Source organism: Nomascus leucogenys, chromosome 14 (genome assembly GCF_006542625.1).
Source record: "Nomascus leucogenys isolate Asia chromosome 14, Asia_NLE_v1, whole genome shotgun sequence".
NCBI lineage: Eukaryota > Metazoa > Chordata > Mammalia > Primates > Hylobatidae > Nomascus > Nomascus leucogenys.
Genome location: NC_044394.1, coordinates 77,513,400 through 77,585,488, shown reverse-complemented (window position 1 = coordinate 77,585,488; position 72,089 = coordinate 77,513,400). Strand labels below are relative to the sequence as shown.

The 72,089-nt window shown below is 43.3% G+C and overlaps 1 pseudogene; it reads left to right on the top strand.

Moving 5' to 3' along the window:
• The first annotated feature begins 16,390 nt into the window (after positions 1 to 16,390).
• On the top strand, positions 16,391 to 37,894 carry LOC100585208 (annotated as a pseudogene).
• The last annotated feature ends 34,195 nt before the right edge of the window (positions 37,895 to 72,089 follow it).

Sequence of the window (72,089 nt, the reverse complement as noted above, 5' to 3'; positions counted from 1 at the left end):
GGGATTTCAAGTAAATGAGCAAATGATGAAATACTGTAAAAATCAAATTGGGCAATTGGCTATCACAATACATGCAAAATATAATTTAGTTTCAGGAACAGGAAAGAACACAAGATATAATAATAATATAGTTTGAGCATCCGTAATCCAACAATCCAAAGTGCTCCAAATCCAAAACTCTTTGAGCTCTGACATGCTTAAAGGAAATGCTCATTGGAGAGTTTTGCATTTCAAATTTTTGGATTAGGAATGCTCAACTGGTTTGTATTCTACAAATATTCCCAAGTCTGAAAAAACCTGAAATCTGAAACACATCTGCTCCCAGGAATTTTGGGTAAGGGCTGCTCAACTTATAATAATAATAGTAATACCAATAATACCATATATAATATGAGAAAATGTAGAAAATAATTTTTTAATAAACTTTGATTGAGGAAAACTCTAAGCAACTGCAAAACCCAGTAGTCATAAACTTAAATAAGCTGACAGATTCCACTACAGGAAGATTTTAAAATTTCTGAATATCAAAGGACAGCAGAAACAGAAAGGGAATTAATGGAAGAAAATAGTTAATGTGTAGAAGAGATACATTAATATGTCTGCATGTGCAAAGAGCTACTAAAAAATCTACTAAAAACAAAAGGTAAATAACCCAATAGAACAGGAGTTGTAAAACCAAGTGCCTGCAGAGGTGAGGCAGGTCACAGAGGAAGGTCAGTGGCCTGTTCCAAGAGGAAAGGAAAGTGGGGCCCATGGGTGCCCCTGCCCACTAGAAGAGCCTTTCCTCTGCTTCAGCCATTTGTTGCCAGTGGGGGCCCAATGTTGTCAGAGCCTCCAAATTTTTGAAAGAAGCTGAAAATACACATTTAAAAAATATTAACTATCTCAATATCTAAATGTTGGCAACTGGCTTAATTTGAAAAGAACTATGAAACACTGTGAAATGAGCAAAAATATATGCCTTCAAACCTTGTTATAGAAAAATGAACAATGGTCATAAACAGGCCATTCACAAGACAAAAGTCATGGCTGACATTTATTCGTTGGAAAAAGGCCACAAGATACACTTTTTACCCATCATATTGCCTGGAATGAAGAAAAACAAATACTATACAAGACTTTAAGTAAAAGGGTAACTGTATGGTCAGTTGTTAGCAGCTTAAATGTTGATGTCCGCTTACTGAAGGGCATTTTGACACTATCAAAAATTTTAAAGGTATGTCCTTTGGTTCAGTAATTCTACTTTTAAATATTTATTCTACAAAAATATTTTTACTTGTGCAAAAATATGCACTTAGTATTCTTTGTCACATTGCTTATAAATACGAAACACCAGAAAACCCATTCCCTATGAAAGGATAGTTAAGTAAATTATGGTTGAATCTGCACCGTGTAATGCTCTGTGGCCACTGAAAAGGATGAATTAGCTCTTTATGGCCTTCAAAGAGCTCCAAGGTATGGCGCATGAAAAAAAGCAAGTTATAGAACAGTACGTATTATATGATCTCATTTATGTGGAAAATTATTTGTATGCATACATCTGTGTTTATAAATGTATACAGAACAGCTTGAAACTCTGTATTCCAACTGTGAGCAGTGTCAGCTCTGGGTAAAAAGTGTGATTCATGGTGGTGGTAGTGGTGTTGTATGGGGAGACTTTACCTTTTTATTTGGATCAGGGTCAGCAAACTATATCTGTAAAGAACCAGATTGCAAATATTTGATGTTTTGTGGTGTATTAGTTGGGGTTCTCGAGAGAACCAGAGGAGATTTATTATGGGAATTGGCTCATGCGATTTTGGGGGATAAGAAGTCCCACAATCTGCTGTCTGCAAAATGGAGACCCAGGAAAGCCAGTGGTGTAATTTAGTCTGAATCTGAAGGTCTGAGAACTAGGAGCTCTATGTCCCAGGGAAGCAGAAGGTGGATGTCCCAGCTCAAAAAGAGACAGAGAGAATTTGCCCTTCATTCACCCTTTTGTGGTATCTGGGCCTTCAGCAGATTGGATGAGGCCCACCCACTTTGGTGTGAGCAGATCTTCTTTACTCAGTCTACTAATTTAAATACCAATCTCTTCTGGAAACACCCTCCCAGACACACCCAGAAGCAATATTTTACCAGCTATCTGGGTAAATCTACTGGGATAACCTACCCCCAGTATTTCAATGTAGGTTCTTTCTATTTTCCGTAAGTGTCAGCTGGCTGAGAAATAAAGAGAGACAGTACAAAGAGAGGAATTTTAAAGCTGGGCCACCGGGGGTGACATCACATATTGGTAGGACCGTGATGCCCGCCTGACTCTCAGACCAGCAAGTTTTTATTAAGGGTTTCAAAAGGGGAGGGGATGTAAGAACAGGGAGTAGGTTCAAAGATTACATGCTTCAAAGGGCAAAAAGCAGAACTGCTAATAAGGGTCTAACAAGGATCACATGCTTCTGAGGGAACAGGACAAACGGAAAAAGCAGAACCGCTGATAAGAGTCTATGTTCAGTGGTGCACATATTGTCTTGATAAACATCTTAAACAACATAAAACGGGTTCAAGAGCAGAGAACCAGTCTGACCGCAAATTTACCAGGGTGGAGTTTTTCCCCACCGTAGTAAGCCTGAGGATACTGCAGGAGACCAGGGTGTATCTCAGTCCTTATCTCAACTGCATAAGACAGATATTCCCAGAGCGGCTGTTTATAGATCTCCCCACAGGAATGCATTCCTTTCCCAGAGTATTAATATTCCTTGCTAGGAAAAGAATTTAGCAATATCTCTCCTACTTGCACGTTCATTTATAGGTTCTCTGCAAGAAGAAAAACGTGGCTTTTTTTGCCTGACCCCGCAGGCAGTCAGACCTTATGGTTGTCTTCCCTTCTTCCCTAAAAATTGCTGTTATTCTGTTCTTTTTCAAGGTGCACTGATTTCATATTGTTCAAACACACATGTTTTACAATCAATTTGTACAGTTAACACAACGATCACAGTGGTCCTGAGGTGACATATATCCTCAGCTTACAAAGTTAACAGGATTAAGAGATTAAAGTAAAGACAGGCATAAGAAATTATAAAAGTATTATTTGGGAACTGATAAATATTCATGAAGTCTTCACAATTTACGTTCCTCTGCCGTGGCTCCAACCGGTCCCTCTGTTCAGGTTCCCTGACTTCCCGCAACATATAGCTTACCTCAGTCAAGTAGCCATGTAAAGTTAACCATCACTGTGAGTTAATTAATACAAGTAAAGGGCTCACAGCAGTGCCTGGCACAGAGTAGACACAGATGAGAGTTTGCTGCTGCTATTATTTAATGCTATTCCATGGTAATGACACTTATCACTGTTTTCAATGAGAATGTAGCTCTCCTTTGCTGGAGTCTGTTTTAGGCAAACTTAAGAGAGCTTACTTTATTATATGGAGTTTCCTAAGTAACTTCTTTTTTCCTACAAAATGAACGAAGGAAGGAGTATGGATCCCCTTAGGAGGGGCACAAGGATTCTGCCTCAGGAGAAGACACACATCTTCACCTAAAAAATTCCCAGCCCCTAAAAGTTATTTCTGGGACTCAAGGCTTCTTTTTTAGTTCTCTGTATCACCAGCACTGAGTGAGGAAACTGACACATCTGAGTGTGAATCAATATTTTTGAAATGATTTAAATGTGAAAAACACTTCTGCTATAAAAATGTGTGGAAAGGCATGATGTACAATGATGTATACACAGTTGATGGTAAAAAGTTTTAGGGTAAAAAAGATAAATATACAGAGTGGTGACTAAAAATAACACCCCACTTGTTAACCACAGTCGTGTGAGTCGTGGGACTCAGAGAGGCTTTTTCATGTCTTTTGTGTACGGTTAATTTTTCTGTAGCAAAGATGAATAACCTTGAAGATGAAAGTATAGCAAGAAGCACAGTTTTTCTCAGATTTGACCCCGGAGGATCTCCTAGGGCAGTGGTTGCCAACCCCCGGTAGCAGTCCGGGTCTGTTAGGAACCGGGCTGCACAGCAGGAGATGAGCAGCAGGAGAGCAAACAAAGCTCCATCTGTATTGATAGACAATCCTCATTGCTTGCCACCTGAGCTTCACTTCCTGTCAGATCAATGGCAGCATTAGATTCTCATAGGCATGTGAACCCTGTTGTGAACTGCACATGTGAGGGGCCTGGGTTGCATGCTACTTCTGAGAAACTAATGCCTGATGATCTGTCACAGTCTCCTGTCACCTCCAGATGGGACTGTCTAGTTGTGGGAAAACAAGCTCAGGGCTCCCACTGATTCTGAAACCAACCCAACAGTTCCATAGACAGTTCTTTTGGAAAAACAGAGAAATTAACCTTCCTGATCTTAAGCTTGACGCTTACATTTGTTTTGTCTGGGTTTCTTCTTCAGGAACGGACCTTCAGGCCTCTCAAAAAGAGTATGAAAGAACTGAAACTCACCAGATCACCACATCCAGACAATGAGACATGGATCCCTCATTCATTATGATCGCTGTCTTACCCCTCCCTTGTTCCTGTTTTCTTACATATTGTTACCTTTCTTCCCTGTTATAAAAGCCCCTAGTTTTGGTCAGTCAGAAAGATTGATTTCAGACTGAGCTCCCGTCTCCTTGGCTGCAGCACCCAATAAAACCTTCTTCCTTGGCAATACTCATCCTCTCAGTGATTGGCTTTCTGTGCCGTAAGCAGCGGGACCTAGACTGAATGCTTGGTGTTTTGGTAACAATTCCACATTATGGTGAGGCATATAATTATTTTGTTGTATATTACAATGAAATAATAGAAATAAGGTACACAGTAAGTGTAATGCACTCGAACCATCCAGAAACCTCATGGGAAATATTCCCTCTTTCAAAGACCTTTGGTTCTACACATTGTTTTATTTGGCAACATTTATTTATGATGATATGCCTTTCACTGAATGATTTCTGTTGCTTTTCTCATTTCTTAAGCTCCTTGCCAAAACACAGTGCTCAAGTGCTACTGTGTCCGGCATTGGTTCCTTCCAGTGGGTTCTTTGTCTCCCTGACTTCAAGAATGAAGCCACGGACCCTTGCAATGAGTGTTACAGTTCTTAAAGATGGTGTGTCCAGAGTTTGTTCCTTCAGATGTTCAGATGTGCCTGCAGTTTCTCCCTTCTGGTGGGTTCGTGGTCTCACTTGACTTCAGGAGTGAAGCTGCAGACCTTTACAGTGAGTGTTACAGCTCTTAAAGGTGGCGTGTCCGGAGTCGGTTGTTCCTCCCGGTGGCTTCGTGGTCTCGGTGACTTGAGGAGTGAAGCCGCAAACCTTTGCAGTGAGTGCTACAGCTCATAAAGGTAGAGTGGACCCAAAGAGTGAGCAGCAGCAAGCTTTATTGTGAAGAGTGAAAGAACAAAGAGTCCACAGCATGGAAGGGGACCTGAGCAGGGTGCCACAGCTGGCTCCAGTTGCCAGCTTTTATTCCCTTATTTGGCCCCACCCACATCCTGCTGATGGGTCCATTTTAAAGAGAGCTGATTGGTCCATTTTACAGAGTGCTGATTGGTCCATTTTACAGAGTGCTGATTGGTGCATTTACAAACCTTTAGCTAGACACAGAGCACTGATTGGTGCATTTTTACAGAGTGCTGATTGGTGCAGTTACAAACCTTTAGCTAAACACAGAGTGCTGATCAGTGCATTTACAATCCTTTAGCTAGACAGAAAAGTTCCCCAAGTCCCCACCCGACCCAGAAGCCCAGCTGGCTTCACCTCTCACTACTGTCCTGTGGGTCAAGTTAACTCTAAGTTTGTTGTATGGAAGGGATTCCTGCATTGGCTGGGCTGTTGGATGAGATGGGTTCTGAGGTCGCTTCCAACACTAAAGCTCCTTAATTCTTTTTTTGCTTTTGTTTTTGTTTTTTGAGACACAGTCTTGCTGTGTCACCCAGGCTGGAGTGCAGTGGCATGATCTTGCCTCACTGCAACCTCTGCCTCCTAGGTTCAAGCCATTCTCTGGCCTTAGCTTCCCGAGTAGCTGAGATTAGAGGTGTGCACCTCCATGTTTGGCTAATTAAGCTTTCACCCTGTCAGCCAGGCTGGTCTTGAACACCTGGCCTCAAGTGATCCACCTGCCTCAGCCTCCCTAAGTGCTGGGATTGCAGGCATGAGTCACCATGCCTGGCCTCTAACTTGTACAACATGCTCATCTCCTTCCTGGAACTCTATTGAATTAAAATGCAAGCCAATTAAATACTGTTTAAGACTATGGAGGGGACAAAGCTTTGAGGGCACAGGTTGTCCACAAATCACCACTCTGACCCAGAAAGGAGGGACAACGTTCAGTTTTGATATGGGTTCACATTGCTATGTGATACACATTTCTCCCTCTACTTTGAAGGGTCACATGAAAATGGTTTCTTGTTCTCTCCTGATCCCTATAGTGCCCTGGAAAAAATATCTAAGTAAACATGTTGGTTTTTAAAAAATGTCCATGTCTGGTTTTTTTCATCACGTAATTGGATAAGATTTCCATGCCTTCAAGTTAGAGCATTCCTTCTTAGACCTGATCCTCAGAAAACTGAAGACAGATTTATATTGCCTGAGGGGGTCTGGAACTGGGGTAGGTCCTTGTTCCATGAAGTCCATCACTTCCATAATCAAGTTTGTATTGCCTTTGAATTATTAGTACCAGTTATTAACACTTGGCCTGCAGGTTTAAGGCCAAGCCTTTATCCAGGAGTTTGAGAGTTTCCTGAATTTGTCCCTATCTACTTTTTAACCTTTACCCTCAATGCCTGACAAAGAATTCCCAGCTAAAGTGCATGTCATATGGGATATGCACTGTTCTCTAAATAGACCTTGGCATTCAGTCATTCATTTATTCAACAAATATTTATCCAGGGCTTATTGTTGCTATGACCAAGACCGTGTGACAACAGCTTTCAAGGTACTTAACATTTCTCTTTGTTCTTTTTAAACTCAGTGTCCCAAGTCTCTCTGAGCTTCAGCGTCATTCTTTCTTTTGAGGCCAACACAAATTCCATCTCTTTGTGAGGTACTCCTAGCTCATTTCACTTTAAATTTATGCCTACAAATTTCTATCAATTCTCAACCTCAATCCTGCATTTCTCTGGTAATTTACACCCACATCTTCTCTCTTCTTAAAACTCTGCCTATCAGTTCATAACTCCATCTGTTACAGAGAAAACAGAAGCAAGCAGAGAATAGCCTACTTTTCCATTTACAAGTCTGCCAAAATATCTATGACCCTATTCCCTCTCGCCTGCTTAAGGGATCTACTCCTGCAATTACTCCCCTTCTCTCATGAAAAATGCAGTTTACCTTTCTGCTGAATTATTACCCTAAGCATTGACATATGCTGCAATAGGCTGGGCTCAGTGGCTCACACCTGTAATCCCAGCACTTTGGGAGGCCAAGGCGGGCAGATCACGAGGTCAAGAGATCGAGACCATCCTGGCCAACATGGTGAAACCCCAACATGGTGAAACCCTGCCTCTACTAAAAATACAAAAATTAGCTGTGCTTGGTGGCACATGCCTGTAGTCCCAGCTACTCGGGAGGCTGAGACAGGAGAATCTCTTGAACCCGGGAGGCGGAGGTTGTAATGAGCCGAGATGGAGCCACTGCACTCCAGCCTGGCGACAGAGTGAGATTCCATCTCAAAAAATAAAAATAAAAAATGCTGCAATAATAGGTAGGAAAAAAAACCTCCTTCCTAGACCCCATGTCTCCCTCAACTATGGACCATTTCTCTGCTCACCTTCAGAGCAATCATGCCAGGCAATATTAGTCTATATTCATGGTCTCATTTCTTTCTGATTCTCCTGTTGCACACTACAGTCAGGCTGTGAAGGCCCTCTTGTCAAATCCACAGTGGCTGTCAGTTCTCATTTCATTTGATCTCTCAGCAAGTGCTTGACATAGTTTATCAGCGGCTTTGTTCTTATCATTCTTTTTCCTTGGCTTCTTGGATGCCATGCTCTGCCGGTCTTCCTTTCCTCTCTTTGGCCGCCTTTTCTAAGGGTCTTGCTGGCTCCTCCTCTTCCCCTTGACTTCTCCATGGTGCAGTGCCCTGGTTCCCTTCTCTGCACTTTCCTGGTCTCATCCAGTCATGTGAACACGTAGAACACTATTTATGTTCTGATGGTGCTCAAGTATGTATTGCTAGCCCTGACTCTGTCTCCCTGGGAGTTTTCTGAACAATCTTGACCAGATGATGTGATGGAAGCCTTCTAAACCTACAAAGGTTTTGCAGCACAGCCAGAGTTCAATCAGACTCCTGCCTTTCCTACTCTCTGCTCTAGCTGCACAAGTTTCTTTGTAGTCCCTCCAACAAACCAGGACCCTTCTAGTTCTCCCTACTGAGCATTTTCTTTCCATAGATACTCACTCTCTCACTTTATTTAGATCTTGTCTCCTGTGTCACCTTATTAGAAGGCTTCCCTAACTACCCTGTCTAAAATACTAATCAAATAGATTACTCTCTAAACTCCCTTCACAATCTGTCCCCTAACCGTGCCTCAGTTTTCTTCACTGCACATGCACCTGTCATTATATGATTCATCTTATTTGTTTGTTAATTGTCTGTCTCCTGCCCTAGAAAGTACATTCCATGAGGTCAGTGATTTTGTCTTGTTCATCTTCAGATCCCGTGTACCTAGAATAGTGTCGAGCACATGAGTGAAGGCATGGATGTTTCAGGCATTAGTGATCTTGCCTTTCCCTAAAGAGCTGTTGCAATTTTAAATCTGCACATTTGGCAGGAAGCCTTGCCTTGCTTTATTGTGTATGTGTTTGTCTCTATGTTTTCTTTGCCAGGTCAGTGTCAGATAGCGCAAGACAGGGACTGTGCTTCATGCCCTGTCATGCTTTTGCACAGCAGTGCTCTGACCAGTAAGTGTTTAGTATGTGGATGTTAATGTGGTTGTGGCTTAGGTTTTCCTTCTGATGTAAGCATTTCTTTCTTTTTTCCTTTTCTTTCTTTTTTTTTTTTTCTGAGATGGAGTCTCACTCTGCCACCCAGGCTGGAGTGCAGTGGTGCAATCTCGGCTCGCTGCAACCTCTGCCTCCTCGGTTCAAGCGATTCTCCTGCCTCAGCCTCCCGAGTAGCTGAGATTACAGGCATGGGCCACCACACCTGGCTAATTTTTTGTATTTTTAGTAGAGATGGGGTTTCACTGTGTTAGCCAGGATGTGTGCTGTTGACTGTACTGGGCCAATTCTTTCTTTTTTTGAGATGGAGTCTCGTTCTGCTGCCCAGGCTGGAGTGCAGTGGTGCGATGTTGGCCCACTGCAATCTCCGCCTCCTGGGTTCATGGGATTCCCCCACCTCAGCCTCCTGAGTAGCTGGGATTACACCCGCCACCAGGCCCGGCTAATTTTTTGTATTTTTAGTAGAGACGGAGCTTTGCCATGTTGGCCAAGATGGTCTTGAACTCCTGACCCCAAGTGATCCACCTGCTTTGGCCTCCCAAAGTGCTGGGATTGCAGGTGTGAGCCACTGTGCCCAGCTGAGTCCTCAATAATTCTTAAGAGTGGAAAGAGTTCCTGAGACTGAGGCATTTGAGAACTGCTGTGGTAGAGGCAGTGAGGGTGGGAACAGGACATGGCTGTGTCTCTTTCTCCTGGGGGATGACAATTTAGATGAGACCTGCTAATTTGGATGGTAGTCACTATGGGCAGGAATGAACAGCCTTTGAGAGTTCTACACTTTCTGACTGGTCCAAGAAAGACTAGATGTTATGAGTCAAATGGGCCAGAGTGCTATTTCTCTCTTCACATACTTTAGGTTACCAAAACAACATAAATGCACATTTTTGAGTATTTCACTATAGAATGGAGAGAAGCTTCCTTCTGGCATCTCACGTCCTCTTCTCCTGCCTCCCCTGATTATCAAATGTACTTACTTCTTTGTGCTTCACATACAGTGTATTTGACTCAAAACTTCACACGCTGGAGCACCTGGATCGTTTTGGTGCCTTTAGCCCTCTCTCCCTGTTGGAACGTGGGCTTCTGCAGAGCAGAAACTATGCCCAGCCCCCTGGATCCAGGCAGAGCCACCCTGGCATCCGGTCTGGTGCAGAGGGGGCCATCAGAGCATGTTTGCTGACTGAATGAGTAAATATAGAAAGGTAATGCTATTTGGGGTAAAGATGAAACTGTTCTGTGAGTCTGTTACTTAATCCCTTATGCTGCATGCTCTTTCCTCCCACTCAGAGGCAGCTGTTTGAGGAGCACAGATCTCCGTCTTCTACAAGCTGAGAAGCAAATGGGAATTGTTGACGAAGCCCTGGTCTGGGGTTAGGAGGCCAGGCGTCTAGTCCAACCTTGCCTCTAACTAGCTGTGTGCCATCAGGTCTGTAAGTGCCTTCCGATCATTACTTACAGGTAGACACTCAGATAGACGTGTGTCCTCTGAATGCAGAAACAGTCACATGGACAAACACCTTGACCCCTGGCTTATCGGAAATGCTTAAGCACCAGGGTGATGAATTTGATGTGAGAAAGGCTTTTTTATTTTACACTCCAGAGGCAGGACAATTTTAAAATACCATCCACTGTGGGCCTGTATTTTTTAAGTGATATTGAGTAATCATTGAGAAGCAAAACAAGATACAGAGAGGGACTGAGAAACTAGAATGTGTCTCACCTTGCCCTCAATCAATGAGATTCATGCATTCATTCCTCAAATATGCATTGCTTACTGTGTGCCCATGTACCAGGATTGGTGTGGGACTTGGGTGATCACAGGGTGATCAGGTTATGCGGGGTCCTCGCCCTTTCTGGGGCTCAGTTTTCTTGTTTCTAAAATTAAAACTTAGAAAAGATGTTCTTTAAGAGCCTTTCCAGATTGGATCTTCTGTGATTTTCATCAGCCATGGAAGCAGTCCCTTGCTTCTTGTTTATGTATCTATTAAAATCTTGGGTAACAGAATTTAACCATTTTTTGAGATTTAACCACATTTAAGCCCTTTGAAACTTCATGCTTTCCCAGAAGATGAATCATGAGATACTCCAGTGTATCTGGATGGGGGAAAAAGAACAAATGTCTTGTGAAATTTGAACATCTCTGTGTCTGTGCACAAGTCTCTTTCACTCAGCATTAAGCCATCTCTAAGTAGGAAACATCAAATTTCTCCCACTTTGGAAACTCATCTGTGTCTCCACATGTGGCTTCGTTTTTGAGAGACTGATTAATTTTTCATGCCTGTAATTCCCTGGCTTAGCCCCATGCAAGGACATGACTACTGAAGGCCTGTCATAAATGTAATTATTTTTTTACAAATTCTACTATTATATGAGCAGCTGTGATGCTATGGATGGGGCTGCTCACTAGTTCTGATGGCAAAGCGCAGGACACTCTCTGTCCTCTTCAGGGCCTTTCCTCCCCTTTTTTCTTCCATGGCTTTGCCATGTTCTACCCTTCTTAGCACGGTCGATATAATCCAAGGTCACCTATTCCTGAAACAGCATAGAGATTTATGAAGCAGGAAAAGATAGCAAAGGGCTCCTGATTTGATACACCTCAGGAAAGAATCCAGTTTCAAAAAATGAGTTTAGTTTTACCTTAAAAGAAAAAGAAATGTTTAATATAAGAAAAGTTGATTCCCAGGGTTTGACTCAAGTCTGTCAGCTACAGTAGCTGAGCCTTCAAGGTCTCAGGAGGAAGGAGAGCTCTAGAGATCTGAGCTGCATCACTATGTTTTCAAAGGAAGATGCAAACCCCTAAGGCCAGTACATGTCAAGATAAATATTCTGCTTTGAAAAGATAAACAGTTTCTTTTTTCAGTGAATGTTTGATACTCTTGAGGCCCCGATTCCCTTAGTTCAATGCCATTTTTCTTGTATTAATCTTATTTTCTCTCTCACGTTTAGATTGTAAGTCCCTTGTTCTTAGCCCAGTACATAGTACAGAGAAAGCCCTTAAATGAAGAATGAATGTCTGACTCTGTTCTCTAATATGGGGTCCTATGTCATGCTAGCAGGAAATGCTTGTTTTTACAGTGCGCAATTTAGGCATATTTATTCTCCTACTGGTAGTTTCTAGGGATTAACCAAAGACCAAAACCTGCCTACTCAAGCCAAAGGGCCTGACAGTCACGTCTTGAGACTCTGACACTGCCCAAAGGGGGGACCAATCACCTTTCATGGAAATATTTCCTCTTCACCCACTTATCAGAGATTTATTAATGACCTATTGTGGGCAAGGAACTCTACAGGGCACCAGGTATATAATGTTAGGTAAGCCATAGTCCTTCTCCCATGAAGTGGGGGTGATAAAGTAGAGTTACCTGCTTTAAAAAAAAAAAAAGTGTGATGAATTGTGTTTTTATTTCAGATTAGCTAGGAATAATTTCTTTAGTATATTTATAGTATAAGCATGCTCCTTGCAATATGTGGGCCATACTTATACTACAGAATTATTCTTAGTCTATCTGAAATTCAAATTTACTTGGGTATCCTGTATTTTATTCCTGTGTTACAGTGGCACCCACTGTCATAGTCAGACTGTTGTCTGAGTTCAGGAGAGATAACCTAATTCTGCCTGAGCAAGGCAGGGCAAATTTCTCAGTGGTACTGGAACAGTAGGGATTAGTTCATTTAATCTCTTGCAATTGTTGTCACTATTAAACCCTTTTTTTTTTTTTTTTTTTTTTTTTTTGAGATGGAGTCTCACTCTGTTACCAGGCTGGAGTGCAGTGGTGTGATCTTGGCTCCCTGCAACCTCCACCTCCCGGGTTCAAGCAATTCCCCTGCCTCAGCCTCCTGAATAGCTGGGACTACAGGCATGCGCCACCACGCCCAGCTAATTTTTGTATTTTTAGTAGAGAAGGGGTTTCACCATGTTGCCAGGATGGTCTTGACATTTTGACCTCGTGATCCACCCACTCAGCCTCCCAAAGTGCTAGGATTACAGGCATAAACCACCGCACCTGGCCTATGCCATTTTTAAGCTGGGAAAACTGACAGCCAGAGGTTAAGTAGCTTGCCTAAGATCAGTTAGCTAGTAAGTGTCTTTGCTGGCATTTGAACCCAGGCAGAGTAAACTATTAGCACACATGTAACCAGTGTGCTATCCTTATATTGCTACTTCTAATAATTTATTTATGTGATTTGCTGTACAAACCATTTTCATATTTCTTGGCTTAAGTCTTTCATGTGATCCACACAGGGACTGAGAAAATCAGTCATGAATGCCACTTTGCCTTCAGTCAATGCGATTTATGTATTCATTCAGCACATGTTTATTAAGCACTCTGTGCTTTATGACCGTATTGTCAGGTTTGGTATCATGCTTTCTTTGGTATAAATTGGGACACATAGATTAGGTAAATTGCCTTTAATATCAAATATGTCATCTGGGCCAGCCCTGGAACTCCTAGACCACCTCCGGTGTCTATGACAGAACCCAGTTCTGCTTGGTGGGTATCTATTTTTCATTCAATAAAATGAGGAAAAATGAAAATAAATTCATACTATGACATGATGATCTTATCATCCATGTCAAGTATAGAAATACCATCCTTTTAGGTCTTTAAAGACAAAAATGACCTTCCTATTGGGAGAATGTGTTATAGTATGTGGGTCTCACCCTTGAGTGGCCATGAGAGTCCCCTAGGGGCTTGTGGAACACAGATGGCCTGGCCCCACCCCTGAGTTTCTGATGCAGCAGGTCTGCGGTGACCCTGAACATTTGCATTTCTAGCTAGTTCCCAGGAGATGCTAATGCTGCTGGTTCAGGGACCACCTGCGGAGAACCTCTGGCACAGCAAAGGGAAGGGTGAAATCAGAAAGCCTGGGGTCAGTGTCCAGCTTCCAGCCTTGAACAAGGCCAAGTTATAGAGCCCGATGGAGTCTGTTTCTTCATCCAGTTAGGCTCTTGGAGCCCTTCTGAGAATGAAATGGCATAAGGTAAAAAAAATAGTTATTTTTCTTGCTCTTATCCTTTGGAGATACTACAATTATGCTTCAGCGACACACACAGCATGGTGGATTGCCTGTCTTTATTGCTTCTGTGTCTCAGCTGAGAAAAGGCTCCTGACTGATGGGTGATGTGGAGAGTGCAGGAATCCTATTTGGCTGGATGCTCAGCCCAGAGATGCCCTTGGTGAGGTGAGATGTGCACTGGGGTCCTGCAGGCTGTCCCTGGGCGGTAGGACTACACCCTTGTCTTTACTTGGTTTTCCCAGAAGCAGACCCTGAGACAAGGTGCAGTTTGTTTAGGAGGCGATCCCAGAAAACGCTGGCTGGAGAGCAGGAAGGGAAGCCAGGAGGGAAGAGAGGCGTTAAGAACTCCTCCATCAGGCCAGTTATCACAGTGGGCATGGTGGCCTGGTCCGGCTGGGGGAGCTCTGGCTTTCTTTGGAGGCTTCTCTGGGGGTGCTGCCTCAGAAAGCCTCAGGTGGGAGGTAGTTTAGCTAATGCAGACAGCCCCAGGGCCTGAGGTCCAGAGATGCCCATGGCAATCTCCTCCATCCGCAGACCTCTCGCCAAAGCTCTAAGGCCCCCACTGTTACTGGCCATATGCCGCGCGCTTCACGTGCGCCAGGTAGAGACAAGCTCAAGAGCCGCTGGGCTCCACTGCGGGTGGCTGGAACAGCGCACTTCAGTCGTTCCGTGTCAGTCTCCACCCCTGGTAGCACCAGAGCCTCCCAGGAGTCCCCGCAGTCCGAGCCAGCCTCAGCACCCAGCGCTTTCTTGCTGTTGCCTGGTTGTTCCCGCGGCGGCCGAGCTCAGCACTTCTCACACTCCCTGCCTCTCGAGGACTCTGCTTGTTCCTCATCACAGCACGGTTGCTCTCGCACCCAAGGCGGTGTCCCTCCTGCGCCTCACCACGATCGCGGCAGAGATCTCCTGCGGGGCGTCCCGGCCTTGGGAGGGCATCGCGCATCTCCCGCAGCGCCCTCCCGGACTAGCACAGCGGGCTGGCATCGCTTCCTGAGGTTTGGCCCCAAGTTTTACGGCTTAATGAGGCACATAAATAGATAAATTGTCTTCATCACGACAGCGATTGCTTTCACTTGGCAGGAGACCCACATATTACTGCACCTTTGGGATTCCCCTTCCTAAGTCGGAGGCAATCACCATTATTCACATTTTACGAAATAAGAAGCACAAGCTCAGAGGGGATTCAGAGAAGTTTAAACATGTATCTAGTGGTTAAATGGTCAAGTTAAGATGACCATTGAACATTTAAGTTTAAGGATTTATAAAACCATACAGACAGCGTGGGCATGTAATCTGTGCGCCGTGGTCCCCACGGAAGCGGTGAGAACGCACCCGACCGGCTCAGCCACACGGCGCGGTGGCCTAGGCCCTGCTGCGGGCTCTGGATCCAGCGGTCACGGTTTCGCTGAGAGCGCGCCTCCCAGGGGCTGCTCCGGCCCAGGGCAGGGCGTTGCAGGGGTGATGGGACAGCCTTGCTTTTGGGAGGCGCGGCACTCTGCCGAGGGCCACCCCTGGTAGCCCTGCCCAGCCTCCTTGGGAGCACACAGCTGTCTAGGATGCTTTTGGGCATCCTTTCCCTCCGTTCCACTCAGGGTCTGTGGTGCTGCAAAATGGCCCTAATGACCTAAAGACCTCCACCTCCGGCTCTCCACATCCTTGAGTGGGCCCCTCCTATTTTTTACCTGAGCAAATCTGTGTGAGTGTGAATAAATTATCTGCGTGAATAGAATACAGAAGAAGTAATGATTCGTGACTTTTGAGATTAGGTTATAAGGGACTACAGCTTTCATCTTGGGCTGTCTCTCTGTGTATCTCTGTCTATCTCTCTCTTTTTCACCTCTTTCTCTTCTCTCTCTCTTTCTTCCTGTCTGTGTCTCAGATCACTTGCTCAGGGGCAAGCAAGTGGCCATGTTTGAAGTGCACTCAAGCAGCTCTGTAAGAACTAAATAAGGCTCTCAGTGCCACTGAGACCAGCCAGCAATCACATGAATGAGTTTGGAAGGGATCCAGGAGCCTTCAAATGGCTGCAGCCCCAGCCTATATAGCTTGACTGCCAACTATAATTACTGTTTTTATTATTTTTTTTTTTAGCAAGTGTATGTTTCTATATAGGTAGAATTGGGTTTTGCGTTGTTATATAATCTAAACATCTTTTTTGTTTAATAAGTGAATTAACTTGACAAGTGTTTAATAGGTGAATTAACTTGATAATTAACTTGATAAGGTGAATTAACTTGATAAGGTATTTGCTTTTGGAGAGGTGAGAGGCAGTGGAGCTAGGGGGTTGGGGGTGGGGAGAGTGAGTGGCAGAGTGAGTTTACCCCTATGAGACTGAGAGAGGCCCGGGGCCTACCTCAAAGGAGCAGGGTCATGATGCTAGCTAGCAGCCAGCCACCTCCTGGTCCCCATGCCTGGCAGCATGGTGGCAGCTTGGTTGTGAGGAGGCGAGGAAGCGGGTGTCCAGCTCCCTGCCATGGAGGGCATGGACATGGACCGGGACCTGGAGCTGATGCAGAAGGACGTGCTCATCTCCGAGTTCCAGAGGCTGCTCAGCTTCCAGCTCAACCCTGCCAGTTGTGCCTTCTTCCTGGACAGGACCAACTGGAACCTACAAGCAGCAATTGGTGCCTCTTATGCCTTTGAGAGCTCAAACATCAGTGTGCCCTCTATGTCCTTTGTTGAAGATGTCACCATAGAGGAAGGGTAGTCACTACCTCCTTATACTCAGTTTGTAAAAACATGGTGGATCCAGAATTCTGGGGCAGAGGCCTGGCCTCCAGGAGTTTGTCTTAAATATGTCGGGGGAGACCAAGTTGGACATGTGAACATGCCGATGGTGAGATTGCTAGAGCCGCAAGAGATTACAGATGTTATTGTCCAGGTGTGCAGCCCCAGCAGAGCAGGAATGTATCAGGGACGGTGACGGATGTGCACTGCTACAGGACTCTACTACGGAGATGTCATCTGGGTGATTCTTAGTGTGGAGGTGGGTGGACTTGTAGAAGTAACGCAGCAGCTGTCATCTTTTGAAACAGAGTTCAACACACAGCCGCATCTCAAGGTAGAAGGAAACTTCAACCCTTTTGCCTCTCCCCAAAAGAACCAACAATCAGATGAAAACATCTTATAAGACCCTGGGGGTTCCGAGTTCTACTCAATCAGCAAAAACACATGGGCTCCTGCTCCTGACCAAACTGAGCAAGACCAGAATAGACTGTCACAGAACTCTGTAAATCTGTCTCCCAGCAGTCATGCAAACAACCTATCAGCAGTGACTTGCAGTAAGGGGCTCCATGGGCCTTACCCCTTCGGCCAGTCCTTTTTTTTTTTTTTTTTTTTTTGAGATGGAGTCTCACTCTGTTGCCCAGGCTGAAGTGCAGTAGCATGATCTCGGCTCACTGCAACCTCCGCCTCCCGGGTTCAAGCAATTCTCCTGCCTCAGCTTCCCGAGTAGTTGAGACTTACAGGCACGCACCACCACGCCCAGCTAATTTTTGTATTTTTAGTCGAGATGGAGCTTCACCATGTTGACCAGGATGGTCTCGATCTCTTGACCTTGTGATCCTCCTGCCTCGGCCTCCCAAAGTGCTGGGATTACAGGCATGAGCCACTGCACCCAGCCCCCTTCGGCCAGTCTTAAATGGGCGTCAGCAAGAAGAAAAATTAACAAAAGACAGAAGGCCTGACTTTGGCGGTGGGGCAAGGGGTTTGTCTGGATTGCCGATCACATTGCACAGACCCCTGGCTCTGACCCCCTCTCAGCCCAGAAGAAGAGGAAGAAGCAGAACAGACTAGTTTTGAGTAAACTTAGTATGTATGTGTTAAAAAAAAAAAAATGCTGGCTCTTAGTTCTGTCCTTTCATTTGATACTAGCTACTTTGATAGTTATTCTTTAGGTTGTTCACTATATTGTTGGTTTTCTCTCTTCTTTTGTGTGTGTGTGTGTGGGGGGGGGTTGATGTTCAAGAACGCTTGTGTTTGTGTTGTGGTGTCTAGCCTTATATTTATACCATTATGTAATAACTTTAATCCTCTTTTCCTTTAACGATACCTTATTCCCACCTAAAATGTGCAATATAATTACTGTTTTCTCTTCCCTTCTATCTCTCCTCTACTACCAAGTATTACCCAATACTATCTTTCTTAGTATTTATTTTTGTACTGTTAAATATGCTTAGACTTTTATTACATGGTTTGTTGGCTTTAAATAAAATCCTCCGACTCTCAGCTATTACTTATAAATCCCGCAATACATTTCTTTCTCTTCTGTATCGGTGCACATCCACACCCACTTTGTTCCCCCTTTTCCCCCAAGTTTTTGTCAGCATGTATAATATTTACATATTATTTTCTCGCTTCAACTTCCGAAACCCAGAGTAAAGTTTCAGCCTCAGTAGTAAAGTTAAATATATTTGATATTGATCGCCAGTCCTTCTGCCCAAATCTCCCCCAACAGCTCTTGCCTGACTACTGTTCAGTCTTCTGGAAGAGTCTTTAAAAAGGCTTGTGGGAATATTGTTTGAGCTTTTTCATGTTTAAAACAATTTATCTGTAGCTTTTATTTTTGAGAGCAGCTTAGATGGCTCTTGGGTCACATTTTCCTCCTTTGAGTATCTTATAGATGTTGTTTTACTGTCATTTAGCATTAAATCTTTTTCTGACCAGACAAATGTGTTCCTTTATAAGTGATTTGTGTGTGTGTGTGTGTGTGTGTGTGTGTGCCTTTTACTATGACATGCTTCAGTGTTGACTATTCTGGATTAATATTTTCCTAGCAAACAATAAGCCTTACGTAGATATTAGTTTTCTTTAATTTCAGGAACCTTTCTTGAATTATATATTTAAATTGCGTGTTTCTTTGTGTGTTTTTTAAAGTAATTTCAACTTTTATTTTAGGTTCAGGGTGTGCTTTGTTACATGGGTATATTGTGTGATGCTGAGGCTTGGGGTACGATTAATCGCATCATCATCTAGATAGTACCCAATAGTTTTTGTTTGTTTGTTTGTTTCTGAGACAAAGTCTCACTCTTCTGCCCCAGGCTGGAGTGCAATGGCATGATCTTGGTTCACTGCAATTTCCGCCTCCTGGGCTCAAGCGATTCTCCTGCCCTAGCCTCCCAAGTAGCTGGGATTACAGGTGTCTGCCATCATGCCCAGCTAATTTTTGTATTTTTAGTAGAGATGGGGTTTTGCCATGTTGGCCAGGCTGATCTCGAACTCCTGACCTCAAGTGATCCACCCACCTTGGCCTCCCAAAGTGCTGGGATTACAGGTGTGAGCCACTGCGCCTGGCCAGTACCCAATAGTTTTTCAGTCACTGCTGACTTTCCTTCCTCCCACCCCCATCTAGTAGTCCCCAGTGTCTGTTGTTCCCATTAATATATCTATGTGTTTCCAATGCTTAGCTCCCAGTTATAAGTGAGAACATGTGGTCTTCAGTTCACTTAGGATAATGGCCTCCAGCTGCATCCGTGTTACTTCAAAGTATATGATTTTATTCATTTTTATGGTTGTGTAGCAGTCCATGGTGCATATGTACCACATTTTCTTTATTTAATCTACTGTTGATGGGAACCTAGGTTGATTCCATGGCATTGATTTTGTGAATAGTGCTGTGATGAACATACAAATGCATGTGTCTTTTTGGTAGAACAGTTTATTTTCCTTTGGATATATACCCTGTAATAGGATTGCTGGGTCGAATGGCAGTTCTAAGTTCTTTGAGAAATCTCCAGACACTGCTTTCTACAGTGGCTGCACTAATTTACATTCCCATCAACAGGGTATATGTGTTCCATTTTCTCCACAGCCTGGCTTGCCAGCATCTACTGTTTTTTGATATTTTTAATAATAGCATTCTGACTGGTGTGAGATGTTATCTCAATGTGGTTTTGATTTTCATTTCTCTGATGATTTAGTGATATTGATCATTTTCTCATATGTTTGTTGACTACTTGTATGTCTTCTTTTAAGAAGTGTCTGTTTATATCTTTAGTTCACTTTATAACAGGATTATTTGTTTTTTTGCTTGTTGCATTGTTTACATTCCTTATAGATTTGGATATTAGACCTTTGTCAGATGCATAGTTTGTGAATATTTTTCTCTCATTCTGTAGGTTGTCTGTTTACTCTGTTGATAGTTTCTTTTGCTGTGCAGAAGCTCTTTAGTTTAATTAGTTCCCACTTGTCAATTTTTGTTTTTGTTACAATTGTTTTCGAGGACTTAGTGATAAATTCTTTCCCAAGGCTGATGTCCCGAATGGTGCTTCCTAGATTTTCTTCTAGGATTCTTATAGTTTAAGTCATATATTTATGTCTTTAATCCATCTTTAATTTTTGTATATGGTGAAAGGCACAGATACAGCTTCATTCTTCTGAATGTGGCTAGCCAGCTATCCCAGCACCATTTATTGAATAGGGAATCCTTTCCCACTGCTTGTTTTTGTCAATTTTGTCAAAGATCAGGTGTGCAGCTTTACTTCCGGGTTGTCTTTTCTGTTCCATTGGTTTACGTGTCTGTTTTTGTATCAGTACCACGGTGTTCTGGTTATATAGTTTGAAGTCAGGTAATGTGATGTTTCCAGCTTTGTTCTTTTTGCTTAGGATTGCTTTGGCTATTTGGGCTCTTTTTTGGTTTCATATGAATTTTAGCATAGTTTTCTCTAGTTGTGTGGAAATGATGCTGGTACTTTGATAGGAATAGCATTGAATCTGTAGATTGCTTTAGGTAGTATGGCCATTTTAACAATATCAGTTCTTCCAATCTGTGAGCATGAATGTTTTTCCATTTCTAGGATCTCTTTCAGCAGTGTTTTGTAGTTCTTCTTGTAGAGATATGCTTCAATGTTGACCACTCTGGACTCATTTTTTCCTAGTGAACAGTAAGCTTTATACAGATGCCAGTCCCCTTGAATTTCACTTGACTTCAATATTTAAATTTTTTTGTGGTTTATTGTTTTGGTTTTCTTCTTTGGGAAAAACAATAAATTTCTTTAGTCATCTTCATGTGTCTTCCAGTTATTCTATTTTTCTCTGTAATTCGTTTTATTTTCTGACATATCCATTTCATTGTGTTCACTTTTCTCATTTGTAACCATATATGTACATTTCTAATGTTTTTTCTTAGAATGTCTGATCTCCTTATGTGTCATTTAATTTTGTGTTTAAATTTGTAACGAGTCTTTTCTTTTACTACTTTGTGGATATCTTCCCCGAAATCTTGCATTTCTGGGTTTTCTTACTAAAGTTAATTGCTTTGATACATTTTTAAAATATTCTTTTTTTTTTTTTTTTGAGATGGAGTCTTGCTCTGTCACCCAGGCCAGAGTGCAGTGGCACGATCTCGGCTCACTGCAACCTCTGTCTCCTGAGTTCAAGTGTGTCTCTAGCCTCAGCCTCCCGAGTAGCTGGGACTACAGGCACACGCCACCACGCCTGGCTAGTTTTTGTCTTTTTAGTAGGGACCAGGTTTCACCATAATGGCTAGGCTGGTCACTAACTCCTAACCTCAGGTGATCTGCCCACCTTGGCCTCCCAAAGTGCTGGGATTACAGGCATGAGCCACCGTGCTCAGCCTAAAATATTTATTTTTATAATATCTTTATAACAGTGTTATGTAGTTCTTTTGAGAAATTTTATTTTTCTACATATCCATAAAACTATTGAACTAATTGGCTTTTTATGAGCCAGCTATTTGCAGGAGATGTGTGCATTGTGCGTGTGTGTGTGTGTGTGTATATAGAGGAGTGTTGAGAACTAGAGGGAGGGAAGGGGAAGACCAGGTTGGTTTCCTAAGCTTCACAATTCAAAGGCTTTCCCACTTCCACCAAAAATAAATACCACTTCTGCATCTATTGATCGGGCATATGATTCTTTCCTCTGCTTCTATGAATCAAATACAGTCTAGCAATGTTTCTTCTACTGGCTGTACTTACTCCAATATCTTCAACCATTGCTACAAAGGATGGATATAGTCTTTCCCTTCTAGAGTGAGCCACTTACATCTATAACATAGCATATATTTTTAATGGTACATTCTGAGTTGTGCCTTTGCAGGGTCCCTTATCACCTGCTCATTATTTTTCCGTCTCCTTCCATGACATCTATTTTTGACATTTCTTTCCGATATTTTAGCATCTGGAAATTATTTCTATTTTTCATTCTTCTTTTGTTTTTGTTTAATTTCCAAGAAGAGAGGAAAAGTATGCAGACTTATGTAGCTATGTAGTGGAAGTGCTCACTGACATCTCCTGACTAGTCTTCTTTGTAATTAGCAACATAGGTTAGCAAGATGACTGAATGAGATGAGACTAAGGTACGATTTCTGTTCCGCATTGAATTTCTTTTTTTTCTTTTTCTTTCTTGTTTTTTTTTTTTTTTTTTTTGAGACAGAGTCTAGCTCTGTCGCCCAGGCTGGAGTGCAGTGGTATGATCTCAGCTTACTGCAACCTCTGCCTCCCAAGTTCAAGCAATTCTCCTGCCTCAGCTTCCTGAGTAGCTGAGACTACAGGCGCTTACCACCATGGCTGGCTAATTTTTTGTATTTTTAGCAGACAGGATTTCACCGCATTAGCCAGGATGGTCTCGATCTCTTGACCTCGTGATCTGCCTGCCTCAGCCTCCCAAAGTGCTGGGATTACAGGCGTGAGCCACCGCACCTGGCCCTGCGCATTTAATTTCTTGTGACTAGCTGGTTGGTCAGTGAGACCACTTAGCTAGCAAAAATAAGTAAACTAGTCTGACAAAATTGTTTTAATATGCACGATCTAAAAATATTTCCACAAAAATAAGTATTTTTATTTACTAATTCAACTGAACAGCAGCAACAACAATAATAATAAAACACCAGGGGCAATTGACAAAATTATAATCTGAGGATTTTACTTTTGAATTTATGACCATAGTCATCCTTCTACATTTTGTCATAATTTCTTACGTTCATGAAAGAAAAACCGATTTGAATGCAGTTTGTTAATGTCATGAAATATTACTTTAGAGAAACATTAAATCACATCTAGTGCAACTGCTTTGGTTGGAATGTGTCCCCTTCAAAATTCAAGGGTTGAAACTTACTGGCCAATGTGGTAGTATTAAGAGGTGAGGCCTTCAAGAGGTGATTAGGCCATGACGGCTTTTCCTTTGTGAAAAGGATTAAGGTCCTTATAAAAGAGACTTCGTATAGAATTTGGCTCTCTTGCTTCTTGCCTTCAGCCTCCACAACTTTGAGAAAATAAATTTCTGTTCTTTTCGTTTTTTGATGTTATGACTTTGGATTTCTATTCTTTATAAATTACCTAGTCAGTGGTGTTCTTTTTTTAATTTTTTAAAACGGAGACAGAGTCTTACTCTGTTGCCTAGGCTGGAATGCAGCAACATGATCATAGCTCACTATAGCCTCAAACTCCTGGTTTCAGGTGATCCTCCCACCTCAGCCTCCCATGAAGCTGGGACTACAGACATATGCCACTGTACCCAGCTAATCTTGTAAGTTGTTGTTGTCATTGTTGTTTAGTAGAGATGAAGTCTCACTAAGTTGCCCAGGCTGGTCTCAAACTCCTGGGCTCAAGTGATTCTCTTGCCTTGGCCTCCCAAAGTGTGAGGATTGTAGGCATGAACACCTAGCCTAGGTCTGTGGTATTCTATTATAGCAGCACAAACAGACTAAGACAGAAGCTCATTAAACATACTTCTATTAAGGCTGTGCTAATCTTTTGCCATTTTTTTTTTTTTTAAGTAGTGCAACTTGGCTAAAAACATTGTCAAAGTGCTTTGGGGCATTAGATTCAAATTCTGTTTGTATGGTTTTATTGTGTTTGGGCCCTAGAAATAAAGCTTACTCAGTAGAAGGACGTTTTCTAATACACAGAGTTGAATTTTGGGCTCCATGGTAGCATGGTAATAAAAAGTTATGGCATTAAATACAGTCCTAGGAGTTGCTTTTCGATTTTCGGCCAAACTCAAAGATCCAGATTATAACTTATGTCTTCATCACTTCTTTGGAAGCTCGTGAGCCCCTTCCACAAATATTTCCACAGTATGGAAATCTGTCCTCCATAATAGCATACGTGTGGTCAGATCTTATGGTATTTGGAAGAGTATTTTTAAAAAATTCTTTGCAAACTAAAAGGGACAGACCTTTTGAGTAAATTGTTATGTCTTCTTAGAAGTAGGTATAATAATTCTTGGTCCAGGAATGTAGATAATGTCAACTCTCTGGAGCCCAGATTCCTCATTTTTCAAATGACAGGGACTAGATGAATTGCTTTTTAATGCCTCTCAAGTTGTTAACTGAAAGGTGGGTGTAGAGCTATCTCAGAACACAATAGTTTTGAGGAATAACTTTTGAAAGTCATTGGGTAGGATGACCACCTATGCCCCATTTGCTTGTGCTATCTTTTTCTTTTGAACACTTATTCAGGGATGAGCAATATTGGGGCTAAAATAGAGGTTATTGGGCAGATATTATTATCTACTCTCAGATAACCCTACTGTTTGTGATTACATGATTTTAATTTTATTCATTTAGGTAGTTAAAAAAAATTAAAGTTGTTTCTACTTAAACTACAATCACTCCCAGAAGGGATTATGCCTTAAGCTTCTGTTACTGAAGGCTTTTATTATCATTTAGTACTTTAGACCGAAATTATTAGCATTCAATTTTACAAGACTGTTGTGGTTCAGAGATTGTGTTTTATAAATATAGGGAGTGGGGTGGGGAGGAATAGGGAGTTGAAAGTCCCAGTTTTTTGTTTTTGTTTTTGTTTTTTTGAGACAGAGCCGCACTCTATCGCCCAGGCTGGAGTGCAGTGGCATAATCTCGGCTCACTGCAACCTCTGCCTCCCGAGTTCAAGTGATTCTCCCACCTCAGCCTCCTGAGTAGCTGGGATTATAGGTGCCCGCCACCACACCTGGCTAATTTTTGTATTTTTAGTAAAAACAGGGTTTTGCCATATTGGTCAGGATGGTCTAGAACTCTTGACCTCATGATCCACCCGCTTTTGCCTCCCAAAGTGCTGGGATTACAGGCATGAGCCACTGTGCCTGGCCTATAAATATTCTTTACCAAGTTAAGAAAGTTTGCTTTTATTTCCAGTTTGCTGATGATTTTTAATTGATATGTAACATTTGTACATCTGACATTCTGTTACATGCATAAAATATGTAATGATCCAGTCAGGGTATTTGGGGTGTTTGTCGCCCTGAGTATTTATCATTTCTATGTGCTGGGAATATTTCAAGTCTTCTCTTCTAACTATTTTGAAATATACAATACATTGTTATTAATCATAGTCACCCTACTCTGCTATTTAACATTGGAACTTATTCCTTCTAACTATGTGTTTGTACCCATTAACCAATCTCTCTCTATTTCCCTCCACATCCCCTGCAACCACCCACACACCCTTCCCAGCCTCTGGTATCTATCATTCTACTCTTTACCTTCATGAGAGCAACTGTTTTAGCCCCTACATATGAATAAGACCATGTAATGTTTGTGTTTACGTGCCTGACTTATTTCACTTAACGTAATGACCTCCAGTTCCATTCATGTTACTGCAAATGACATGATTTTATTCTTTTTAAGGCTGAATAGTATTCCACTGTGTATATGTACCACATCTTCTTTATTCATTCATCCACTAATGGACATCTTAGTTGATTCTACATCTTCGTTATTATGAATAGTGCTGCAATAAACATGAGAGTGCAGATATCCCTTTTATATACTGATTTCCCTTCCTGTGGATAAATACCCAGTAGTGGGATTGCTGAATCACACAATAGTTCTCCTTTTAGTTTTTTGAGAAATCTCTATACTGTTTTTCATAGTGGCTGTATTAATTTACATTCTCACCAACAGTGTTTGAGTTCCCTTTTCTTTGTATTCTTGCTAGCATCTGTAAATTATTTTGTCTTTTTAATAATAACCATCCTAATTGGGGTGAGATGCTGTCTCTTATTAGTTTTGATTTGCATTTCCCTGATGATTAGTGATGTTGAACATTTTATCATAAACTTTCATAAACTCATTGCTGGCCATGTGTGTGCTTTCTTTTGAGAAATGTCTACTTATGTCTTTTGCCCCCTTTTTAATGGGATTTTCTTTCCCCACTGTTGAGTTGAGTTCCTTGTATAATCTGGATATCAGTCCCTTGTTGGATGAAAGGTTTGCAAATATTTTCTCCCATTCAACTGGCTGTTTCTTCACTCTGTTGATTGTTTCCTTTGTTGTGCAGATGCTTTTTAGTTTAATGAAGTCCCATCATTCTATTGTCATTTTTGTTGCCTGTGCTTTTGAGGTCCTAGCCATAACATCTTTACCTAGACTCAAGTCCTGAAGTGTTTCTCTTCTGTTTTCTTCTAATCATTTTATAGTTTCGAGTCTTACATTTAAGTCTTTAATCCATTTTGAGTTGATTTTTGTATATGGTGAGAGAAAGGGGTCCAGTTTCATTCTTCTGCTTATGAATATCCAATTTTTACAGCACTGTTTATTGAAGAGAGCGTCCTTTCCCTGAGGTATGTTTGTGGTGCTTTTAAAAAAAGTGTTTGTTTTTACCAAGTGTTTTTGCTGCACTACTGATATGATCATATCTTTTTCTTCTTTATTCTATTAATGTGGTAAGATACATTGTTTTATTTGCAAATGTCAAACCAATCTTACGTTCCATGAAAACTCCAACTGGTTGTGATTTTTTAAATTATTGCTAGGCTGTATTTTCTAACATTTTCTTTGAGGTTTTTTGCATCAATGTTCATGAAAAAGTTTGGTTGGTAATTTTCATTTCATTTGATGTCCACAGATTTTGATATTCAGGTTTTCTCCTCATTTAATGAGTGGAATGCAGTCTCTCTTTTTATATTTTCTGGGAAATTTGTGTAATATTTTTGTTATTTCTTTCATAAACATTTATAGGAATTCACAGGAATTCACACATTTATAGGAATTTATAGGAATTCTAGGCCTAGGATTCCTTTGTTAGCAGGGTTTAAATTCCATATTTGATTATTTGTCTTTTTGTGTCCCTGATTATTTTATATAAATGCCAGATGAGTATGTATGCTATATATAATTGTTGTGTGAAGGAGTTACATATACAAAGTGACTCTCAAATGTGGAAAGATCCAAGAAACCAAAGAACTAAGCAGACAAATCTAGTTTGTCGATGGAGGGCAATTTATCAGGGAACTTATGGATGGAAGCATGATCTCAAGCAGCTGCAAGACAGCTAGATTTCCACACTATTACTTCCCAGACTCAGGGCTTACATACCATAGGGAAAGGGGTATGTGCTCTATAGAGACAATTGAAAGCAATCCTCCAGAACAGGCAAGGATGCTGTGTGCATCGTGGCCTATAATCTGGGTGACCACATCAAGGGTGCTTGGATCTAAAGGCAGGATTTATGTTGAGTACATGTTCTCACACTAAGAACAGCAAATAAAGTAGGAACCAGGAGGCATTCACGGGACTGGAGCTAATCAGAAGTCAACATGGCAGATTAGCATCCAAGATGGAGTCACTTTTGTCTCCACAATAATTGTAGTTAATTTGAATCTCTGTGTGATGTTGTCTTCCGCAAGAGAGGATTTACTATTGTTTCTCACAGAAGGGTGGATCCTTTGATCTAATCAGAGAGTGAGATGACTTGAACCTAAGCCTCATTCTTTGGGAGGATAGTCTATTATTTACTCTTTACTCTTGTGCACTTGTATTTCTCAAAATGTACCGTGGAATAGTTGGAGCACAAGTCGAAACAAATCTAAAAATATTCTTTTGAAAAATGAATCATACACCAGCTGGTTGCTATGTTTTTGTTGACAGGAACCTGATGACATGTATTGTGGGTTTATTTTCTAAATAATGATGTGCTTTTTTTTTCAATATAAAAATAACACCACCAGACAGCAACTTTAAATCATGGACTTTAGGCTGTTTTTAGCAGTACTGATAGGTTTGCCTTTACCCACTTGCCCTCACCTTTCCCATCTGATAGAGTCCTGCCCATATCTTGCATTTATGGGATGAGTCCTCATGTTATATATCGAGTCTACTCCCTTAACTAGAAATCTTAGACTCCCAAACATAGCATTTTCTCTACTGAGCTAATAGGCCCAGCTCATGTAAAACCAGGTGCTTAAATGTTATTAGTAAAGACTGAAATCTTATTAAGATAAATTATTTATGATGGGTGATGCAAAGATTCAATTCAAAGTGGTATAAACTATCAACATACAGGAGCCTGAGTTACTTTTTGTGCACTTATAATTTCCTTAACAGAATGAACTTCAGTGAAAGGGGGGAAATTAATTTATATTCTGGGGAATTAAACACATTGATCTTTAACTAGTATAAGCCCAACAATTGTTTAAAGGGAGACAAATCATGCTGCATGTAGCTCTTATTCAACGGTCATAAACAAACTAATGATCAGTAGTGATTCCAAAAGTAAATGTGAACCAGGCATGGTGGCTCACCTCTGTAATCCCAGCACTTGGGGAGGCCAAGGCAGGTGGATCACCCGAGGTAACGAGTTCCAGACCAGCCTGGCCAACATGGCAAAACCCCATCTCTACCAAAAATAAAAAAATCAGCCAGGCATGGTGGCAGGCTTCTGTAGTCCCAGCTACTACTCAGAAGGCTGAGGCACGAAAATTGCTTGAACCGGGGAGGCGGAGATTGCAGTGAGCTGAGATTGTGCCACTGCACTCCAGCCTGGGTGACAGAACAAGACTCCATCTAAAAAAAAAAGAAAAAAAAAAACCAATTGTACATTAAATATAATGCTGTTTAAATTTTGAGCCCTTCTGCATTATGTAAAGTGTTTGTTTAATAAAAGTGAAGTACCCTTTAAAACCGTGCTGTCCGATACAGTGGCCAATTGCCATCTGAGTGACTTTGAGCACTTATAATGCAGAGAATGTGCATTGAGGTGGGCTCTAGGTGTAAACCTCATACCCGATTGTTATTCACCTGAGTGAATAACAAAAACAAGAATATAAAATATCTCATTAACTATTTTAAATATTTAACTATATGTTGAGGTGATGTTGCTTGTACATTAAATTAAATGCAAAATATTATTAAATTTAATTCTACCTGTATTTGTTTTTACTTTTTAATGTGGTGACTAGACAATTTTTAGTTCCATATGTGGTTTACATTATATTTCTATTGGTCAGAACTGCTTGAGAAGCTCAAAAATGTTGGACAACATTTAGGAATGTAAAAGTAAATCTCTCCACATCCAGTATTAATATGAAAAGTGGAATATTTCTAAACACAGATGCTCCCTTCCTGCAGAGGGGCTGCAGACATCCCAACTCTAGCCCACAGAGACCTATTGTGGCTCCTCACCTTCAGAACTGTCGGATAATGAATCTGTGTTGTTTTAAGCTACCGAGCTTGCAAAAATTTGTGACAACAGCTAGAGGAAACTCATTACAAACACAGAGGATGAAACTGAGACTCTAAGAATTTAAGAAACTTAACCAAATCACAGGTGTTTGAGGAGCGTCTGTGGCTCAGACCTAGGGCTTCTAATTCCCAGTGTAGTGATATTGATCTCACACCACTGATGCAGTAAAAGTAATAAACCAAGAGACTGCTGTAAACTGAGGTCACAGCTGTCCCCTCCTCTCAATGCACTGAGGAAAGCCTCCTTAGAGAAAAAGCAATCAAATATTAGATCAGTAAATTGCTTTTGCAATTTAAGATGTTATGGTCTCTTTTAAAAGTATTCTTGTAATAAGACACTTAGGAAACGTGTCTTTCCTTTAGTCAGTGGGTGGGAAGAGAGCGAAGTTTGAAACAGACTGTAAAAGAGATCAATTTTAATATTAATGATTTATGCACTCATGACTATGAGCTCAGAAATGAAGGTTATTTGGGGAAATATCCTTAAAGAATTGGCGCAAAGATTGCTGGAAACCATTGCGGGCATCCTTATGCGGAATTTGTGCCACATTCTTTTAACTCTTCATGAGGCAGAGAAAAATGCCTGGTTCTCAGCACTCACAGGGTTTATAGCTCGGTCAGTTACAGTGTTGCAGGAATGGGGACACTGTGGAGGAATCGCAGAGTACTCACTCCCACATACTGGGAACCTACTTGACAATGGCAAGCTGGTAGTCAAAAGCCAGGCTGAGGACAGCTTTTCTTCTTCCCAGATCTCTCCTTTTCCTGTCCTTGCGGGTCCTTCTGTTCTTCCCTCCTGCCTCTGGCCCTTCTCTCCTGCATCCCATCTGTTAGGCCGTCCCATCTGTTCCCCTGGCCAGTTTTCTCCTGAAATCGCTGGAAGTTCCTGCCGGCCTTTGTGACAGAGTCAACCTACCCAGGACACTACAGGTCCTAGTCTCCACCCACCTTCTCTTCTGTCGCATTTGTCAGCTCGGTAACGCTTCCCAGGTGATCAGTCGCTCAAGTCAGACACGGGGCCCTCGCCTCTGCCCTGTCGCCTTGCCACTGGCCTTGTCCCTTCCAGGCTCTTCTCCAGGAATCCTTGAGGGGCCCTCGGCTTGGCGTGCCTGTCCAGCCCTGCGATCTGACACTCTCTCTTTGGTCCATGCCCTCCTCCCGCGCTGCCTCTCTCGTCCTGCTTTCCTGCTTGGAAGATTTATTCTTGCTTCAGGGCCCTTGCTCATGCCTGTACCTTTTGCTAAGAATGACTTTCTTTCAAGTATAGGACCTGGCAAGGAACTTCCCACTGATCTTTAAGACTCATCGCAAGCTTTATGTTTCCTAGAAAGCTGGCCCTGACCTACAGCCCTCCCACTGGGGGAACTGAGGCCCCTGCCACTGGGTGTTGGCGCTGCCTCTGCAGACACCTACTGATGCCTGTGGCCTGGGCCGATGCTGGCCATGCCGCCTCCACTCTGCTGAGTGCCCGCCTCTGCACAGAGTCTCTGCTACACTTCATGGCTAGAACATGTGTCTCCTTATAGACGGATCACGTCTCAGCCTCATGCCTCTGGGGACTGACGCACCTGTTACATGGGAGCTGCTCAGTGGAAGATGAGCAAAATTATCCCAGTCACATGTCAAGAGATTTGTCACTAAAAGAACAGGTCATGTAGGCATGAATGTTTGGAATATTTGTCTCATCATTACATTTCTCTAGAAATACAAGAGCACGTGAATAGTATACTTTTTTTGTTTTACAGTGAACTACTGCTTTCTTTAAAATGGCAAAACAGGCTAGGTGTGGTGGCTCACTCCTTTAATTCCAGGACTTTGGGAGGCTGAGGCAGGCGGATCACCTGAGGTCAGGAGTTCAAGACCAGCCTGGCCAACATTGTGAAACGCCGTCTATACTAAAAATAAAAAAATTAGCTGGGTGTGGTGGCTCACGTCTGTAGTTCCAGCTATTCGGGAGGCTAAAGCATGAGAATCGCTTGAACCCAGGACGCAGAGGCTGCAGTGAGCTGAGATCATGCCACTGCACTCCAGCCTAGGCACTAGAGTGAGACTTGGTCTCAAATAATAACAATAATAAATACATAAAATAAGATAAAATAAAATGGCAAAACAGAGTTGAAGAGAAAATGACAAAAACTGGATTACTAATCATTTTGCATAAAGTCATCCAGCAGGGAAATATTTCAGGCAGGTATTTTTCTTTTTCTTTTTAACTTCTAAAAAGCTTATTATGGAAAAGTGCAAAGATATACAAAAGAAGAAAGAATAGAGTGTAATAAAGCCCTATGTAACCACCACCTTGTTGCAACAATTGCCAATAGCTTGCTGATTTTATTTTATTTTATTTTATTTTTTGAGATGGAGTCTCGCTGTGTCACCCAGGCTGGAGTGCAGTGGCACGATCTCGGCTCACTGCAAGCTCCACCTCCTAGGCACACGCCATTCTCCTGCCTCAGCTTCCCGAGTAGCTGGGACTACAGGCGCCTGCCACCACGCCCAGCTAACTTATTGCATTTTTAGTAGAGATGGGGTTTCACTGTGTTAGCCAGGATGGTCTCGATCTCCTGACCTCATGATCCGCCTGCCTCGGCCTCCCAAAGTGCTGGGATTACAGCACTTTGTAATCCCAGATTACAGATCATGTAGGCATGAATATTTGGAATATTTGTCTCATCATTACATTTCTCTAGAAATGTAAGTGGTGAGCCACCATGCCCGGCCAGCTTGCTGATTTTAATTCATTTATCTTCACACCTTTTCTTTCCTGGAGTGTTTTTTAAAAATCTAAAGACAAGTAAATCCTAGACAGTGTATCATTTCACCTGTCACTATTTCAAGATATACTATTATTAAATATGGACTTTTTTCTTAACATAATTACCTTTATCACTGCCCCCAAATCAACAATAATTCCTTGGTGTCATATAGTACTGTCCATACATATGGTCAATGTTCAGCCTCTCCTGATTGTGTCCAATGTATCTGTTTAGAGTTGGTTTGTTTCATTTGGGATAAAAATAAGTCTACACATTGCATTTGGTTGATTTTTCTCTAAAAGTATTTTTAAAAATATTCATTTTAAAATAATTTCAGACTTACAGAAAAGTTGCAAAGATGGCACAAAGAATACTTGGATCCCTTTCACCTAGATTCATGAATTATTAAACATTTTGCTACATTTGCTTTACCATTCTCTGTATTTGTCCTATTTTTCTGAATCTTCTGAGAGTGAGTTGTCCTTTAATGTCTAAATACTTTTGTGTATTTCCAAAGAATAACTAACTACAGAATAGGTATAATCCCACATTTTAACATCATACAATGACATAATTTAATCCACAGCTCATATTCAGATTTGGTAAAATGTCCCAATAATGTCCTTTATAGTGATTGTTTTTCCTAATCCAAGATCCAGTCCAGAATTATGCATTGCATTTGCTGTCTTTCTCTTTTATCTTCTTGGATCTGGAATAGTCTTTGCCCTATTTGACCTTGACATTGTTTTTAAGTACAGGCCAGTTACATGGTAGAATATCCTGCAATTTGGATTTTTAGGATATATTTGCATAATTAGATTCAGGTTATATGTTTTTGGCAAGAACACTTCAGAAGCGATATGTGATCCTTTCAAAGTATCTTATCAGAAGGCACTTGATGCTAGTGTGTCCTAGTATTGGTGATGCGAGCTCTGATCGCTTGGTGAACATGGCATCTGCCAGTGTTTTCCACCTCAAAGTTTTTATTTTTCACTTTAGAATTCATAACTAATTTCTGTGGTGGTAGTATGAGACAGTGCCAATATCTGTTTCCTCATTAAACTTTCATCTACTGGTTGTAGCATGCACGGATGATTTTCTGACTGCATTATGCCTTCTATATTTATTAGATGGCTTTCTGTTGTAAAGGCAAACTTACCCTTCTCCATTGTCTCTTTCTGTCTATGTGAAGCTTTCCATTCGTGTTTTATATTCGGTGGATTATAACCCACTGTGCTTACCACTCGTCCGCCCTGATCTGGCCAGTGGGATTCTCCTGTGTCTCATGCCATGCCCCCATCATCCGTTGAACACTCATACTTTCTGGCACAAGGAGATATTCCAGGATCATCTGTGCTTTCTGTGCTCCATCCCTGCATTTGGCCATTTCTCCAAGGAAACTTGGTGAAAGACCAAATTTTAACCACCACTTCTACAATAATGGATGGTGCATCTAATGTTTTTGAACTAATATTATTTTAAAGTTAAGCAAGAGATTCCACTTCACAACTAAACAAAACAATTTGAGCTGAGTTAAAAAATAATCCTATAAAAACCCTTCAGATTAACAGTATTTGTTAACTGATATTATATAAAATGTAAACATTTTTTAAAACTCTGGATATAGGCTTAATATCATTTACAATATAAATAATCCAGAGTGACCTTCGAAGACTTTGAATTCCTGCTTCATTTTCCGAAATGGAATGGGCACTTAGTTGTCTGACAAAATTATTTACCAGCATGACTGAAATGAACTGTTGTCTCCCGTGGACTGTCTCACTGCAAGGCTGCATGACTGCACCTTAAATTGAGCATGAAAGCTCAAAAATGTTTTGCTTAGATTTCTACCTCTTGTTCTTTGCAAGCTCTCTCCCATGTATCCCTCAATAGAAGATGGAGTTCTGTTGTTCAGATTATACCATAGCAGTGCCTCATCAATTTAAGTGTTCATAAGAGTCACTTGGAGTGCCAATGAAAACTACAGACTCCTGGCTCCCCTCCATAAACATGCAAAGCTGGGGTGGGGCCTAGGAATCTGCATTTTAACAGACTCCATCTGGAGTCACCTGGGGAGAATGACTATCCTAGTGTCAGTTAGCTTGCTATGAATGATGGAGGACCTTTAGCCATGGAGGACATGAAATAGTAATTTGCAGTTAGAAAGTCTGCATGTGGCTACTTGGAATTAGCTCATTATAACTGCATCAGCAGCCACATCTGAATAGTCTAAAGAGAAAAGGACTTTTCACATGAAAAAAGCTAGAGATTTTCTACAACTTGATTTTTTAAAAGGGTGTGAAACTGTGTGGTTTGAGAATAGAGTGAAAACATTTATCACAATGACACTAATATCAGAATGCAGAATAAACTGTAGTGACATCAATGTTCTCAAACGAAAAGTTTGGTAAATATCAAAGGGAGATGAAGAGACAGCTCCAGAACTCTGTTCGGCAAACTGAAAAGCTAAGCTCTTCTCATTGCATTGCTTGCTTCAGTTTTTAACTTCTGGTCTCTGTCTGAGATCTGAGATGAAGTGCACATTGGAGAGGATTCTGAGGATTTGGGTTTTTTTTTTTTTTTTTTGGTGGAAAAATAATATGTGGTATAAAACATAGTGGAGGAAAGTGGATCATTAAAATTGTAATGTTTAAGAACTACTAGATTACATAGGAGTACTAATTATAAAATTCTTCCTCCAGCATCCTGCAATCTACCTTTGGAAAGTCCTGGTGTCCCCTGTCCTACAACCACAGTGCAAGAGTTAATATGGTTGTGGTGAGTCGCTAATGTGCTCACCAGAATGTTCCTGCCTTTCTGGCACATGGTAGAATAGTACTTTCCTGTCCTCTTGGTGTTAGTGGTGGCCACGTGACTCACTTTGGCAAATGTTAAAGTATGAGTGGAATTGGACAGGTGCCAATCCCAGGCAGAGCTTTAAGAATCAGTGCATAATTTATCACGCTCACTTTCTTTGCCGTGGTAAAGGGAAATGGTCCAGATGGTAGTAACTGATCTATTAGTTAGCCCTGGTGCAGGAGGAAGATGTGGAGTAGAGGTCCCAGCCAACCCACAATGAGTGAGAAATGGGCCACATTGTTTTACATCACAGATTTGGGGATTGTTTTCTACTGCACTTGACCTAGCACATCCTGAATGATTCAGTAATTAATGGCAATGGTTCATAACCTTTCCACAATGAAGACCTCTTTGTATTTCAATATCCATTGACTAAGAAATTATGTGTTGTGTGAAAGCTACTCTGAATGCAATAGTATTTTAGAATACATTTTTATTTTGCTAACCGTACATAACCTTTACTTATGTTTGAAAATCCATGAGTGGTAGACATCAGTGATACACAATTCTTGGTGGACATATAGACTTGGGAGCTCTTTGCAATGATTTCTTTGTTTCCCAGTGGTCAGGTAAAATAAGCTTCACCTTGGGAGACAAAAGTCAGAGGGTTTTAGAAATAGAACTCTGCCATTATATACTGTACGGTTTGGGGTTGGGTAATTTCCTTCCCTTATGGACTTCAACTGTCTTATATACAAAGCAATGATATACCAGCCCTCCACTGCCTTTTATAGGGTGATTAAATGATAATGTGACAATAAGAAATTGTTTTAAAAGAATACAAAAGATATTTTAAAGTTCATAGTATTATTTACTGTATCAAGTCTGTGTGTCCTCAAATGTCATTTATTCCTTGTCTTTAAAAAATGCAGGAAGCGGGTGGTTTAATGGAAATGTTATAGACTATCTGTTTGAGGACAATTGATTCAGGTTCATGTGTCCTTTCAAAGTATTACCTCATAAATATAAAATAAATATCCAGACTTTTGAAATATAAGTGGATAAGCAAGACTAAAAATCATTTCAAAAAATTAAGGAAGACAAGACAAAGTACAGGATGTGCTTCCAGAATTAAAGAAAAATAATCAAAACATAAACGTAAGTGAATTCACTTACATGGGTGTGTATGTATATGTATACACATATAAACATCAAATTCACTTTCTCTTCTTTTCAGAGTATTGTTACTGAAATACCAGGGGTTCTGTGTAGGTCCTGCTGCTCGCTGCACAGAAAGCCAAGCACTAAGACATGTTTTGCCAGGGAAGAAGCCTTTAATTGGGTGCTGCAGCTGAGGAGATGGGAGATCATTCTCCAATCCGTCTCCTCAACCCACTAAAATTAGGGATCTATACAATGAGTAAGAAATGTAACCATGTGTGGAAAAATAGGAATTAGGGAGGGGCAAGAAAGAGGAGTTGGTCAACAGGAAGGAGGTGGTCTTACAGGCAATCATGAGGGGTGAGGGGTCTGACATCCCATTGTCCAGATGCAGTGATTGGGAAGTTTCAGTTTCTTGATAGTATTTGGGAAGGCTGATGGTTGGTTTCCCGAGAGAGAAGCTCAAATAAGACAAATGTAACTTTCTCAAGTTTTAAGACTGGGAAGGTCAGTTTCTAGTTTATTCAAAAAAACCATAAACATCAGTTGACATCAGTTCTATGGGACAATTGGGCCAGTTTTGGTATTTTCATATATATATGTGTGTATCATTCACACACACAAACACACATACACAGGGTTGACCCTTTGTATCTGCAGATTCTGCATCCATAGATTTAGCCAACTGCAAATCAAAAATCTTTTTAAAAATCTATTAAAAATAATACATATTAAAAAACCAATACAGTATAACAACTGTTTACATAGCATTTACATTATATTATTAGATATCATAAGTAATCTAGAGATGCTTAAAGTATCAGAGGAAGTGCAAAGTATCAAAGGATACGCATAGATTATATGCAAATACTATGCCATTTTACAACAGGGACTTGAACATCTGTGGATTTTGTTACCCATGGGGGTTCCTGGAACCAATTCTCCATGAATATTGAGGGAGGGTATCTATATTTCTTGATATATGTAACAGATATATATATATTTTCTGATACATATATATTTCTGATATATGTATTTGCTGTTATATATATTTTATATGTGTGTGGATACACACACCAAATTCACATTCTCTTTTCATTGCTTGGAAAAGAAGAGAAAGTGAATTTTGAGAGCAGTTGATTAAATACATTTTAAAGGCAAAAATTTAGGATTTGAACTTTACATTTTTACAACGGAAATTGTAAATTGGAAATGTTAACACATTAACACAATGTAAGAAATTAAACTAAATTAAATTTCTACAGGTAGAAATGATCTAGGAAAAGCCAAGTTTCCCTAGGGCACATTTGGAATTTTAAGTTCTTGGGACTTTCAGCTCTCGACACTCTGAGGCTGCAGCAGAGCACGGCCAAGACACTGTGCAGAGATCAGGTTGCTGCGGAAGGCCTGGCCCCTCCTGACCACATTCCCCATCCCTCTTCCTTCAAGAAGCTTATCTGTCCTGCGTCCTAAGTCTTAGGGACTCGCTGTTGACAACGTGATAAGCTCAGCGTGCAGTTAACATTTCATCACATTTTGTCCAACCCACACCTGGACACACACTAGGTAGTGTGTGGGAATTAGTGAGAAAAACAAAAGGTGAGTGAAAAGCCAAAGCTCACGATTTGGAGAACAAGGCTGAGAAAAGCAAGGGTGTCTCGCCCTTGTTCTTCAGGCCTGTGCCCCATGTTCAGCTGTGTCCAGCGTGTCCAGCTGTTCCGCCCTCTGGTTCAGCGTTCAGTGATCCCCGAGGACTCCCACTTTCTCTCTCAGCGCAGCATTAAAACCAACAGGGCAAATAGCCTGACACGAGCTCCCCTTATGATGTTTTCCCAGAGCTAAGCTCTAATAGGTGTGAGTGGCTGCCACCCAAATTGCAAATACTTTTTGGGAAGTCTGCACCTCAGATTTTTTGGCTGAAGAAACGCATTGATTTCTGGACCCAGTCCCTTTGGGCATGCTCATTTGAGTTGACCTGAGGGTGGATGGGATTATCTAACATGGGCCATATGTTTATTCTTTAGTGTAAACTTTTGGGGTCAGAAAAATAATCCTTTGTATCTAGGAGGGATCGTTCCCTCGCTATGCTTGCAGAGCTTCCCCCTTAATCCCTCAGTAATCCCCAAGAGGCAGTTAGCTCACCCACTGTCCTCATTTCCACCCCGAAAATAGGAGTTTTACTTCTAAGGCTGGCTTTTCTATTTCCAGCCCCTGGGACACGCACAGCCAACAGATGGCCCTGCCAGGTGCATGATGTGTACAGGAGGGTTCCCACTCACCTCTGCCCCCGGGGTGAACCGACTGCTTCTCTCAAATACAAACACCATGTGGCAAGGATCACTAAAGTGTCAGCCTTGACTTTGTCAAAATCAGTGTCTTTTTTTTTTTTTTTTTTTGAGACAGAGTCTCTTTCTGTTGCCCAGGCTGGGGTGCAGTGGCAGGATATCGACCCCCTGCAATCTTCACCTCCTGGGTTCAAATGATTCTCCAGCCTCAGCCTCCCGAGTAGCTTGGATTACAGGTGTGTGCCACCACGCCCGGCTAATATTTGTATTTTTGGTAGAGATGGGGTTTCACCATGTTGGCCAGGCTGGCCTTGAACTCCTGACCTCAGGTGATCCTCCCACCTCGGCCTCTCAAAGTGCTGGGATTACAGGCCTGAGGCACCACCCCTAGCCAGAGTGTCCATATTTGAAATATTTGTGCCCCACCCTGTCCTACATGACTTGGACTCACCCTAGTCAGAGGGAACAGGAGATTTCCTTTTGATCATGACTCGGCTTTATGCAGGTTTGGGGACAGGGTTAGGTCAAACAATGCCCCTTTTAATGGTTCAGCCTAACTGGCTTTTTTTTTTTAAATGAGGGAAAATTTACATAACATAAATTTGCCATTTTAGCCACTTAAAAATGTACAATTCAGTGACTTTTAGTACATTCACAATGCTATGCAGCCATCACCATTGTCTAATTCCAGAAAATGTCCAGTTGTTTATTTGTGGTGTTGGGAGTGTGGGGACAGGGGCAGATGTCCTAGCTCAAATCCGAAGTGATCTACTCCTTTGCTCTGGTAGGACAGAACTGCCAGAAATCTACCTGCATGGAGGGCAGAACTTGGCCAAGAAAAGCAAGAACAGGCCGGGCGCTGTGGCTCACGCCGTAATCCCAGCACTTTGGGAGGCCGAGGCGGGTGGATCACAAGGTCAGGAGATCAAGACCATCCTGGCTAGCACAGTGAAACCCCATCTCTACTAAAAATACAAAAAAAAATTAGCCGGGCGTGGTGGTGGGCGCCTCTAGTCCCAGCTACTCGGGAGGCTGAGGCAGGAGAATGGCGTGAACCTGCGAGGCAGAGCTTGCAGTGAGCCAAGATCACGCCATTGAACTCTAGCCTGGACGACTGAGCGAGACTCCGTCTCAAAAAAAAAAGAAAAGAAAGAAGAAAAGCAAGAAGAGTGAGGAAAAGTGTTGGGGAGGAAGTTGGTCCCAGGAGCATGGCCAGGTGCGGGGTGTGCGGGGGCTGCTGCAGCCTGAGTACTCCAGCCGGGCACCTGCCGCCCTGGAAATCTCCCACCTGGCCCTGGGAATTCATATCTGAGTCCTGCCTCTGAAGACATGGGAAGAGAAAAGGTGGAGAAAAAGGGGAAGAAGAGGAGGGCGCCAAGTAAAAACCCAGAGCTCACTTTCACTGGGCACCTGGGGCAAAGGCAGGACTCTGGAGTCCACTTGGGAGCAGACACAAAGCAGGAGGCATCATCCTCCATCCTTGGGGTTGGCCCTTCGAGGTTGCCAGCCCCGGAGCAGAAATGGCTACATTGCCCCTGGTACAGGGGCCTGAAGTGAGAGCAGAGAAACTAAGCCCGATGCCCGGTGACAACTGAGCAGCCTTGTCAACAGGTGCACCGCAACTTTAGTCTCCCTGGGAGGGAGACCCCTCTCCAGACTGTGAGCTTCTGTGCACCGGGTCCCACCTCCTACTTGTTTTTGTTGTTGTTAGTGAGCAGAATGGCCTATCGTAAGAACCACCTTAGGTTAGAGGAACCAATGCTTGAAGGCATGAGGGACTCAGCAATGTTTGAGAGGTGAAGCAGTAAGCTAGCATTTCCCTCTTCCCCTTTCCATATGGGAAAGCCTCCTCCCAGGGATGTGCATGTTGGGAGGGGTGGGGGAGAGAGGAGGGGAGAAGGGAAGCAGGTGGCAGCAGCACAGATCACCCAGGGACACCCAGGGACACAGACACCCAGGGACACCAGGACTACTGCATCTACCATGCAGGTAGATGACATGCAGAGCAAGGCGGCGTTGCTGTGGTTGTAGGCGGACATGGTAGGCTACAGAATTCCTTTTAATATTTCCTGCACAGGAATGCAGGGAGAGCCTATGTACCCACATGCCACAGGGCTTGGGCCCCTGGCAGAGCCCTACTTGCATGAGCTCCATGGGCCCGGGCATGATGTGGCCATGGATGTGTGGGTGTATCGATGCTGACTTCATGTTAGAGAAAAGCCTGTTTGCTTGAATATAATTATTGCTTTGCTTGAGTCTGTAGATTATTCATTAAAAACAGCCTCAGGAAAACAGGACTTTCAACACAGATAAAAGAAAAAACACTGACCAAGAACTCTGGGAACTGGCTGACCAGCCTGATGAGAATAGCTTGAGGGCTCCTGCAGAAGGCCAGACGAGACTGACCAAGAAACTAATGACTAAGACGTACTTGGACTGCGTACATTACACAAAAATATCTTGATCATCATTTGCATTCCCCTAATTTCCCATAGAAACCCCTAATCTGGAGATACAATTCAGAGAGGTCATCTTTGAACACCAGTTCACTGCCTCCCCTGGGTAGCTGGCTTCTCAAATAAAGCTAACTTTCCCTTTCACCAAAAACTTGTCTTGTGAATTTCAGCTTTCAAGCCACATGTGGCCCAGACCCGAGTTCAGTTCCATGGGTCCCCCCGCCGGTGGCTCTCACTGCTGTGACTGGGGGGGCCTCATGGTATCATGGCTGAGCACTTAACTCAGCATGCAGATGCCCTACCTTCTGATCTCTGCTCCACCCCTCCCAGTTTTGTGAATTAGGCAAATGACTTAACCTCTCCGTATCTCAGTTTTCTTATTAAAATAGGGACCTGTAAGAGTTGGTGTGAAGATTACACAAGTTAATAGAAGTAAAGTGTTTAGATGTAGGCATGCTATGGGCTGAATATTTGTGTCCCTGCAAAATTCCTCTTGAAATCCTCACGCCGAGTGTGATGGTGTTACGAGGCAGAGCCTGGGGAGGGGATTAGACCCTGAGGGTGGAGCTCTCATGAGTAGGATCAATGCTCCTATAAAAGAGACATGATGAGAACTGGCTGTCACTCTTTTGGACATGTGAGGACACAACAAGGAGACAGCCACCTGGAAACCTGGAAGCTGGCTCTCACCGGACATCGAACCTGCTGGCACTCTGGTCTTGGACTTCATTCTAAAACTGGGAGAAATAATTTCTGTTGTTTAAGTGGCCCAGCCTGAGATAGCAGCCCAGAGTGACTAAGATACCCATACACAGGACTAGCTATTATTACTGATAAGGACAGGAGATGGAGAAATACTGGGTAGAAGAAGGCGGTTCCCCAGCAAAAACCCCACCCTCAAGCCTGACCCTCAGCCCTAAATGAGGACAGGCATTCCTGTTTTCATGCCCCAAAAGTTGCCTTTTGGCCCACCACACCCCTGCATCCTGCACCCATATAAACCCAAGATCTTAGCAGGCACACACATAAGCGGCTGAACGTCAAGACTAGCAGACCAGAGAAGGGCTAGACGCCGAGGGGAGTTCAGCCAGGGGTGGTGGAGGGGAGTTCAGCCAGGGGTGGTGGAGGGGAGTTCAGCCAGGGGTGGTGGAGCAGAGTCCAGCTGCTGGATGGCCCGACTCCAGGGGAAGACCACCTTCCCACTTCATCCTCCTTTCTGGCCCCCATCCACCTCGCTGAGAGCCACCTCCACCACTCAATAAAATCTTGCACTCATTCTTTGAGTCTGCATGTAACCTGATTATTTCAGGACACTGGGCAAGAGCTCCAGATACAGAAGACTATCACACTGGCCCTCTGCCCTTGTGATAAGGCAGGGGGTCCATTGAGATGATTAACACACAAGCTGTCCGCAGACGGCAAATCTGAAAGAGCTTTGTAACATACACCCACTTGGGCTTTGGTAGTCACAGACACCACCCTTAGATTCTGCTGTTGTTGGGACGGAGCCCAAAAGTGTTCACTGCAACCTCTGCAACTGCTCGTCTGCATGCTCCCCCTAGGGGTTTGAGCTGTGGGTGACCAAGCAGGTGAGCCACACCCCTGTCGCATGCCCTTCGAGGGGAAATCAGGGAGCTCTCCCTTTTCATTATCACTACTATTATCCACTGTGGCTACCTTTGCACATGGATCTCCCATCAAAGGGGGCAAGACACGGCCAGGAAGAACCTATGAGGCTGAGGGATCTTGATGAAGACACCAGGGATGGAAAAAGAAGAGGTTCAGTGTCTGCTCTTATTTCTCAAGTCAGATTTTCAGGGCACTTGAGTTCAGTTCACAGAAAGGATTGAGAGGTAGGGATCTGGGGGATTGTGTCAGGAAGGAGAGGGCTCAGAGCCAAACTCTTGTTTGAACTGGAGGAAGGAGTGAATGGTCCAGGGAGGGGGTGCCCCTCCTCCCCTCTTGATGGAAGATGCAGAACCTCCCCAGCCTTGGTCCTCCATATCCTCCGGGAGTGGGGAAGGTGTGGCCAGGAGCTAATCTGCTGCCCTTTGGAAGAAGGATGGAGGATGGCAGTTTCCATCAGTAGGCAGAGAAAGGCTACAGTGGCTGCAGAAGGAAATGGGGGCTGGGGGTGCTCCTGGGATGTTGGACAACGCAGAGGGCAGTGGGAGCCAAAGCTGCACAATTTCCCTGGTCAGAGGAGGCTTTGCAGCTCAGACTACTGGTGGGAACGTGATGTAAATAACTGATGTAAAGACCTAGTAACTAACCTAGGTCCTTAAGTCCCTCTGAGGCAAGTGCAGAGGCAGGGCTGATGTCACAGATAGAAGATGAGTGGCAGATTGTGTACGTTTGGGGCTGCAGTAGAGCACCAGAGCTGGTACCTTTCCCTCTCTCGCAGCAGAGGCAGATGAGAGCTTTGTGTTTCTTTCAGCTGTTCCTAATCAACTCTCCAGGCTATCACTCATAAAGCATTCCCACGATTAAAGAAATCTACGAGATCTTTTAAAATAATCCAGACTATGTCATAATACCATGTATATGTTAAATGCATTTTGCCCACTATGTATCATAAATGTAGGACACAGCTTTCGTCAGCTGCAATTACAGCAAAATAGGAACGATAATTTACTGTGTGAGTCTGAATGCCCACACAAAGCTTTGATCAACTGGAAAGGTGCTACTTAAATACACACAAAGAGAAGAGAAATAGCATTATTATATATTTGATAAATTATTCAAGAAGCCAGTGCTCATTAACTCCTTACTCTGGTGATTTCTGGTTTCACATTCATGGACTTGAAGAGCCATTTCTGACTGAAAGCTTAATCCTGGGAACATGCAAAAATATTTTTATGCTTTCCTATGAACTTTGAGAGAATGAGTTCAAATGCCATCCTCCTTTCTAGGCACCTGTGTTAGTCAGGGTTCTCTAAAAAGACATAACTCATAAGATGGGGGACTTTATTAAGGAGAACTGACTCATATGATCACAAGGTGAAGTCCGACAATAGTCCATCTGCAAGCTGAGGAGCAAGGAAGCCAGTTCAAGTCCCAAAACCTCAAAAGTAGGGAAGCTGACAGTGCAGCCTTCCGTCTGTGGCTGAAAGCATTGGAGTCCCTGGCAAACCACTACTGTACATCTAAAAGCCCAAAGGCTGAAGAACTTGGAGTCTGATGTTCCAGGGCAGGAAGCAACCAGCATGGGAGAAAGATGAAGGCTGGGAAACTCAGCAAGTCTGCTTCTCCCACCTTCTTCTGCCTGCTTTATTCTTGCCTCACTGGCAATTGATTAGGTGGTGCCCACCCACATGGAGGATGGGTCTGCCTCTCCCAGTCCACTGACTCAGATGTTAATCTCCTTTGGAAACACTCTCACAGACACACCCAGGAACAATACTTTGCATCCTTTAATCCAATCAAGTTGACAGTTAATATTAACCATCACAGCATCTCTGTTTTCTCCCACCACAACCCAAGATGGGACAGATGAGCATTACTTTTCTGGGATGGAGGCTGTCCTTGTGTAGCTGGGTTTGTGACTGCCCAGCTGACACTAGACAGATATAAGTATAGCCTATTTCCTGGTTCCCACTCTTCAGGAGCTTATTGCTGTTTGTCATAGACTGCCCTGTTTGTGCTCCCCAAAACATTCATGTTGAAACCTTAACCCCCAAGTGACGGTGTTTGCAGGCGGGGTCTTTGAGAGGTAGTTAGGTTTTGATAAGGTCAGCAGGGTAGAGGCCTCATGATGGGATTAGTGCCCTTAGAGGAAGAGGAAGAGACCAGGTTCTCTCTGCTCTAAGCCATGTGAGTATACGGAGAGAAGGTGCCATCTATGAAGTAGAAAGTGGCCCCCATCAGACACCAACTGTGCCAACACTTTGATCGTGGCCTTCCCAGCCTCAAGAACTGTGAGAAATAAATGTTAAGCCCTCCAGCCTATGGTATTTTTTTATAGTGACCCAAACAGACTAAGACTTCTCTTGGGAATGTTTCTACACCCCCAAGTCTGGAGGGAAGGTCAACAGGATCAATAGGATCAAGAGATCTGAGCCTCTTCTGAACACATCTCCTTCTAGAATTGGAGATCTTCACACACTGTAGACTCCTTTTTTTTTTTTTTTTTTGAGACAGAGTCTCGCTCTGTTGCCCAGGCTGGAGTGCAATGGCATGATCTCAGCTCACTGCAACCTCCACCTCCAGGGTTCCAGCGATTCTCCTGCCTCAGCCTCCCGAGTAGGTGGGATTACAAGCACCTGCCACCATGCTCAGCTAATTTTTTTTTCATATTTTTAGTAAGAGTCGGGGTTTTACCACGTTTGTCAGGTTGGTCTCGAACTCCTGACCTCAGGTAATCCACCCACCTTGGCCTCCCAAAGTACTGGGATTACAGGCATGAGCCACTGCACCCGGCCTGGACTCCTTTTTTGAAGGTTTGAGCATATGAGTGGCGGGAGCCCCTTCTGCCCCACCCCACTGCCCCACCTCACTTCTGTCTGTGCATTCCTTTCCCAGCAGCACCAGGGGGACATCCTCAGTGGCTTTGCTGAGTTCACCAACCAAAGGTACTTACAAATCCTGAAGCGAAGGAGCACCTTTCCTTCACCCTGAGGGTGAGCAGGAAGGCCCACGTGGCCTGTGGGTTTCAGAGGACATGACATACCCTGGCCTAAGCTGACCCGATATCTTCTTTCCCGATGTACCCCTGGTTTGTGAAAATATTGAGTCCCAATTTGATAACACCAATGGCGGGTTTTATAGCAGTATGTGTTCTGGTGAGGGTTCTTTATGTAGTATTTATTCCTCAAGCGCTTATTGTGAATGATGCTGTCAAATAAATAGAAAGATGACAAGTGTAAATATTGTCTTCCGGAGCGGCTGTGTATGGCAATGGTGTTTCTCTGACACCATTATCGCCCTGCCTGCTAGCACTTACTTGTGAAATCCAGAGCTCTTCCGTAAGCCTTTGCTTTGTTTGGGGTTTGGGGCACTTATTTTTTGGAGTATGTGTATACTACAGCCGTAAGTTATACCACACATATAACTTGTGTGCATATTTTAAATAACATGAAATTTAAAAAACAGTTGACTGGAACCTAAACATTTCAATTCTGAATGATGTTTCATTGCCAGGCTTTTTCAAAATTTATTATTCAGAATTTATTAATATGCATTATTCATTTTTAATAATATTATATGAAATAGTATATTTCATATTTAGTATATATATTTATTTAGTATATATTTATATATTATATTATATATAACATGTACTTATATAATATATATTTCATATATGAAGATTAATACATGATGTATTTTATATGTTTCACATACGAAAATTAATATACATGAAATAAATATTTCATTATATTATCAATTTCATTAAAAATATTTATTATTAATTTTAATATTCATGCCAGGCGCGGTGGCTCACGCTTGTAATCCCAGCACTTTGGGAGGCCGAGGCTGGCAGATCACGAGGTCGGGAGATTGAGACCACGGTGAAACCCCGTCTCTACTAAAAATACAACAAATTAGCCGGGCGTGGTGGCGGGCGCCTGTAGTCCCAGCTACTCGGAGAGGCTGAGGCAGGAGAATGGCGTGAACCCAGGAGGCAGAGCTTGCAGTGAGCCGAGATTGCGCCACTGCACTCCAGCCCGGGCGACAGAGCGAGACTCCATCTCAAAGAAAAAAAAAAAATTAATATTCATTTATTCAAAATTTATTATTATTTAATTTCTTAGTTTCCTTCCATATTTTTTGGCACATTCCTTTGCTCCTCCCACCCCCAGCTTGCGTCACTGATCCTGGGATCCTGCTTTTTCTGGAGAATAGTCTTGTTTTTCCACATTTTATCCCTTTGGTCGTGCCAACTCCCCCAGCCTAGGCATTTTTGACACTCTCTATTTGGGGACCCTATTTCAAGTTACAGACTAAAGGCTTTAGATTTTCCCCATACCCCGAACTATCTTTGATTTCTCGCTTCTTTCTGCTTAGGCCCTGCTGACATTTTTGTTTCTTTAACAGTATACTGGCCACGCCACGTCCATGCTAAGACGTCTCCACTGACTCTCAGTTGCCTGTGGTATCTCACCGTCTCGGGTCACCAGATGGGAAATTAACACCAACATGAAAATCTAAGTCTTAATTGCGCAACACTGAGCCCCCAACTCCCCACAGAAAGCCCCGTCAGCCTCCCTTCCCCAGTTCTCTGGGATTGCCCAGGGGAGGTTCACAGGTAGCCAGGCACTCAAAAATGCCCCTTCCTATATTCTTTAATAAGAGTACGCTTTGTTTATAGCTTTTTTTTTTTTTTTGAGACGGGGTTTCGCTCTGTCGCCCAGGCTGGAGTGCAGTGGTACGATCTTGGCTCACTGAAGCTCCGCCTCCCAGATTCACGCCATTCTCCTGCCTCAGCCTCCCGAGTAGCTGGGACTACAGGCGCCCGCCAGCATGCCCAGCTATTTTCTTTTTTTGTATTTTTAGTAGAGTCGGGGTTTCACCGTGTTAGCCAGGATGGTCTCGATCTCCTGACCTCGTGATCCACCTGCCTCGGCCTCCCAAAGTGCTGGGATTACAGGCATGAGCCCTGCGCCTGGCCTGTTTATGGCTCTTTTAAGGAGCTTGCAACAGTATATCAATATTGAGGCTTCTAAATTCCTGGACCACAGGGATGAGATTTTCTTCATCCTGCTATTTCATACCTAGCCTAGCATGGTGTCTTACATGCAGTGGGTAGGTAGTAAACATTTATTTGAGCTTTCAGATGGTAGGAGGACTCCTTGACTTGGGCTTCGTTAGAAAATGAAAAAAATATTTTCTACTCTTTCAGAGGAAAGAAAAGAGGATTAATTATGGCAGCTTTGATAGGAGGACATTATTTAGGAGTTACAAAGCAATCAGTCAGTTGAGAATTGCACAGTAGGTAGGGCATAAGATGTAAAGAAATAGCTGAAAATACTGAAAAAGAAGGAGCAATAGCTCAACAACATTAATCCTCATTTAGGAGTCCAGTTTTTCATTAGATGAAAAAGTAATAGGTTCTGAGCCCTGGAAGATGAACTTTCTTTACTTAATCAACTCATAGCGGTTTCAGAATGTTGATTTGTTAGAGGAATACCGAGAAGTATAAATTATAATAACAACTATTCTCTGTAAGGCGAACCAATATTATTTTCTAGAAAAAATGAGAAGTTAAAATTAATTAATTCATCTCTCCCTGTCCTCATCCATCTATCCATCCATTCATCCATGTATCCATTCACCATCCATTCATTCCTTCATTCATTGCTCCATCTATCCTTTCTCCTTGTCTCCTTTTCTCTCTACTTATCCCTCGGTCCATCATCCACCCATTCCTTCATATCTCCATTCATTGCTCTATCCATTTTCCTTCCTACATTTTCTCTCTCTCACTATCCATTCTTCCATCTTTTTTTCCATTTATCCCTCTACTCATTGCTCCATCCTCCCTTCAGCCCTCCAAGCATCCCCTAAACTCCTCCATCCCTCCATGCCTCCACTCATTGATCCATAATTCATCCATCAATTCCTCCATCCATCTATCCCTCCATTCATTGCTCTATCCTCCCTTCATCCTTTCAACCATTCCATCAATCCCTCCATCCATTCATTCCTCCATTCACTGCTCCATCATCCATCCATCCATCCATCTTCCATAGGCCTCATCAAGATGTTTACAAATTAGATGATATTTTTAATAGTACTCTTACAACAATAAGAGTACTAAGGCTTTAGTCCTTGCAACCTGATTGCTGGACTCCCCCTCAAAGGTTGTCCTAGGCATTTCTGAATAGCCTCCATCATGGTGCTCAGATTTATTCATCTCTCTGGCCACCTTGGGGGGCAGTGGGTGATCACTGTGTGATGACTGCCTGGCTGTCTGTGCCTGCTGACCACTACTGCTTCAGTGAAACTGTCTCCAGGGAAGAAACACATCCTTTGACTTCTGAGTCTCAAACATTGGCCAGTTATTTTCTTAATTCCTCATAACATCACTGAGCCAGGCCCTGTATTGAGGGTTCGGGGTAATATAAGGGAAGCACCTTACAGGGAATAACTTTCTGGTGAACGTGGCCTGATAGAGAGTGTCCCTGACTAGTGTTCAGCCTGATGCCTAAGGCAGAGTGAGCCCAACAACCCTGTGACGAAGACCATGTTCTGAACGCCGAGACCCAAACACACGCAGGCCCAGAGAGCAGAAGTGCTTCCCTGTCCACCTTAGTGTAATGCAGGGGTGTCCAGTCTTTTGGCTTCCCTGGGCTACATCGGAAGAAGAACTGTCTTGGGCCACACATAAAATACACTAACACTAATAATAGCTGATGAGCTGAAAAAGAAAAAACTGCAAAAGAAACTCATAATGTTTTAAGGAAGTTTATGAATTTGTGTTGGGCCACATTCAAAGCCCTCCCAGGCCACATGGAGCCCATGGGCCGCAGGTTGGACAAGCTTGGTCTAAGGCATATTTTGTGTACCATTCCGTTCCAGTTGGTAGCAGGCTTATCAGCAAGTTAGCCAGCGGGGACATCCATTACCTCAGGAAAGCCCTGCCTACACCCGCTGGGATGTGTTTTCATCCTATGGCCCTGGTTAGACAACTGAATCACCCTAGGATGGTGTAGACCAACTTCAGGGTAGGCTTAGAACATTTTACCTCCAAACACTCTCATGTCACAGTTTATCCTTGTCTAAATTGTAGTTCATCCTTCATTTTTATACTCCTATATTGGTTTTTAAACATTTATATACTCAGTGATTATTTAAAGTTTTCTGAGACCCAATAAATAAAATCTGTTTTCCTTAGCCATTTAAAAACATGAGGAAACAAAGGAATCCGCAGATGGAGACTGAGAAATGACAGAAGGTGCTGTGAACCACAGATTCCTCAATGCCTGCCTGCCCCCCAGTCCTAAGGCCATCTCAGGCCACCCTACCTGGGGCCTTTCCAGAATCACCAAGGCTCGGGGACCAGAGACACTGGGGGCAGGTAGTTCTTAGAAGGCCAAGTGGGATTAGGCTGCACATGGCCTGGCTGTCTTTCAAGCCTCCTGAAGTGGCCTCATTGTCTGCGATAATACCCCAGGTTTGTTGCCTCATGCCAAGCAAATTAAGGACATGGACACAAACAAGGAGTGAGTTTAAGAGTGGAGGTTTAGGCTGGGCATGGTGGCTCACACCTATAATCTCAGCACTTTGGGAGGCCGAGGTGGGCGGATCACTTGAAGTCCAACATGGTGAAACCTGTCTCTACTGAAAATACAAAAAATTAGCCGGGTATGGTGCTGCACACCCGTAATCCCGGCTACTTGGGAGGCTGAGACAGGAGAATCGCTTGAACTTGGGAGGTGGAGGTTGCAGTGAGCCGAGATCGTGCCACTGCACTCCAGCCTGGGAGACAGAGTGAGACTCTGTCTCAAAACAAAACAAAACAAAAAAGAGCAGAGGTTTAAATAGGGAAAAGAAAGAGAAAGGAGTTAAGAGTGGAGGCTTAATAGGCAAAAGAAAAAGGAGAACAACTCTCTCCCTCTCTCTAAGAAAAAATTGCAAAAACACTTCATAATGTTTTAAGGAAGAGAGAGAGAGAGACAGATAGCCGGGCAAATTGAAAGAGACCAGATGCCGAATGGGAATTCCGGCCAGCAACGGAGTGCACTGGATTTTATAGGCAGGCTTGAGGAGGTGGTGTCTGATTTACATAGGGTCCACAGATTGGTTGGACCAGGTGTGACGTTCACATAGTGCGTGGGAAAACTGGCCACCACATTCTAATCGTATTACGCAATGGGGCCTTTCACTTGGCCGGCACCATGTTTTCTGCTCCCTACTGCACAAGTGGCTGGCAAAGAGAAGGGAAGATGAAGCCACCATTTTGATCATGCCTAGTCTCAGGTAGCCTTTTCCTAACGGCACAGCTGCTAGCATTCACCTGTGAAAGCTTCCAGCTTGCGTGTCTATGTCTGCAGCTCAGTTTTACAGGCTGCTCTTTGTTAGAAAAGAAAATGATTTGGGGGCTGCTTTTCACTAAAAGGAAAACCTTACCGAGGACTTCCTTACCCTCACTATCTGCCTACATAATTTCTTCTTAACTCTTGTATCACTCCAATCAGATAAATCCCACAAGAGAAGTGACTGAGAACGTGGAGGGAGGCCTGGTGCTTTACCCATGCGGCTAGGGTGAGCAGCATCCTGGTTTGTCTAGGAAAGAGGTGGTTTCCAGGAGGCAGCACTTTCAGTTCTGAAACTCGGGCAGTCCCAGGCGAATCCGGAGAATTTGGTCACCCTGGTTATGGAACACCCTCCCCATAATGGGAATGATCAGAAACGTGGAAAGGTAATTCTAGTCCTAGTTTCCCCTATATTTTAATTCTCTGACACTGTAGTTCTCAAACTTCAGCTGCATCGGCGTCCCCTGGGGCACCTGTGAAAACACTGGTGTCTGGGCCAACCATGGAGTGTCTGGGTGGGGCCTGAGGGTCTGCACTTCTAACAGTTTCCCAGGGACAGTGCAGTTGCTGGCCTGGAGCATGCTTGGCGGAGGACTGCTGCTCTGATGTGTGGAGAAGAAACATGAAGTCCGCAGCTGCCCACATGCAGGGAAGATCTTTGAAAGCTCTTCAGACAGTGCCACCCGTCTTCATGAAGCTGATCCCGGGATCTCACTCACTTGTTTCTCCTCCTTGACCTGCTGATGATCAGTGTAGACTTTAGCCCTCAGAAGCTCTCAAAAGGTCAGTGCCATTACATAATTAAATTTATGGCTCTCTACACAGGGCTAAAAAGTCACTCCTGATTTTATTTCCTCTCCCAAAATATGACATCAGAATTTCTGGAATGAGATTAAATAATATCAGTGATATTCTAATAATAGATGGTTAAAGACAGTCCAATAATAAAATTCCCCAAACATAGAGATGTCCACAATTTAAATATATGTTAAATTTTTGTGAAGAATAAATCACCAATTAAATCGCCTGGCAAATTAAACTTAGTCCAAAATCAAATTATTTTGCTCTTGTGAGTTAAAAGTCCAAAGGTGCTGGAGTGAAAATGCACCATTCTCAATTTCTTACTCTGTTCAGTCTTTGCCAAGGAGTTCTGGTTGCTGGTAAAGTCAGGTTTGGGTTCCCTTTAGCAGCTGTACTGCTTTTCCAGGCTTTCCACAGGGCCCTAAGCTGAATTAGTTTAACCTCAAGTCTCCCATGTCTTTACTTTTGAAAGTGTCGAAGAGCTGCTGGGACTCACATACTTCACAGGCCTTACTTGACATTTTTAGAAAATGAACAAATTTCCATCCCTAAGCAGTTAATGTAGAATTATGTACATAGGTTTGCAAAGACCATAGCAGACACTGAACAATATCTGAGTGAGGCAGACACTTTGCTCCCTGCCCCACTGAATCCCAGGCACTCATTCTGTCAGGGGCTCAGAGAATGTGCTCCAGGGCTGTCTTCCTGGGCACAAACTGTGCACTGCACCCAGGAACTTAGAGACCCCCACTTGACTTAAAGTTCTGCTGTTGCTCTCAAAATTTTTAGTGATTTTAAAGGGCCTAAATTTTATTTTGCAATGAGCCACATAAATTATGTAGTCTATTTTGCCATGGTCCTTGAACTCAAACCCAACTGGCAAGGGAGCTCTCAAGGCGAGCTCAAATATGGCAGTCTGCTTATCCTACCAGGGAGAAAAATTCCTCTAACACAGAACAAACCCTGTGTTCTCTGAGAAAGAGAGTAACATCTGAGACACTGCTACCATCTTGCAAAGATGAGAAATCTGCTACCAAGTGATCTTCAATCACCTGGCTTTATGCGTGGTAAAACTTCCTTACTATCCTGTTCATTTCCCCCTTGATCCCCAAGTTTCTGTAGAAGTAGACAAAGCCCAACCAAATGAGAAAAGCGAAGGCTGTTTATCCAGACCTTGCTCTAGCAGGGGGGGTCAACTACTGTTACTTGTGTTTTGGCAGAGACTCAAAGGCAGGCAGAGCAGTGGAAAGCTTCATGGTAGAAAGAAGGGAAGGTTCAGATGTGCCCTGACTGGAGGCTGTCGGCCTGGGGGAGCTGCAGATGGCTAACTAGAAATAGGGCCTCCTGTGTGACGCACTGTGGGGCATGTTTGGCTTTCTAGGGTTGGTCCTACATTGAAAGTTGGTGTTACAAGAACATCAGGAGTTTGGTCTAGGTCCTGTTGCTCACTGCACAGAAAGCCAATCCCTGAGACAATGAATATTACTAGGGAAGAAAACTTTTTATTCAGGTGACGTCAACTAGGAGAACAGGAGGTAAGTCTCAAATCCTTCTGCCTGAGTAAATTTGGGGTATTTATATAGCACAGGAAGAGATGTAGCTGCAAGGGGGAAGGAATGAGGAAGGTGTAAGAAGGCAATCAAGATGAATTGCTTTCTCATTGGGTCAGCTGTCTCATTGTCTAGATGCGGTGATCTGGTGAGTTTCTGTCCCTTGAACTCCATCTGATTAGGTAAATGTAACTTTCAAGTGTTAAGCCTAGGAGAGTAAATTTCTATGCTTATTCGAAAAGTCCTGTAAATATCAGTTCTCTTAGATAATTGGGCAGGTTTCATAGGGACAAAAAAGAGGAAATTTGTCAGTCACTAATCAAGTGTCGGCCATGTGGGGCTGATTGTTACAGGGCTTATGGTTTAGCTTCCTGGATTGTTGCTAGAGATAGTGGCTTGACTTCCCACTAGCCTGACATAATAGTAGGCTGGCTTCCTGGGCTGGTTATTGTAGATAAGGGGCTGGTTTCCTGGGCAGGTTGTGGGTCAGAGTTCTGTTTTCATACATGGTCAGGCCATTGTCCCTTTGTATATTCATGCTCTTGTTTCTGATGCCCGAGGGCTGGGTTGAGTCTGAGCTTTATTTCCGGGCATTGTTTTCTGTGGGTTTGGTGGCTTCTGGCACAGCTCAGGCCTCGGAAGCCTAAGGCAGGCCTCTCCTTCTGTTGAAGTGTGTTCAGCTGGAGAACTGCCCTCAGCCGATTCCTGAAGCAGTGCTTTCCAAACCTTAATGTGACTAGGCATTACCTGAGACTCTTGTTTCAGGAGGTGGGCGGGGCCTGAGACTCTGCACTTGTAACAAGCCCCTGTGGTCCAGTGCTGCTGCTCTGAGGACCATATTTGGAGTAGTGAGAGCCCAAATGCACATTGTGGGTCTTAAACTAAAGTTGCTGCTGCTGCTTCAGAAGTATATTCTCTTAGTGTTCTCAAGAGCACTTCATCATCCCTTGCATCTCCAGGCTCTGAGTGGCATTTCTGTCTGCTGTGCATTGTTATTTTTATTTTTGCCAGTGCAAACTGTACCTCTGGTGTGCAGTTCCCCACCAGGCTGCACATGGGAATGCCTTGGAAAACAGGGTGCCTCTTCTATACCGCAGGCAGAGGTCCCATCATGTCTGAGGCCCACGTCCCTCCCATACGCAGCCAGGACTCCGAGCACCCACTCCAGTGTTTCTCTTCACCCACTCTCCTCAGCCAGCCTCCAGCAGTCTGTAAGAGTTAAACTGCTTTTTAAATGTCTTGCCTTCCTTCTACATACATGGGTCATGCACAGGGCTGGAGACACCTACTGGAACCAAAGGCCCTTCCTTCTGAGGTTTTTCTTTGCCCTCTGGCTCAGGTCTGTTTGTTTTCTAATACACTGCTCAGATTTTGCTCAGTGGAATCTCCCACAGTGGGAGATACGCAATCAATGGGCCCGGGGTTTGCCAAAGCATTCACTGATCCATAAATCTTGTCCACGCTCACCTAGTTGGAGAATCTCCTCTCTAATCAATACCTGATCTAGGCCAGAACTCATTATCCTGTTGGGTCCCATTTAATAAACTTCACTCTTGTTCACCTTCCCTATGGGCCCAGATTCCACACAGGTCTTGGGCATGTTTGTTCAGGGCATAGGCAGTACCGGCACCTTATCTTTTATAACCGGGTCTACTGAAGCATCATACAGCAATTATTTTTCTTTTTATTATGGAAAAATACACATGACATGAAATTGATCATTTTAAGCGTTTTAGAGTGAACAGTTCATGGCATTTAATGCAGTGATAGACTGTGCAGCCATTGCCACTATAGATAGTGTTCTACCACATTTTCATCACCCCCAAAGGAAACCCTGGACTCATTAAACAGTTTACTTTCCATCCTCTCCTCTCCCCTGTCCCTAGCAACCACTAATTTGCTTTCTGTCCTACGAATTTACCTATTCTGGATATTTTATATAAATAATGTATAATATGGCCTTTTGTGACTGGCTTCTTTTCATTTAGCATAATGCTTTCAAAGTTTATCCACATTATAGCTTGTATCAGTACTCAATAACCAGCACCTCCTTTTTCCATCCCAGTGTGGAAACAACAGGGAGATAAGATGTAAGAGTCTGCAGTGAAGTGCAATGAAGGACAGAGAATTTGTCAATTGATTTGTCTATACGAGGTCAAAGATATAAAATACATTAAAAAAAAAATTACTTGGCCCGGTGTGGTGGCTTACACCTATAATCCCAGCACTTTGGGAGGCCAAGGCAGGTGGATTGCCTGAGCTCAGGAGTTTGAGACCAGCCTGGGCAACACGGTGAAACCCTGTCTCTACTAAAATACAAAAAATTAGCCAGGTGTGGCTGCGTGCATCTGTAGTCCCAGCTATTCGGGAGGCTGAGGCAGGAGAATCGCTTGTATCCGGGAGGCAGTGGTTGCAGTGAGTGGAGATTGCAGCACTTCACTCTATCCAGCCTGGGAGAGAGAGCAAGACTCCGTCTCAAAAAAAAAAAATTACTTTATGAATACAACTCACATACCTAAAGTATACAATTCAATAGTTTAAAGTATATTCACAGAGTGGTAAAACCATCACAGAATTAACCTTTCAACTTTGGCACTTCACCTCCCAAAATGAAATCCCATACTTGTTAGCATTCATGGCCATTTACCCCTGACATCCCTGCCACCCCCACCCCCTCTTCTGAAACTCCTAATTTACTGTTTTCAAGGATTTGCCTGTTGTAGACATTTCATATAAATGTAGTCATACAATATGTGGACTTCAATGACTGGCTTCTTTCACTTAGCATAATGTTTTCAAGTTGTATCCATGTTGTAGCATCTGTCAGTATTTCATTCTTTTTTATTGTCAACTAGTATACCACTGTATGAATGTATCATTCTTTTTTTCTGTTTTCTTTTTTGAGACAGGGTTTCGCTCTTGTTGCCCAGGCTGGAGTGCAATGGCACCATCTCGGCTCACTGCAACCTCTGCCTCCTGGTTCAAGCGATTCTCCTGCCTCAGCCTCCTGAGTAACTGGGATTACAGGCATGTGCCACCATACCCAGTTAATTTTTAGTAGAGACAGGGTTTCACTATGTTGGCCAGGCTGGTCTCGAACTCCTGACCTCAGGTTATCCGCCTGCCTGGGCCTCCCAAAATGTTGGGATTATAGGCATGAGCCATGGCACCCTGCTGAATATATCATTCTTTACTTATCTACTCATTAATTGATGCACATTTGGGTTATGTCTACATTTGAGGTATTATAAATAATTCTACTGTGAACATTCTAGTGTACATTTGTCTGTGAACATTGGTTTTCATTGCTCTTGGATATATACTTAGAAAAGGAATTGCTGGGTGAAATAATAACTCTGTATTTAACTTTTTGAGGAACTGTTGGACTATTCTCTAAAGTTGCACCATTTTACATTCCCACCAGGAATGTAAGAGGGTTCCACTGTTTGCACATCCTTGCTAGCACTTGTTACTTTCTTCTTAAAAAAAATTATTACCATCCTAGAGTTGTGAAGTGGTATCTCATTGTGGTCGTGAAACGGCCTGAAGGCTGAAAGACCAGACTGCTGGTCGCAGCTTCCTGCAACTCAGACTCAGAACTTCTGTTCCTGTTTTCCCATCCTTTCCAGATTGATATTTTCTGAAGAATGCCTTTTAAGCAATCGAATGTTGCCTTTTCCAATGCTACCGACAGTCTGCCTCTCCCCTATTCTGAGCCAATAAAAAGCCTGGAATCAGCCGGGCACAGTGGCTCATACTTGTAATCCTAGCACTTCGGGAGGCGGAGGTGTGTGGATCATGAGGCCAGGAGTTCAAGACAAGCCTGGCCAAGATTGAAACCCCGTCTCTACTAAAAATACAAAAAAATTAGCTGGGCATGGTGGCACCACTGTCATCTCAACTACTTGGGAGGCTGAGGCAGAGAATTGCTTGAACTCGGGAGGTGGAGGTTGCAGTGAGCTGACTTTGCGCCACTGCACTCCAGCCTGGGCCACAGAGCGAGACTCTGTCTCAAAAACAAAACAAAACAAAAAACAAACAAACAAAAAGACAGCCCGGGACCCAGGCTTGCAGGGAGGAGAGAACCACCCAACTGTAAAAGTGGGGGACCACCCTCCACACCCCCTCTCTGCTGAAAGCTGTTTCATGGCTCAATACAATTATTTTCTGCCTTCCTTACCCTTCAATGTCCAGCATATCCTCATTCTTTTTGGGTGAGGTACAAGAGCTCAAGGACTGCTAAACGCGGGTACAAGCTATAATTCAGGTGAGTGGGGCCATGCCAGCATGGCCGGGCATCACCGACTGGGGGGTCCCTGGCTTGCAAAGTGACTGAGAAGAAAAATCCTACATCAATGTTGAACATATGGTAATGTGCTTATTAGCCTTGTGTGTATTGGCTTTGGAGAAATATCTCCTCAGACACTTTGCCCATTTAAAAATTGTGTTATGTGTCTTTTTATTGTCTTTATTGAGTTGTAAGAGTAGTTTAGAGTTATTGTGATTTTAGTATCATATTGAAGAAGATTGTCTAAACCAAGATAATGAAGATCTATGTATTCCTCTAAGAGTTTGTTTTGTTGTTGTTGTCATTGTTTTTTATTTCCTCATTTTTTTTAGTTGTAACTCATACAGTAAGTTCTATATCTACTTGGAGTTAACTTTTGTTTATGTTGTAAGGAAGAGTTGCAGCTACATTCTTTTGTATGTGGTTATTCAGTTGTTTCAGCACCACTTATTGAAAACAAATGTATATCCTTTTGCAAGGAGCATGAAAGATCATTAGATGAGCTCAAAAGAGAATCCGGCAGTCTGTTCAATGGAAATATGAGTAGAGATTTAAGAATAACTCATACAATGAAAAAGAGAATAGCTCATGAATAATTAAGGTCTCTGTATTTTATTTTCTTTAGCTGTTGGTGAATATTTACTTTGTATCAATAAACTGTGTGGCAGACACTGTGGATTCTTTAGCTCAGCCTATTCCAGTTCCTTTCAGATGTTCAGCATCTTGGAAGGCATTGGAAATAGACTTTCCAATTTCATTTAGGTTCCACCAATAAAGTGCATTTGTGTAAGGCTTTGGTTCGGAAATGGACCAAATGGGAGGAGATTCAGGGTAGGTTGTGGCAGAGACAGTAGGATCCTGAAACCTGCAGCTGTAGGTGTAATTTCATGTATTCTCAAAGAGTTTCCTGATATAGGGACTTTCTGATCCTGGCAAGGGTAGAGTGATTTAGGACCTGGCAAGTGTGGAAGCAGCTCCTGAGCTCTGCAGCTTCTTGAGGGTGGCACAGGCAGCAGCTCCCTTGGAAATCTGGGTTTTGTGATGTGTTTCTGAGAGTGCTCTCCAATGATTCTACACATAATTTACAAATGTCTTTCTGCTTAAATTAGCTAAAGAAGACTCTGTTATCTGCGATTAAGTAAACTGATAAATGGAGTAAAGGTAACAGAAGTGGCTGCAGGAAAGACTCCAAAGGAAAAGGGAATCTGGGGCTGGCTCTCCAGCCTGGATGGGTTTGAAAGCAGAGAGGGACCAGTTGCCCTTTAGAAGATGGAGCATTGGTTGTCCTTGGATGTCCTTGGTATCCCCTTAAAGAGCATTTCTCATCTCTAACTGATAAGACAGGACCCATTCTCAGACCTATCTCAAGTACCATATGCTCAGAAGTGGTAAGTTTCCTCCAGTGTGCAGCCAGCTGTGAGAGAGGATGTCTTTGATGTCCAAGTGCCTTCTCTCTCACTCTCCAAGTTAATCTACCACCTGCCCTGGAAATTCTACTTCCTTAATGCTTCTTAAATCCATCCATTTTCCTTTATCTCCATTATAATACTTTTGTCCAAGTCACTACTGTTTTCACCTAGGCTACTAACTTGGCCTTCTGGCTGACACCGGATACCAAGTGTCACCTTGGTATCTGCCTTCAGTCTAAGGAGGCTGGTCCTGTCTTGCTGGAAGACCAGGTAGTAGTGACCTGAAGCAGTGACTTCAGTGATGTTGATTCTTCCACCATAACAGAAATGGAGACCAAACTGGCATGCCTCAGGGGTTAGTTACAGCATCGCATCCAGGAGTAGAAGGCTCACCTGGTAAACAATTTGTAAGTCCGCGAGACTTAAATTACTAAGGATAACCAATGCTCCATCAATTTAAGTCTGCAAGACTTAAATTGCCACCTGCAGCCACCTGGAATGAAGAGCCTATTGAAAGTGTGGGAGGGATGAGAAATAAGAGGAATTTTGTTTGTGCTGTGTTTTTCCACCTGGGCTAAGGAACTTTAATAATTAAACTGGCCCAGCAATTCCACATCCTGATTTAAGATAGGTAGTTTCTATCACTGTCTGTGTTAGTTTGGATTTTCCCCAGAAGCAAAATCTAGTATAAATAGTTTACTTGAAAGGAAATGCAGGTATATGGGTGAGAAAGTAAACCAACAAAGGGACAGTGGCCAGTGAAGGGTACCTTTCAAGTGAGTTATCCCTCTAGGCAACTGCAGCACAATCTCACTGGAGAACTCCAGATGGCAATTCTCCATCCAGAATGTGCCTCAGAGCTTTCTCACTCCAGAGCGAGGACACTTTTGTCAGGCATGGACACAGGCTGCTCCTAGGGGTGGTATTAATTAGTTGGTACTTTCAGCTTTTCTGTGTATAGGCAGAATGGATGGCTTTGGCCACAAAAGGCATCAGACACAAAGCCCGAGGGGATGCTCTTAGCTATCGAGTTGGCATGCACAAAATGGCAGGTGTTGAAGGGAAATGGGTGGTGCGCCAATAGAATCTGATACGTTAAAGAAACTATTTTCTTGTAGTTTGTAGCTGTATATCAGGCCTAGATACAGCTTAAAATTGGACACAGAGCCTGCTTCTGTAGGCTCCTGATAGTTGAGTTCACAGCCTTGCTACATTTCTTAAATGAAAATCAGGGTACTGATTATGAAAGAGTGCAATCTAGATAATTTGAAGGGTCATATTTGGTAAGATTCAAATGAGTCATATTATCCTGAATCCCCCAATCCCATTGAGCCCTCCTTGCCTGGAGAAGTAGACCTACCTTCAGTCTAAGGAGGCTGGACCTGTCTTGCTAGAAGACCACGTAGTAGTGATCTGAAGTAGTGACTTCAGGAATGTTGATTCTTCCACCATAACAGAAATGGAGACCATGCTGGCATGCCTCAGGGGTTAGTTATAGCATCACATTTGGGAGTAGAAGGCTCACCTGCTAAATGATTCGTAAGACTGTAACATGTATTGTAGTACAAACCTGGAGGAATATGTGTGGGGTAGATACCAAGGGTGCCAAACATGATTTTTGATCTTATTGAACTTATCCATATGGGTCGTCTTATCAAGGATTCTGCATTTAATGAGCTATCATGTACACCTGGGAATTGTTTTGCTTGCTTGACTGCCAACTGAAAGCTGGACACACCAACAAATGGAGAAATTATATTGCTAGAGGGAGCACTAGCATCTTGAAAAAGAGCTCTAGTGCTCGTCCTCTGTAGAACAGAGAGGAGGATGAGAGTTGCTGCCATTGAAATGGGCCCCCTGATTACAACGGGGTGATGGGATTCCAGGGGAGCTGAGGTCACCGACAGCAAGGTGAGCCAGGCTGGGGTAATTAGCAGGCTCTAAGCCAAGGGATCTTTGGTGATGAAACATCCGTGCAGTCCATGAAGGTTTTACTTGATTTGTATAACTAAAAGATCTATGTTTGTCAAGAGAAGGTCAGACTTGAGTCACTATAAGATAAGGTCATAAACTTTCTCAATTCACAATCAAAGTTTCTTGAATGCCTGGGGGAATCAAAGTACCCTTGAGAGAGGACACTCTGGTAAGAAGACAAACAGATATTGTGAGTCTCTCTTATCCTTTGCAAAAGAGGCCTGCAGCCATGTCCCAGAAGAAAGAGAAATAACCCAAAAATGGTTGGCTCCTGGCTCAGAGTCCCAGAGATTTAGAGGACCACTGTGGTCCACTGGTCAGTGCAAGACTTCTTACGAGGGTCATGCTGTCAAAGAGATTTGACCTGAATCTCACCATGTCGCAATGGTGAGGTTCTTTGTTTATTTTCTGAATATAGAGACAGGATAGGCACACCCAGCTGTTGGCAGAATCTCTATGTTAGCATCCTGACCAAGGAAGTGAAGGCTAGGATAGCAAGAAGGGCCCAGGACAATTCGTGGCTGTGCCTATTCCCACCAAAATTGTGGACCAAAGAAATTGGTGAGAGGCAGACAGATATCAAGTCTTAAAAAATTCAGGGGTGTTGATTCTTCTTACCACCCATTTACCATGACAGTTTTGTCTGTGTAGGAGCTATGTGGATCTTGGAAGGGGATAGCAAATTACCATAAGCTTAATTCTACCTCAGGGGATCAGCTGTAGCAGAACGACCATTTTAGGAAAATACATTGGCATGGCTCCTGGTATGGTGTGCAGTTACTAACCTGGAAATTGTTTTTATCCCCTTCTGTTCCATTAACAGAAACCACTAGAAGCAGTCTTCTTTCATCTGGAAGGCTTGGTTCTCTCATTGTCCTACAGAGTATTGTGCTGATCCACTACACTGACAGCATCATGATGATGCCATATGGGGCTACATGGTGCCAGTAACAGGGTTTGAGCACAGCCATGTTCCCCACCCCCTTTCAGAATGTAACTGTTCTCTTTTGAGAATATCTCTTGGTTTGCAATTAGGCCCTGATAGAGATGGACCATTAGACATCAGTTGACCATTTAACCTGAACTTCCTTTCATGAATTGAGTATTACCTGAATTATAAAGCCATCAAGTTGGGTACACAGTTAGCATTCCATCATTGTTTGGAGTGGTATGGCTATGGGATTGCGCCTGTGTGAATCTTGTAGGAACAAATAAATTGAATGTATGGCTTACACTCCCCATGTGCTTACCCATGAAGTACCATCTTATTCTCAGCCCACAGCTAAGCCTCCATGGAGAGTTCTCCATGACCAGTCTAATCAAGGAAGATAACTTTGAACTTGGATTACAGACAATGCCATAGACATGCTTGCAGCAGTGAGAATGAGACTCTCATGACTTTATATATTTATTCAAGTGTTGGATAAATATATAAAGTTGGATAAATATATAAACTTTTGTATATTTATTCAAGTGTTTGATAAATATATAAACTTTATATGTTTATTCAAGTGTTGGAGGAAAGCAGACAAGATAATTCCTTCCACATAAGCAGAATTAAAAGTGGTGATGTTGTCTATTTTCCTGAAAGAAAAAATGGCCTGAGGTGAGAATTTACACCAGTTTATGGGCTGTGACTTATTATTAGGCCAGATGGACAAAGGTTTGGAAAGAAAAGGACTAGAGGGCCAGGCGCAGTGGCTCACACCTATAATCCCAGCACTTTGGGAGGCCGAGGCGGGCGGATCATTAGGTCAGGAGATTGAGACCATCCTGGTTAACACGGTGAAACCCCATCTCTACTAAAAATACAAAAAATTAACCAGGCGTGGTGGTGGGCACCTGTAGTCCCAGCTACTCGGGAAGCTGAGGCAGGAGAATGGCGTGAACCCAGGAGGTGGAGCTTGCAGTGAGCTGAGGTCGTGCCACTGCACTACAGCCTGGGTGACAGAGCGAGAAAAAAAAAAAACAAAAAAAAAGGACTAGAGAGTAAGTGAGAAAAAGATCTGGGGAAGAGAATGTATATAAGACTCTCAAAATGAGCCTGGAATGTGAGAATATTTGTGGCCCAGATGATTTTTCACTAAGGAGTCTCCACTTTGGAGGAAGTTCCTTATAATCAGGTAGACCAATTAATTACATGCCTTGTTAATTTCAATCAGCCTCTTTATTCAGCCATCCCAGTGGTTTCTCAGTGGAGCAATGGTGGATAAAGTGAACTGAGTGGTTGTGGACAGGATTGGAACACATGGACGCAGCAGCATGGACAACCTTGGAGGAAGGCTGACATCTACCACCAAAGCTGAAGATCAACTCTATGACACACTCTAAGCCTCTGACAGGGTACCAGATCCTGGGGCTGAGGAAACCAGCCAGCCACTTGCAGGCAGTGAGGCTATATTTTCACCTATTATAAAGGGCCAGTGATTCATGCTTAGCGAAATAGACATTAGTACTGGAGATGATGCTTCTGCAACACCAAGAGGGAACTTACTGAATACCTTATTCATGGTGGTGATATGCCACTAGACATTGCTTCTGACCAAGGAATCTATTTTATAATCTCCTTCCCCTTGTCAAGCCTAGAGGATCTGATATTCAAAGTGAACCTCATCATTATATAACGTCGACCTTTTAGAATGGTGTAATGATCCATGGGAGACTCAGTTATGGCACCAGTTGGGGGCCAACACCATGGAAGGCTGGGATGCTATCCTATAGGATGCAGTATGTACTCTTAATCAGTGATTGACAGATGGTGTTGTTTCTCCATAGCCAAAAGTCAAGCATCCGGAGCCCATGGTAGAAATGGAGGTGGAGTCTCTCACTAATGTACCTAGTAATACACATGTACTTTTTTTACTTCCTGTTCCCACAACTTTGGTCTCCAATGGGAGGTTGTTGTCCTTAAAAGAAGATTGCTTGCCACAAGGGACATGTCAGTGGTGCCTTTGAACTGGAAGTTGGGACTGACACCTAGCTCCATGCATCACAGGTGAACAGGTTCAAAAGAAGTTTCCCACGCTGGCTGGGGTGGGTGATCTGATCACTGAGGGAGCTCTGTCTTTGCCATCACACAGGGCAAGCAGCGATGAGGTTTCCTGGAACTCAAGGATCCTCAATGTGCTTTCCAGTACTGCAGGTGTAGCAGTCAAAGTTAGTGAAAAACCATAGCAAAACCACATAAGTGGGACTACGAAGTACTCATACCCTTGAGAATGAAGGCTCAGGTCAACCCACCAGATGGAGAAGTTTCACCCACTGAGAAAGTGAACACAACCGGAATGGGTTGTAGGAACAGAAGGTAGTGGATGCCACCATGGCTCTGCTGCCAGTATGAGGACTGCAGCAGTTACCTGAAGTTCAGTCCCTTCCTATTGTATAAAGTGCACATTTCAGTATTGTAACTAAGTGGCACTCCTGTGAAGGACGGATCCCAGAACTAGAGGAGATCTTGAGGGCGCAAACCTTGAACAGTCCCAGAAATCTAAGGAGGGCTTTGAAATTCCATAGGCCTTGACAATGAGCTACTTTAGCCAATTTAACTTAAATTTTGAGGAACAGGGAGGGAGGTTTTGCCTAACATTGTGAGAAGCATGTGAACCAGGAGCAACTCCATCTTGGATAAGGGCTAGGTAAGATGAGGCTGAGACCTGCTAGGCTGCATTCCCAGATGGTTAAGGCATCTAAGTCACAGGATGAGATGGGAGGTTGGCACAAGACACAGGTCATAAAGACCTTGCTGATAAAACAGGTTGCAATGAAGAAACAGCTAAATCTCACCAAAACCAAGAAGGCAGTGAGAGTGACCTCTGGTCATCCTCATTGCCACACTCCCACCAGCTCCTTGACAGTTTACAAATGCCATGGCAATGTCAGGAAGGTACCCTAGATAGGCTAAAAGGGGGAGACATGAATAATCTACCCCTTGTTTAGCATATAATCAAGAAATAACTACAAAGATGGGCAACCAGTAGCCCTCAGGGCTGCACTGTCTATGGAGTAGTCATTGTTTATTCGTTTACTTCATTAATAAACTTGCTTTCACTTTACCCTATGGACTCACCCTAAATTCTTTCTTTCGTGAGATCCAAAAACCATCTCTTGAGGTCTGAATCAGGACCCCTTTCCTGTAACAACATCAAAAGGATCAAGTAGCAGCATTTGCTCTGCTCTTCAGACTAGGTTTTGGGAGTCATCCAGAAAGTGATTTAGTTCATGACAGTCAGACATAGTAGATACCGCCCCCCGAATCTGAAGAGATACTCTCAGTGTTGGGTCCCCTTTTCAGTGGTAGTGGGAGCTAGGTACACCACTTGCTTTTCCTTTTCCTTTGGGCAATAATCCAATTGCCCCAAATTCTGAAACATCAGACACTGAAACGGGCAGGTGCCTCTATTTTTGTTGCACTTATTTTCTGTCCTCTATCACACGAGTTCTCGAGTCCTATCCAAGATGTCCTGGAACCTACTATTTCTTGCTCTCAGGGTCCTAGCCAGGATGCTGCCCCTGCAGGGGGCCAGGATGATGTCCTGCAGGCTGAGTCCCTAGGGCCATGTGAGCCTCTCAAGCCTGGTTAGGTCATGGGGTGGGAAATGTATGGGATTCACTATTAGATTGCCCCAGCTACTTTCCCTCTGATGGTCACTGCTGCACCCTGGCTCTTCTCTTCAGTGCGATCCTGAAGCCCCTCCCATGGGCATTCCAGTCCAGTGAGAACAGCCAGCACAGATTCTTTAAAGTGTCCTGCACTTTCTTCCCCAATCTCTTCCTCAGGGTCTACATGAAGGGAACCTCTCTGGGGAGCAGAGAGTGTGTGTGTGGGTAGAACCAACAAGCTACATCCAGCCCAGCATTCCAGTCTCCCCAGGCCTTTGATTTCCCTCATTTTCGTTATAGCAAGGAATGCATGGCCTTTTGAAGTCATTTGCCGCAGGCCAGCTTTCAGCCTAGGTATGCATCCACCACCCCAGCAAAGTGACAGATCTCTAGCCAGCTGTGCATACTGCACACCCAACTGCCCTCTTGGTAAATGCAATCATAGCACAGATTCAGCCCGGTGTAACATTGTGTTCCAGCACAGTTAGCTGAGCCCTCTCAAAATCCACTTCCACAAGTATTTCCCTAAGCCTGTATGTGTAAAAAGCACATTTCTGTATCTCCTTTGAATCTTTAGTGGAATCTCATTAGGACTGGTTGTTGGAGGGGAGGATTCAATGGCCATGACCTTGATAGGCTTTGGAGCTCTGGTTCCTGATTTTTCGGAAGCCAATTGTCCAGTTCTGTAAACTTCAAAGTATTCTCTTTACACATTTTTTTTTTTTCTATTAAAGCAAGCTAGAATCCTAGCAAATACAGATATTGGTGTTACTGGAAAGGAGTCCGGATCCAGACCCCAAGAGAGGGTTTTTGGATCTTGCTCAAGAAAGAATTTGGGGTGAGTCCATACAGTAAAGTGAAAGCAAGCTTATTAAGAAAGTAATGGAATAAAAGAATGGCTGCTCCGTAGGCAGAGCAGCCCCAAGGGCTGCCGGTTGCCCATTTTTATGGTTATTTCTTGATTAATGCTAAACAAGGGGTGGATTATTCATGGGTTTTCTGCAAAAGGGGTGGACAATTCCTGGAACTGAGGATTCCTCCCGTTTTTAGGCCATATAGGGTAACTTCCTGACATTGCCATGGCATCTGTAAACTATCATGGCACTCCTGGGAGTGGAGCAGTGAGGTCGACCAGAGGTCATTCTCATCACCATCTTGGTTTTGGTGGGCTTTGGCCAGCTTCTTTACTGCAATCTGTTTTACTAGCAAGATCTTTATGTCCTGTGTCTTGTGCTGACCTCCTATGTCATTCTGTGACTTTGAATGTCTAACCTCCTGGGAATGTAGCCCAGCAGGTCTCAGCTTTATTTTACCCAGACCCTACTCAAAATAGAGTTGCTCTGGTTCAAACACCTCTGACACTGGCACCAGAGAATAAGCTCTTGACTGTGGACTTTCAGAGAGACAAGGAGTGGCAATACTTGGAACTAGTAATTGGCCTAAGATGAGAAAAAGGATGAGAGGGTCTTAATTGTTCTCCAAGATGTGAAGCAGGCCCATGTTGGGGGTTGAGGCAACACAGCTAAGGGGACAGGAAGGCCACAGAGGGTAGAACCCAGGGGAGCCAGGGCTTCTGATTGCAGATGGATAGGGCTCAGGTCATCTGGGCAGCACTTGCTCTAACATCATGGAGAGACTCAAATTCCAAACATCTTTAAAGGAACAGGACGAAACTCAGAGCCCTTTTGCAGCCACTGGCTAGGGAGCAGAGCAGGATTTAAAACTAAGTAAAGGGATTGATTCTGAATATTAAAAGCAGTTGAGTTCACAGTTGTGTGCAGTCCCTTTTGTAAACGTTGATGATGACTAGGAAAGAGTTGAACTGTGAAATCCTATGCCTCAGAGATCCCATGCTACACAGGGTCTCTTGCCTAAAGAGTGTGTCTCCTGGGCCAGAGGAGCTGTAGCTGTTTATCCTGTCCATCTCCTCCTTACTGCACAGCTAAAACAAGGATCTGAATTCAGCTTGGCCTGGAGAAGCAAGGAACAGGGGAGGGTGGAAGGATGAGCAGATAAAATGCTAAAATAGTACACAGAAAAGAAGAGTTAAAGCTGGAAAGGAAATGGAGACCTTTTATTTGTCTGAAATCTGATTGGCTTAGCCCAGGTAAGTCCTACCCTTGGTTGAATGGGAGAGTTCCGGGGCAAACAGCTGACCTGAGCCACAGTGGGAGGGAGAAGGGATGTTCCCCAAAGGAAGGGCTTCTCAGGGAACCAGCACTAGGAAGTTTGCCACAGGTGGACATTGGGCACCTGACCCTGATATGGCCAATTCCCAGGCTTCTTGGGATCCATCATTAATAATGTGTACAAGGAATTACAGCTAATCTTCATTGAGCACTTACTATGTGGCAAGCCTCCTGCTGGGAGTCCTACATAAATTTTCACAGGGAACTTCATAAAAACTCAGGTGTAGGTACAGTTACAAATCCCAGTCTGCAGAGCAGGAACCATTGTGGGTGGAGTGAGGCCTGGGCAGTGGGACTCCACAGCACCCCAACCTTACAAGAGCTACGTTAGTAGGATGACCAGACTCATGCTCCCCAGCCTTCACTGGAGCAGATAGGAAAGACATGCAGTCATTGGCTAGAAGGGAGCAAAATGGATATGCAGAGAGAAGCAAGGAAGAGGCAGAGAGAGAGAGAGAGAGAAGTTGTTGGTCCATAGAACAACTTAAGGTCCTGGGAAAGAACTAAATTCTAGTCCTCTTATAGCCTTAAAATAAATTAGCCCTCTGAAAGCAAAAGATCCGACACCAGCAATAACAACAACAACAACAATAACAGATTGCTTCTGACTGAAGGTGACTCCATAGAATTTTGTTCATTGTAACAGAAGAAGCAAACGGAGGGGTAATAATGCATTAGGCTGTTGTCAATACTCACAACCTCGGGAGAAGGACTTGATCTGATTGCTGAACTGGTGAATTTGACAGAAGGGGGATGGCAAGCCCAGGGGAACTCCGGGTTCCCAGGGGCCAGAGCTAGCCCTTTTGATGACGTAGGAAACAGCAGCTAGGAAGGCCGCTCGGAGGTGCTGCTGTCTTCCGGGCTGATGGTTGCAGGGGTCTAGTGTTTCAACATTATGAAAGCTCCCTGGGGATGTAGGAGCTACAGTTCAAAACACTGGAAGAGAATATATATATTTTAAAATTAAGAAACATTTTTGAGACCTGATGTTTGTTTGTTTGTTTGTTTGTTTGAAACAGAATCTTGCTCTTTTGCCCAGACTGGAGTGCAGTTGTGAGATCTTGGCTCACTGCAACCTCCGCCTTCTGGGTTCAAACAATTCTCTTGCTTCAGCCTCCTGAGTAGGTGGGATTACAGGCATGTGCCACCTGGCCCAGCTAATTTTTGTATTTTTAGTAGAGATGCAGTTTCGCCATGTTGGCCAGGCTGGTCTCAAATTCCTGACCCTAAGTGATTCACCTGCCTCGGCCTCCCAAAGTGCTAGGATTACAGGTGTGAGCCACCACACCCAGCCAAGACCTATTGTTTTGCATATAATGTCCCAACGGTACCTTTTGGAAAAATCCATGGCTTCCTCCCTCTCTTCCTCTCCACGTGTGTTACTCACAGTCCCAGATGTTTCTCTAGGAACAGTCGTTTGGGGGCATGTCAGACACTGCAACAAGAACACACTTAAGATCTAAATTTCCAGGCTTCCGACACTCATTTCCAGGCCAATGCCACATAGACCAAGGTTGTTTGCTGAGGTCCAGGGCTGCCATTACCTGAGAGAAAACATCAATATTAAAAATACAGAGTTAAGGCTGAACAGAAATAGTCTACTATGCAAAGAAAGTCCTTGTGTAGGAAATTGAAGGTGTTTGCCCATGTGATGGATGAGGCTCTTGCCAGCTTTTACATACTTTGAAATTAGAACAGTAAAGCAAGTTTATAAAATAGAGAAAACATCACCCATAATTCCATCACTGTAATACAATTTTTAAAATTCTTGTGCATTCCTTTGTTCCCACGCTTGGGTATACATTTTACCCAGTTACATAAAGCTCTTCTACTTTTCTCTACTCAACAGGGGAGCTGGACATTTTTCCATGTTGTTATTTGCTAGTTGTCACTACGTAAATCCCAGCTGTAACATTCTAAAGCTTATAAGAGACTTTATTCACCAGATTCCAGGTAATGGTTTATATATTAGTCCATTCTTGCACTGCTATAAATACCTGAGGCTGGGCAACTTATTAAAAAAAAAAGATGGTTAATTGGCTCACACTTCTGCAGGCTATGTAGGAAGCATAGAGGCTTCTGCTCTGCTCCTGGGGAGGCCTGAGGAAGTTTTCAATAATGGTGGAAGGCACGCAGGGGAGGCAGGTATGTCTTACATGGCCAGTGCAGCAAGAGAGAGAAGAGGCAGGTGCCACGCACTTTTTTTTTTTTTTTTGAGACAGAGTTTTGCTCTTGTTGCCCAGGCTGGAGTGCAAGGGCACAATCTCAGCTCACCGCAACCTCTGCCTCCTGGGTTCAAGCGATTCTCCTACCTCAGCCTCCTGAGTAGCTGGGATTACAGGCATGCGCCACCATGCCAGGCTAATTTTGTATTTTTAGTAGAGACAGGGTTTCTCCATGTTGGTCAGGCTGGTCTCGAACTCCCGACTTCAGGTGATTCACCTGCCTTGGCCTCCCAAAGTGCTGGGATTACAGCCGTGAACCACCGCGCCTGGCCACCACACACTTTTAAACAAGCAGATCTCCTGAGAACTCTGCTACAAGAACAGCAGCAAAGGGGGAAATCCACCCTCATGATCCAATCACCTCCCACCAGGCCCTGACTCCAGCTTTGGGGATTAAATTTGACATGACATTTGGGCAGGGACACAGACCCAAACCATTTCAGCTTAGATATGGGTTGATGGGAGAGGTTTCCCAAAACTCACTCCTAATGGACTTTAGATTCTTACTGTGACATGACTTTGCTGTATCCAGTATATTCAACTTTGCTGTAGAGAACAACGAATAGATGAAAAGGGTGAAACTGAGAAGGATATTAAGCACAGAGTGTAGGCGAGCTGCTAGCTCATGAGGTGCAGGTGCATCTCAAAGGGTGTGTTAGGGTAAGGAAATGAGTGAGAAGTGGCTTGTGAAGTAAGGGCAGATTCATCAATGTGTTCGATGGTGAGTGAGTTACGGGTGTGATGCATTGAAGACAAAAGTCTTACATGGAATATATGATGGCGCAAATAGTGTTACTGATCATGCCCTCACTGGACTGACAGCTCTGTTACCCCTGCATCAGCCCAGAGCATGTCAATCAAACCGTGGCTGTCCAGCAGGCTAATTGGTGACCTGCAGCTATAGCCAGTGCAGTACGTCTCTCAGAAGAACAAGTTGCTGTGTTTCTCCAATAGGACATGTCTGTGCTGTTGGCTGTAGGTGCCCTTTGTCTGTAGGGCCCTGATCCAACTCCAAATCTGATCTTCATCACCAACCCATCAGCAGGGAAAACCGATGTGGGAGAGGAAGACAGGACATGTGAATATGGTGCTAACCAGGCCTCATGCTCTGGGCTTCCCCCCAAATGCTGCCCTGCTATTAACCTGCCCCATATCTCACCCCTCACTTCCCTATGTGTGTTTTAAACATGTTTAATAAACCATGGGCTCATCACAAGGTCATCAGATGATGTCATACCCTGGAGACAACTTTCATTTCCCTAAACTTGCACTTCCCTAGTAGTCCTAGTGAAGCTCTGCAGTTTCAGAGTTTACATTTCCTTGTATGACCACAAGCTTGAACTTCCACTGGCGAGGCAGAAAATTATGGTTCAATGCCACCAAGACATGACATTTTAAAAACAGCTTATCTTACTTTTAAATACAGTATGCACAGAAATCCCCAAATGAGGTTAAGAGATGTGTGTGGCACACTTGCACAGATTTCTCATTTGAATCCACATAGGCTTAAAATCTCTTTTTACTTGGTTTAGAGCTTGGTTCTAGAGGTGCCCTTCAGCTCTCTAAATACCAGATTTTAGCTTCCCGTGGAATGCCCAAGGAAGCGACAAGGAATGAAAAGAAGAGCATGGCTGTTCTTACTGAAGTGGCGGTAGAGTTCTAAAAGCCCTTGCAGAGGATTTCTGTTGTTGCCACCTCTAATTAGTACTGCTGGGATTAAACTTAATAGGTTCTGAAGATAAAGTTAGCACGAAGGAAAAACAAACACATTGACAAAGCACATTCAGAATCAGCCGTGAGAGAGCGTCACGCCTGCTCGTTGCTAAGTTAGCTTCAGGCACCTCGCTTTGGAAATTAGCAGGGTAATGAATGTAAAATAAATGAGAAGTCTCTGTGAGGCTCCTTTTCTGATCTGCACTGAGAGCTGGTGGATGCATGGCCCCAGAGGAGTCTCAAATGCTCAGCGATTGCAGAGGCCTGCAAAAGTGTTTGCACGCATCCGGGTGTGCCCAGACAAATCTACTGGTCTAGGGAAGCGTAAGTCATCACCTTGACTACCAAAGACCTTGCAAGCTTCCTCATGATGGCACAAAACTCGCCAATATGACACAATTCCCAAATAACCCTTGCCAGTGATTTGAAAAACGGGAAAATATGGTATAGGCAGGCTGGTCAACTCAGGGGCTGAGGAAGGTTTAGGCTGTGAAGCGGAATTTTGAGATGGAGCCTTCAGCCTATGTAGGCTACGTATACATGAAGAATATTCATCTGGTTGCTTTTTGCT